The 60,948-nt window shown below is 46.8% G+C and overlaps 4 protein-coding genes across 6 annotated transcripts; 2 read left to right on the top strand and 2 right to left on the bottom strand.

Moving 5' to 3' along the window:
• Nucleotides 1-8,721: 8,721 nt before the first annotated feature.
• OSGEP (O-sialoglycoprotein endopeptidase) lies at nucleotides 8,722-14,832 on the bottom strand. Its single transcript, XM_062205536.1, has 11 exons — nucleotides 14,573-14,832; nucleotides 12,740-12,859; nucleotides 12,390-12,565; nucleotides 10,806-10,901; nucleotides 10,612-10,661; nucleotides 10,394-10,472; nucleotides 9,796-9,861; nucleotides 9,594-9,684; nucleotides 9,285-9,360; nucleotides 9,110-9,208; nucleotides 8,722-8,957 (listed from the first exon to the last, which is right to left on the bottom strand). Exons 1-11 carry the CDS (start codon nucleotides 14,685-14,687, stop codon nucleotides 8,918-8,920), a joined length of 1,008 nt encoding a protein of 335 aa, XP_062061520.1. The 5' UTR covers nucleotides 14,688-14,832; the 3' UTR covers nucleotides 8,722-8,917.
• Nucleotides 14,833-15,151: 319 nt separating this feature from the next.
• On the top strand, nucleotides 15,152-18,440 carry APEX1 (apurinic/apyrimidinic endodeoxyribonuclease 1). Of its 2 annotated transcripts, none has more exons than XM_062205538.1 (5): nucleotides 15,152-15,215; nucleotides 15,535-15,660; nucleotides 15,873-16,057; nucleotides 17,353-17,545; nucleotides 17,681-18,440. In XM_062205538.1, exons 2-5 carry the CDS (start codon nucleotides 15,603-15,605, stop codon nucleotides 18,196-18,198), a joined length of 954 nt encoding a protein of 317 aa, XP_062061522.1. In that variant the 5' UTR covers nucleotides 15,152-15,215; nucleotides 15,535-15,602; the 3' UTR covers nucleotides 18,199-18,440. The 2 variants fall into 2 exon arrangements, with proteins under 2 accessions (XP_062061522.1, XP_062061521.1); XM_062205537.1 differs by having other exon boundaries at nucleotides 15,156-15,243.
• A 91-nt stretch (nucleotides 18,441-18,531) lies between these two features.
• On the bottom strand, nucleotides 18,532-21,883 carry PIP4P1 (phosphatidylinositol-4,5-bisphosphate 4-phosphatase 1). 2 transcript variants are annotated; one of them, XM_062205533.1, is made up of 7 exons: nucleotides 21,640-21,883; nucleotides 21,138-21,328; nucleotides 20,668-20,774; nucleotides 20,190-20,295; nucleotides 19,980-20,032; nucleotides 19,804-19,894; nucleotides 18,532-19,355 (listed from the first exon to the last, which is right to left on the bottom strand). In XM_062205533.1, exons 1-7 carry the CDS (start codon nucleotides 21,800-21,802, stop codon nucleotides 19,212-19,214), a joined length of 855 nt encoding a protein of 284 aa, XP_062061517.1. In that variant the 5' UTR covers nucleotides 21,803-21,883; the 3' UTR covers nucleotides 18,532-19,211. The 2 variants fall into 2 exon arrangements, with proteins under 2 accessions (XP_062061517.1, XP_062061518.1); XM_062205534.1 differs by having other exon boundaries at nucleotides 21,661-21,883.
• A 13,750-nt stretch (nucleotides 21,884-35,633) lies between these two features.
• On the top strand, nucleotides 35,634-49,128 carry PNP (purine nucleoside phosphorylase). The gene is made up of 6 exons (XM_062205532.1): nucleotides 35,634-35,737; nucleotides 39,065-39,234; nucleotides 40,921-41,024; nucleotides 41,169-41,344; nucleotides 41,424-41,614; nucleotides 41,966-49,128. The coding sequence occupies exons 1-6, from the start codon at nucleotides 35,727-35,729 to the stop codon at nucleotides 42,181-42,183; spliced, it is 870 nt and encodes a 289-aa protein (XP_062061516.1). The 5' UTR covers nucleotides 35,634-35,726; the 3' UTR covers nucleotides 42,184-49,128.
• Nucleotides 49,129-60,948: the final 11,820 nt, after the last annotated feature.

Genomic DNA, 60,948 nt, shown 5'->3' with positions numbered 1-60,948 from the left:
GCTTGAGCCCTTGCCACATGGGAAACCTGGATGGAGTTCTAGGCTCTTGACTTCAGCCTGGCCCAGCCTCGGCCATTGTGGTCATTTGCAGAATGAACTGGCAGATGGGAGACTGATCTCTCTTTTTCTCCCTCCCTGTGTCACTCTATATTTCAAATAGACAAAGAAATGTTTAAAAAAAAAAAAAAAAGGAAAGAAAATAAGAGCTTCCTGAGAGGGCAGTGGCTCCACGGCAGGACAGAAGCAACAAGAATGAGCTCTCAACTTCCTTTTCACACAGTGAGGTGGGGAATCCTCTTTAGCATCCTTGGTTTCTCCATAAAATTTTATCTAAAATCCCTCAGTGAGTGGAAAAGAGCTGACCACTGTTGTCAACATTATACCTTTTTTCCTTTCTGTAAGTTATAGGGCCTGGCACCAACTGGATCCCTTAACCAGCATCTAACCCTGGAATACTTTGTGGGTGCCTTCACCAAGAACACGAGTCTCATGATTTGTGAATTGTAGTCTTGGTAAAAGAAAGGACACTAAGGCTGGGTAGAGAGAATAACAGGTCAGTGAGCTCAAGGAACTTGAATAATGAGGGGACCAGCACTGTGCCACAGCGGGTTTGAGTTCCTGCTCCACTTCCAATCCAGCTCTTTGCTAAGGTCTGGGAAAGTGGTAGAGGATGTCCCGAGTCTTAGGCCACTGCACCCGCATGGGAGACCCAGAGGAAGCTCCTGGCTCCTGGCTTTGGATTGGCACAGCTCCGGTCATTGAGGCCAATTGGGGAGTGAACCAGTGGGTGAAGACCTCTCTCTCTCTCTGCCTCTCCTCTCTGTGTAACTCTGACTTTAAAACGAATAAATAATAAATCTATAATAATAATAAGAGGTCAGGCAGTATGCTTTAAAGAAGGGAGGGGGCGGGCATTTGGTGCAGCAGTTAAGATGCCACCTGGGATGCCAACATCCCATATCTGAATGCCTGGGTTTGAGTCTCACCTCTGCTTCTGATTCCAGCATCTTGCTAATGTATATACTGAGAGACAACAGGTTACGGCGTGAGTAGATGGGCCCGTCATCCATGTGAGACCTGGATTAAGCTTCTTACTCCTGGCCTAGGCTTGACTATTACAGGCCTCTGTGGCAGTGAACTTGTAGGTAGGAAATTCTTTCTCTGCCTTTTGAATAAAGAAATAAAAAAGGCATAGTACCCAGTCTGCATTTCTGCTTCACCCTCTTTGAAGCCTCAAGCCAGTCAAGTCTGAGACTCTTGTCACCTGGCTGAATGTCCAGAGTCACTCCTTGTATAACGGGGGCCAGGGTCTCATGTAGGTCAGCCTTCCAAACTGGATCTCTTCACAGAGGTACCTGTGAAAATCTGCTTTGGAGTACTATGTAGGCCTTAACAGTTAAGAGTGAGCGGGGAAGAAGATGGGCATAGGAATGGTCAGGAGTTAGAAAGAATATAATCAGAGAGAACCCCATTTCTTCCAGTTGTCCAGCAGTGCCCATGTCCTCAGGAAGAGGATGCTCTCTCTTCAGCTCCTCCTTCTCTACCTCCTCCCCCTCGGTAACGTGATGCCTGACGATGACTTTGTCATCTACTTCTTAAGGATGCCAAGAGGTCCCGACATGACTACCCAGACAGCAAGTTAAGGTGAATCAAGAGAGGTGGACCAGGGCCGGTGCCGTGGCACAGGTTAATTCTCCACATGCGGTGCCAGCATCCCATATGGGCACCTGTTTGAGAACTGGCTGCTCCACTTCCAATCCAGTTCTCTGCTATGGCCTGGGAAAGCAGCAGAAGATGGCCCAAGTGCTTGGGCCCCTGCACCCACATGAGACAGGAAAGAAGCACCTGGCTCCTGGCTTCGGATCAGCACAGCTCTGGCTGTTGTGGCTATCTGGGGAGTGAACCAACAGAAGGGACCTTTCTCTCTGTCTCTCCCTCTCACTGCCTGTAACTCTACCTCTCAAATAAATAAATCTTAAAAAAAAAAAAAAAGGAGGTAGACTTAGGAAGGATATAAAGTCTGAGTGATACAGAAACTGGTTGTCAAAGACGGTTCAGGAACAAGTGAATCTATTTAATTAACAAGACATGAGACCAAATAGAATTGGGTACCTGGTGTGAGAGAAGTGAATTTTGCTCTGAAGATTCTACCAATATGATCAGTTCTCCTGACCTTAGGGGATGAAGGAATGCTTTGAAGGTATTTTTCTAAATACAGGTGGGAGAAATGTAGATCAAGTGATACAGCTGCAGAAAGAGATGGAGTGTGGTAGGAAAGGGTGTATGGCCAACTTTAGAGCACGGTTTGTGGCACTACCCAAATTCTATAGTATGATGCATCTTACTAGTTTACACTCTGGATGTCCTCATTGAATGGGTGGGTTTAGGGAAGTTGCAAAAAGATAACATTATTTTGTGTTATAACCCCCACCCCCATCCTTTCCCAGTAAATCAGGGTGTTTGGATGCCAAAGGAATCGATACCCAGCAGGAAGAAGAAACTAATCCTAAAACAGGTCCTATTTTAGAAGAAACAGTGAGTAGGGATGAGATGTAGGCTCTCAGAAAACTGAATGGAAAAATGAATGTGTTTACTCAGAGAAAAGAAGCCATCCATCATTCCTTTGGGAGAGCAGCAGTTCTCTGGGGGAGGAGGAAGCTGTGATGTTGCATGACAAGCAATGGCTTCCCGGGGTGAAGAAACTGTTTCTTTTTTTCCCCTCTTTTCTTGGACAGCATCCTTACAGGAGCAGCCTGAAAGGACGTTCCAGTCCAAGCAGGGCAGACAGACAGTGGACAGGCACTGCTGCTCGGTCAGGAAGCAGGGACTCTTGCTCCCTAAGAACGTCCAACTCCTCTCCCAGATCCAGAGAACACAAAGGAAGGTCAATGATCTAAAAATCTAAGGACTAGAAAATGACCTCTGCATTTACAAAGCTACCCATGTCCTCCTCCCACCTCAGAGGTCTTTACAGTTGCTCCTTTCCTCAGCCCCAAGGAGAGGTGGGCAGGGAGGCTGCCTGACTCTTCTCTCGCCTTCACAAGGCTAACTATGCCTCCTAGTCCCGTGAGTCCAATGCAAGGGCTAGCCCAGTGACGAGACAGGGAAGTGAACAGGCTCCATTCCTCACTGCCTTCTGTACCAGGGTCTATCAGTGGTTCCTCCATCAGCTCTAAAACCACTCAGCTGCAGATGCTGCTCAGGGGCCTATACTCCCCAGCTGCCTTCATTTGTGGGAATCAGCAGGATACCCTGACCCTATACTGCCATTAAGAAGAGACTGAGCCAAGAGGACTCCACAATTTAGGACCTAAGGAGCCATGATTTTTGTCTCTCATCTACAATCTTGGAGGCAATCCTTGGAAGCCTCAGGCCAAAGCCTTAAGCTTCTTAAGAACTCCATACAAAGCAATGCAACTAGGACCACACTGCCAAAGAACCTTTTGCCAAGATCTGTTCTAACTCATATTAAAAATTTACAATACCACAGGGCTGGCATTATAGCTTGGCCACTTAAGCTGCCACTGCCTGCAGTGTCAGCACGTCATATGGCCCCAACTGCTCCACTTCTAATCCAGCTCTCTGCTAAAGCCTGGGAAAGCAGAGAAGACGGCCCAAGTGCTAGGCCCCTGCACTCACATGGGAGACTTGGAAGAAGCTCTTGGCACCTGGCTCTGGCTTGACCAACCATGGCAATTACCACCATTTGGGGAAATGAACCAGCAGATGGAAGACCTCTCTCTGTCTCTCCCTCTCTTTGTAACTGTGTCTTTCAAATAAATAAAATAAGTCTTAAAAAAAATTTACAATACCTAAGGCTAATGTATAGAACATACTTCCTGCCCACTTATAAAATTAACTCTTTGGGGCCAGCACTGTGTAGTGGGTAAAGCCACCGCCTACAGTGCTGACATCCTATATGGGCATGGTTAGAGCCCCGGCTGCTCCACTTCCAATCCAGCTCTCTGGTATGACCTGGGAAAGCAGCAGAGGATGGCCCAAGTCCTTTAGCCCCTGCACCTACATGGGAGACCCAGAAGAAGCTCCTGGCTCCTAGCTTCGGATCAGTGCAACTCTGGCCATTACGACCAAATGAGGAGTGAACCACCAAATGGAAGGCCTCTCTCTCTCTCTCTTTCTCTCTCTCTCCTTCTGCCTCTCTGTAACTCTACCTTTCAAATAAAATAAATATTAAACAAAAAAAGTGGAAACTTGGGGAAAAAATAGGCCAATACTGCTGCAGCAGAGTGTATAAGAAGTTGAGGAGCTGGAAATGAGACCCAAGTGGTAAGGGAGCAGGGCGGCAGATCACGGAGGGTCAAGTCCTTTAAAACAACTCTGGTTTTTTCCTATTATACAGAAAAAATGGGAGAGGTCAGAGCAGAATGACATGATATAGCTCCCATGTTAACACCAGTCACTGTGGCTGCTATGTTGAGAACTGACTGTAAGCAGGAAACAGCAGAAGCTGACCAGCTACTGCAATAATCCTGAAGACAAGTAATTCTGACTGGGCCTAGGATGGGAGTCAAAGTGAGGAGAAACAGGATTCTGGGTATATTTGAAGAAAACGTTCAGGACATTTGATGAACTGGAGATGAGAGAAAGGTGTTGAAATCAACACTGAAATGCTCTGACATGAACTAGAAAGATGTTATTAACTAAGAAAGACTGCAGGAGTAAGCTAGAAAAAAGTTCTTTTTGATGTCAAATTTGAGGTAACTACTAAGCATCCAAGAGGAGACACCAAGGGGCAGCTGGATATTCAGGCAGAAACAAACCGAAGCTGTTAAAAACAAACCAAACCAAAAAAAAAAAAAAAACAAAAACCTGGGAGTCACCCATATCAACATGATTTTCACATGTAAGATAACGGAATCACTGTGGTGTCTATGTTAATAGAGTAGTGTGAGGACTACATTGTGACGATGAGAAACTAGCAAAGGAGACTCAGAACAGTGCAAAAGCTAAGAGGCAGAGGAGAGAACATGTTCTAAACCAAGGGAGGAAAAAGCTTCCAAGAGGAACTATCAGATGCCGCTGAAAGCCTCTGTAAGATAAGGCAGAGTACTCCACTGCACTTGGCGACGTGCAAGTCATTACTGACGTGGTAAGAGCAGTGTTGGTGCAGTAAATTTAATAAAGAACTGAAGACAACTCCTTTTAAGTTTTGCTGTGAAGTAGAGCAGAAAAGTGTGCAGTTGGAAACAGAAATAGAGTCATAAAGGCATTATTTGTAAACAAAATAGTAGCACAGTTGTGGCTGACGAGATTTACAGGAGAGGAAAACAGTGACTCTACAGAAAAGGAAAAATTGTTGAGTCATACCCTTAAAGGTAAGTGGGTAAGATCTACTGCACAAAAATGTGGACAGGAGGTGAAGCACAGCAAGGTTTCTCAGTCTCAATACACTTAGACATTTTAGCCCATAAATTCTTCATTGTGGGGCTTTCATGTGCAATTCAGGATATTCTATAGCAACCCTGGCTTCTGTCTAGTAGCACCCTCACCCTTTTTGCAAAAACCAGCATCCTCTGAGGAACAAAATCATAGTATATGGGCACAGGTGCAGTGATGAGAACTTGAAATGTGTTGCTTTTATTTTCCTACTGAAACAAGGAACAAAGTGTCTTAGCTTTTTGTTACCATAATTAAAATATCTGAGAGGCTACCTATAAAAGTTCATTTTAGCTAATGGTTTTGTAGGCTCACAGTCCAAGATCAGGTACCCCACCAATCCAGGATCTAAGGGTGACAGATGGCAGGATTCAGAGGGATCACCTAGTGAGCTAAGAAGTACCATGAGGGAGCATGTTCGTCCATGTGATCTCTCCTTTATAAAGCCCTCAGGATGCCATCATGGGACTTCACCCTGGCAACCAACTCTAATCTAATGACTTCACAAAGATTCTGCCTGCAGACATCATAAACGGATTAAGCTTCCACCCTTGGAGCACAATTAGCCCAGGTTTAAACATTTGCATGAGTTAAAGAACAAAATCATGTTCAAACTACAGCACAAGAATATGTGTGGGCAGATGCTGGAGACTTGAAGAGTCTGAAGTCATGAAACAGTTATCAGAGAAGGAAATTGAAAGGATTAGGAAGATGGAATATTGCTGAGCAGCATCAAGGACCCACTTTGGTTTCACGATGATGAACTTCAGACCAATCTACAAGGCTGCTTTCTGCTAGCCCTTTCAGTTTCATAGGTATAGATACAGAGTAGGTAATGAGTACACAAAAACAAAGGAGGCGAACAGAGAGGAAGTATATGCAACAAAGTGCTTATTATTGGTATTCAGCTCAGAAAGGAAGCGAAGGGGCCGGTGCTGGTGCTGTGGCATAGCAGGTAAGGCCACCGCCTGCAGTTCCAGCATCCCATATGGACGCCGGTTTGAGTCCCGGCTGCTCCACTTCCAATCCAGCTCTCTGCTATGGCCGAAAGCAGTAGAAGATGGCCCAAGTCCTTGGGCCCCTGCACCCACGTGGGAAACCCAGAAGAAGCTCCTGGCTCTTGGCTTCAGATTGGCACAGCTCCAGCCATTGTTGCCATTTGGGAAGTAACCATCGGATGGAAGACCTCTCCCTCTCTGCCTCTCCTTCTCTCTCTGTGAAACTCTGACTTTCAAGTAAATAAATCTTTAAAAAGATAAAATGTAATAAGACCATTATGAACCTATAAATGACTGTAAGAAGATAGCGTTCAAGTTCTGGCTGTTCCACTTCCGATCCAGCTCCCTGTTATGGCCTGGGAAAGCAGCAGAAGATGGCCCAAGTCCTTGCGCCCCTGCACCCACGTGGGAGACCTGGAAGAAGCTCCTGGCTCCTGGCTTCAGATCAACTCAGCTCTGGCCACTGCGGCCATTTGTGGACTGAACCAGTAGATGGAGGGCTTCTCTCTCTCTCTCTCTCTCTGCCTCTCTGTAACTCTGTCTTTCAAATAAATAAATCTTTTAAAAAATAAATTAAAAAAAAAAAAAAAAAGGAAGTGAAGTCAGTGGGAAGGAAGACCAAAGGTAGTTTGGTTCTGGTGAAGGGATAAATTACTGGACGCACTACAGGGAATGAAATGGAAAAGCGGGAGGTAATGGTAGGAGAGAAGGAAGTTTGGGACTGAGATATGGAGGAGTTAGGGGCTAGAATATGGCCAGAGAGATGAGTGGCTGAAGCAGATGACAGAAGGATGACCTACATGGATACTGAAATCATTAAGACTTCTAAGAGTGATGTTGGTGTGGTGCAGGAGCAGGGACAAGGGAGAATGGCTGGAAATAATCTGAGAAATAATGGCAATGTCTGCACTACTTCTGGGCCCCACAGTACAATGGGTCTGGAAGAGAAAATACCATCAAATCAGGGGTGATAGAAGCAGAGGTCTCACAAGAAACCAGGTCTCAGAGAAAGAATGTGAAACAAGGGGCCGGCGCTGTGGTACAGCACCTCAACGCCCTGGCCTGAAGCACCAGCATCCCATATGGGTGCCGGTTCTAGTCCCAGCTGCTCAGCTTCCCATCCAGCTCTCTGCTATGGCCTGAGAAAGCAGAAGATGGCCCAAGTCCTTGGGCCCCTGCACCCACGTGGGAGACTTGGAGGAAGCTCCTGGCTCCTGGCTTTGGATCGGCACAGCTCCGGCAGTTGCGGCCAATTGGGGAGTGAACCATCGGATGGAAGACCTCTCTTTCTGTCTCTCCTCTCTCTGTGTAACTTTTCCAAATAAATAAATAAGTCTTAAAAAAAAAAAAAAAAAAAAAGAATGTGAAACAAACATTCAGGGGAGAGGTTAAAGATGCAGGGCACTTCGCAAGTGACTGGCTATTAGCTCCACAGGAACACAGTAGAAAAGATTTAGGCACTGGGAGGATTCAGATGGAGACAAAAAAGGGGGTACAAACATAAATGGTTCTTAAGAGTGTAAAAGATGAGGCAACAGGGCCAGCGCCATGGCTCAGCACGTAAGGCTGCCGCCTGCAGTGCTGGCATCGCATATGGGCGCTGGTTTGAGTCCCAGCTGCTCCACTTCCGATCCAGCTCTCTGCTATGGCCTTAGAAAGCAGCAGAAGGTGGCCCAAGTCCTCCAAGCCCTTGGACCCCTGTGTCCGCATGGGAGACCTGGAAGAAGCTCCAGGCTCCTGGCTCTAGCTGTTGCAGCCACTGGGGAGTGAACCAGTGGATAGAAGACCTCTGTCTCTCTCTCTCTGCTTCTGCCTCTCTATAACTCTGCCTTTCAAATAAATAAATAAATCTTTTTTTTTTTTTTAAAGAGATGAGGTGACTCGGCAGTTCAAGACCTGTAGTGATGATAATCATGCAAACATAATGGGGCGATTACTCTGGTGGCTGCAGGAGGGAAGCCTGCCAGTGGAGGTACATGTAAAGTGTGTGGGAGGAAGTGCATGGACAAGGGCGGTTTTACTCAAGCTGTAAATCAGACCTACCTGCAGGCTATCCTGAAGAAAGTCCTGAGTGTCTACATCACATAATTCAAATGAGATAATGACTATAAAGCAGACAGTACTGGGTCTGATACTAACAACATTGCTAGAGAGATGTTAGGACAGCACCCATGACTTCTCCCTGTTTTTGGCTCCTGTGCAGAGGCCTGCAGAGGCTACCTGCACAGTCAGTCACAGTGCTGTTCTGACCCCTGGCTCCTTATCTGTTCACTCCATCAACAAGACTGCACCCTATTCTGAGGAACACAATCTAATTATCAACATATAAAATCAAAAATTCTTTATTGTTGAGCCATCCTAAGGTTCCACAGGGGCTCCCAACCGTACTTGCAGGCCCGAACTTTGCCAGGGGGACAGGAGTCCATAGCCTTGCCTTGACTCCCATGTCAGGATGGAGAGTAAGGCCCAGGGTCCTGTGGGCTCCCCTTAGGAAACTATCTACTCTGATCCTGTTCATCTTGCTAGTCCCTCCAGGTCACTTCTACTTCATCTGTCCGATACCTGTGGAAAAAGAGGAAAAATCCGATGGAGGTCTACCCCTTACCACCTTCCATTTTTCTGTCTCCCCATCAGGAATAGACTCTCTCCTGTGCTGACTATGGCCTACCTCCCGAACAAGCCTGTCTATTCCCCACAAAGAGGGAATCACTCACCTCTGTGTAATCCCAGAATCACGGAGTGGGGTTCTGTGTCCGGCCTGGAACATTTCCCAGCCAGCCTGGGCTATCATGGCTCCATTATCAATGCAGAATCTGGGACGCAAGAGACATGAGATTTAGGATCTAGGGGCAGAAAAATCACAGTAACAGAACAAGAAAAGGTCTCTACCTCTCATCTGTGGCAAAAAGCTTAGCTCCGCGTTCCTGGCACATTATCTCCATCATCTCCTGCAGCCTCACGTTACCTATAAAGAGGCAGGAGACAGGGTTAGCTTAGTTTCAGGTATCTCTCCCTGACCCAGCTGCACATCTTAAGTGCACTTAGGACAATGAAATAGAGGACTAGAGGCAAGAATGGGAAGGCACAGGGCAAGAGGGCAAACTAATAATTTTCCAAACCCCTGGCCATTTAGAGTAATGGGACTAAGACTCACAATGCCAAGAAAAGGAAAGAGCAACACCGTTCAATGATACGTACACCCCACACCTCCTACAATGAGGGCCTCCTGGGAGCCACAGTGCGCCATAGCTCGCTCTGTGATCTCTACCAGCATTGCAAACACGGTTTCCTGTGGGGGACAGACAAGGAGCAAATATCAGGGACATCCCAGCTTAGTTCTGCTCTATTGTATAAAAGTTCCCCCAGCCCAAACTTTCTGCACCAGCTTGTACTCCATTACCTGCAAGGAGAAACACAGATCCTCAGGAGTACACTCGCCTGTGGCCAGCATCCGCTGGGCTGCATCCTACAAATGAAGGACAAAAAGGAACAATGTAACAGTGATGTGGGGATCACATGAGAGCAAAAGTTACAGCCAAGAGAATTAGCATCTTTCAACACAATTCACACTGCGAGCAAATCCTATACCACACCTTGCCCTTCTCTGGTACCAAGAACTGGTAGCACTCCAGATTCTAGAATTACCTCTTGAACGCGTGCTCTTGCATACCCCACCCCTTATGTATCTTGCTTAATTTTTCTCCATAGCACTTTTCCCTCCTGATGTACTCTAAGTTATTTTCCCCCTCTTGTTTCTTGTCTATCTCCCTCATTAGAATCTAAGCTCCACGTAGGCAGGAATTTCTGTTTTGCTCCCTGCTGTATCCTTGCTTTCTGGAAGAGTGCCTGGCACAGAGAAGATGGCCAATAACTGCTGTGACTTTATTCAGCATCTGATATGGGTCTATGCTATAGGCAGGACATAAAATAGAAAGTAAAACAGATAAGCTTCATTAAAAAAACCATAGAAATGCCCCCTTCTTACCTCTCACACTCACCTCAATAAAAGACAGGATCCCTGAGAATGAGACGTCCATCCCCTTTACAGTGTAGGGCAGCTCAACCAGTTTCTTGCCTCTATATGGGGATAAGTAAGGGCACAGAGCCTACAGTCAGCTGGTGCTCACCCTGCAAAGCCTTTCCCGAATCTTGCTAATGCACATGTAGAGCAAGCCCTGAAGCCCTAGCAGCCAGCCTCCACCTTGTACTCCCTTACCTCTTTGCCATCTGTTCAATGTTGTAGCCAGGACTTGGGTCATTGGAAATCTACCAAAAAAAAAAAAAAAAAAAAGACTGGAAGAGGATGGAGTCAGGCATGTGGGAAGACAAAGCTATTTACTTCCTCCTTCACTTCCATGGCTCCCCAGGAGTTCACCCACATCTAGGTTCCCTGCCGCCCCATGAGCTTACCTTGAGCACTCGGGCAAAACGATCCAGACAGTTACCCACAGCAATATCGATGGTCTCCCCAAAGATGCGGTACCGACGCTCTGAGTATGCAATCACCTAGAGGTGATGAGGATGTCCATGAAACCTCAGGGCTGTAAAGAGGAGTACTTGGCTTTGGGGAAGAATGTGGCAGAGGGTCAACACAGCCACCGGAGCTTCAAAGACGACATGGGAAAAACGGCTTCCCCGGACCCTGAAGGGGTGATTTTTAAAAACATAGCTCTTATCTAAGAAGCCCACATACCCTGAGGATTTCCAGGGTAGATTCCTAATCTACAGAAGACAGATTGGTCAGGGCAGAAGCAAGCTATAATTTCAAATACATTTCTCTGCTTCACAGGTTGGACATATTCCTTAGACGCCGTCCTGCCTGTGTAGATTAGGAGCAGGCTATCTTGCTTGGACGCAGGAACAAGAATCATTCTAGATTCCTACCAGGGTAGTGGCATTTGGAAAAAAAGTCATTTTTATGAAACGGAAAACCTTATGTGGGGTCAGACCAACGGACCACCCAACCCAGCAATGGCAGTCTCCTGAGGCCAGTTCTTCATGTGTCCAACTTCCACACAGCAAATACCTAGCACCTACGGTCTCATGCTGCGGGCTTCCCAGGGACCAGAGAGTTTCTTTCCCCTCCCAATGCCATTAGGGATTTTCTTCCTTTCTCATATACTTTTTTGCTGGCAAAAAAACCTTTTTTCTATTAGTTATTCCTCACCACCCAATCATCATCTTTGTTTTTAACATCTAAGAAAGATTCGAAAGGGAAGAGGAAGAGGAAGCCTTACCATTTCTCTTCATGAACTTCTACAGTGTCTATTGCTGCTTTCCACAACCGAAGTCCCTAAACTTCTATGTCATCCTTCAGGCTTCAATTACTTGCCCTCTATGCACTCATGTTCCCACATGGTTGTCACGGGAAGGTGTGCCTCACAGTAACCACTTCACAAAACAGTTTTAGAACACAACCCTTTCATAAGCTGGGACAATGCTGAGCTATTTCTAATAACCATATTAGGTGTTCCATGGGAAAGAAATCCAATCCCGTATCTTAAAAGGTCATGTAAGGTATCCCAAGCAATTTTAGCTACACCTATACATTTAAAATTCTTTTTACCATTTATAAAGTTGCTTCTTAAAGTTACTTACATTTTATAGTGTTAGAATAACAAATTCTACATTTACCTTCATTACAAAATGTCTAGTTATCCTAAAAAAATAAAATTGGTAGTGCCCCTTAGTTTTAATTGCTAAAATGTACAGAAAAAAAAAAAAAAGCTTCAAAATAATATAAGCTTAAATCCTTATTATTGTTTTCTAAATTGGAAATTCCTAATCTTTTTTTGTATAATCAAATATATAAAAGTCACCAAAAGTTTTAATATCCTGTCGAAATCTGCTATTACAAACCCTGTTGTGCATTTTCTGGTGAAGAGCTAGGTTCAGTCCTGTTTCACAGGCAGTCCCCACAACTCAGGTAAGCCACGGAAGTCACTGGTTCACTGCCCACAAAGTAGGATGAAGTAGGTGGAGTACTCATAATACCTGTGTGTTTCCCCCGCTGACATACAGCACAGTTGGGCTGGTGGCTCCAGTGATGAGACGGCCCATCTCAATGTGGCCTATACAGTGGTTCACGCCTAGCAATGGCTTATTCCACAGCTGGGCCACGGTACGAGCCACGACAGCCACAGAAACCAGTGGAGCACCCATGCCAGGACCTAGGGGACAGAAATAGTAGTTAGAATGCTGGATTGGAAAAAAAAAAACAGGTAAAGAACTAGGGAATATCAAAGCGGGAGAGGGCTTGTGGTGGTGACAGAGCCAAGGCAGAGGCCATTTTGACCTACCCAGGCTCCACATTCCTCCAACACTGACCCCTCCCCCAGTCATACCCTTGGTATAGGCAACACAGTCAATATCCTGGGAGGTTAATCCAGCCTCGGTCAGCGCCTCCTGTAGCAGATCTAGGATAACAGCTCGGTGGTGCCTGGCAGTGTCACCTGGAAGGAATCCTAGAAAATGGGAACAGGCTAGGGGTCATAAGGGTTTTCTGCAGCAAAGACAAGTAGAATTTTAAAACAATGACAGTGAAGCCTCCTGAGTTTCAGCAGTGCAGGAAGACTCCTTCCATTCTCCTCAAGCACCCTGTCTTCCAGGTTTTCAGATACATTCTAACCTCTACGTAAGCTGTTCAGGTATCAGAAGTGCCTTTCTTCATACTCAATTCCTACTCAGCATTAAGACCCAAGTGAGGGGCCGGCACTGTGGCATAGTAGGTTAAGCGTCCACCTGCAGTGCTGGCATCCCATATGGGCACCAGTTCGAGTCCCCGCTGCACCACTTCCCATCCAGCTCCCTGCTGATGGCCTAGGAAAGCAGTAGAAGATGGCCCAAATGCATGGGCCCCTGAACCCATGTGGGAGACCCAAAAGAAGCTCCTGACTCCTGCCTTCAGATTGGTCCAGCTCTGGTCATTGTGGCCATTTGGCGAGTGTACCAGCAGATGGAAGACCTCTCTCTCTCTCTGCCTGTAACTCTCTCTCTCAAATAAATAAAAATAAAAGATCAAAAAAAAAAGACTCAAGTGATACCTACCTCATGCAAAATCCTACATATAATTACAGCATTGTATCTTACACATAACAATTATAGCATTAAAATTATCAGTGGTTTCCACAGTTTAACTACAATTACCTGAAAGCATTGGCTATTTGATTTATTCTTGTATTCCCAGTACCCAAGTGCTTAGAATAGGAAGGACTTAAATATACATATACAAGAACTTCTAATATGTACAACCCGTCACATTACTTGTTCAGAGGCTGCTCTGGTACATGGAAATTATTTGCCCCCTTCTATATGTGCAGGTGTTTGAGGGGAGGGTAGGCGGGATACAACAACTCATAAACCATACCGAACAGAAGCTGTTCAGTGTCTGATACTTTCATTTAGTCCCCAAGACACAATGTTAAGGCACCACCACTCCCATTTTAAAAGTCACAAAGTACAGTGGGTGTTCTGGCACTTGGGACACCCACATTCCCCATGGGAGTGCCCAGGCTCAGGACCTAGCTACTCGGCTTCCAATCCAAGTTCCTGCTGACGCGCACCCTGGCAGGGAGCAGATGATGGCCAAGAGTATGAGCCCCTGCCACCCATAAATGGGAGACACGGATGGAGCTACCGGCGCTTGGCTTCTGCCTCACTCAGCCCTGGCTGCTGCAGGCATTTGGGAAGTGGACCAGTAGATGAGGTTATCTCTGGCTGGCTCTGTCACCCTGCCTTTCCAGTAGATAAAAATAAGCAAACATTTAAAAAAAAAAAAAAAAGTCCAGAGTATCCCAAAACCAGTCAGTTCTATCCGGTACCTAAATCCTAATTCCTTCCATCTTCACGTCTCTCCTCCAAATTTTACAACATTTTGAGTCCATCTCTATTACACCACTCATCACGCGGTTACAACTCGTTTATACATTAGACTCCAGGGTAGATTTCTACAAGTTTATGAGGTCTTGGTACGCAAAAAGCATTCAATAAAAGCTCGACAAGCCCAGAAGATTCAGGTCCAAGCGCCTGTGGCTCTTCCACTCGTCCGCCTTCTGACAGTAACATCACATAACCTCAACGAGCTGTAAAATGGGACAAAATGCCCCGGGCCCCATTCACTTTAGGGAAATAGGTGATGTGCGCGGGGAAGCTCGTCGCAAATTAAGCCCCGCACTCACCTGTGCCCGGAGGCGTGACATAGGTCCGCCGCGGGTTGGCCAGCACCTTGCCATCCCGCACCACTCCCACGCCAATCTTGTTGGCGCTGCCTTCAAACCCCAGCACCGTCGGCATGGCGCCGCCTGAGAGAGAACGCCAAGGCGCCAAACACCGAGCCGCGGCAGCCCTCGGCGGGCAGTGCCCGCACGCTGTTGGTAAACAGAAACCCGCGCCCAGACACTAAAAGCTGCCGCGGGGGCAGTGCCCGCGCCTGAGCCTGCGCCCGCCGGGACCCGCAAGGCCCCTTCCGGAACCTGTCCCCGGAGCTGCCGGGAGCGCTGAGCCGGCCTCTGCGCCGACCCTGCCTAGTCCACTCCCCCGCCTCTCTCCTGCGGCCCAGCCCAGTCGCTGCCACTGAGCTTCTGCCCCCTCGCACAGCGCCGGCTCCTTCGGTCGGGGCGGCAGTAGGAGCCGTACATCAGGCACGAACGTGAACAGCCCAAGAACGGAGCCTTGGGACCTTCAGCCCTCCGCGGAGTGAGAGGGGAGTGCCAGAGTCTCCATCACGTGGTGGCAGACGGCCCAATCACGCGCGGCCCCGCGTCACGTGACCACGCCAGTGACCCACGTGGGCGTCCAGCGTGCTCCCTTCTTTGTGCTCGGGTAAGGAGCCAGGCTGGGGCAGTAGCAGGTGAGGTGCAGCGCTGCGTTTTTGCATGTTGGAGGGGCCTCCGCTAGCTGCCTCAGGGGACCTTTAGTTAAGGTCTCCCGTTGGCCGTAGAGCGGATCTCGCGGTGATTCAAACGCTCTATGGGTAGATCTAGTTGGGAAGTGAGTGAACCGCCGAAGGCCTGATGCACCGAGGCGGGGGCCGGATTCAGAGATTATGTGGTTTGAAAGGCGGGACTTAGTGCGGGAGCCGTCCAGGGGAGGAGTTTTCTCCCCAGCCTTCGCCGGCTGAACCGTATCTTTGCATCCTTAGGCATCGCGGTGAAGACACTGCTTCGGTGGTCGACGTGGTTCGGGTGCCGAAGGGCGATCGTTACAGGCATGCCAAAGCGAGGGAAGAAGGGGGCCGCGGCAGAAGACGGGGAGGAGCCCAAGACGGGTGAGAGTGAAGCGGCCCCTCTCCCTGCCAGCCGCGGTGGGCGGGGTGGGGGGTGGGGGCTGCTTCTAAGTCCCGTTAGCTGTGGGCCGACTCGCATCGGGTGCAGGAACTCGGGGAAGTCGCGCTAACCGCAGGGCCGCGGTGCGTTTGCCTTGGACTCTGACTCGATGTTGGAAACCTCCAGCTCTTATCCCTGCGTATTATTCTTGTAGAGCCAGAGGCCAAGAAGGCTAAGACGGGAGCGAAGAAAAATGAAAAAGAGGCAGGAGAGGGCCCCGTACTGTATGAGGACCCCCCAGACCAGAAAACCTCACCTAGCGGCAAAGCTGCCACACTGAAGATCTGCTCCTGGAACGTGGATGGGCTTCGAGCCTGGATTAAGAAGAAAGGCTTGGATGTGAGTGGAATTCAAATTTCATGCTGAATGGTCTCGGGGCTTCATTAGCTTCTTTTCATTTTAGTGCCCAGGATGTAACATTTTTATTTTTCTCCTTTCTTTTTTTGTGGGAGAAGTACAAGGGGCACTGAACCAAGACTTGCTGGAATGTCCATTCCTTCATTGCTATTGCCGTTCTTACTAATGTATCCTTCCTCCGACTGTTGCAAAAACCTCTGTGCTGGACAGCCTCCGTTTTAGCTCCAGAATACCCTCCATTCTAGGAACTAGCACATCCTCTATTCCCATATCTACTGCTTAAAAGTCTTAGCCGCCCTTGTGATGGCGCTTAGGTTTCATCCTGAGCAAGCCAGACAGCATAAAGGATTGTAAATCAGGGCTTCTGTTGGGTTCAGTCCCACCTTTTTTTTTTTTTTTTTTTTTTTTAAGATTTATCCATTTGTTTGAAAGGCAGAGTTACAGAGAGAAAGAGGTCTTCCATCCGATGGTTCACTCCCCAATTGACTGCAACGGCCGAAGCTGCGCCGATCCGAAGCCAGGATCTTCTTCTGGGTCTCCCACACCGGTGCAGGGGCACAAGGACTTGGGCCATCTTCTACTGCTTTACCAGGCCATAACAGAGAGCTGCATCAGAAGTGGAGCAGCTGCTGGCCGTTGCAGCCATCTGGGGAGTGAACCAGCAGATGGAAGACCTTTCTGTCTGTACCTCTTTCAAATAAAATAAATTGAGTGCTGGCCCCTCAGCAAGACCTTGCGCTTCAACATGCTCAAGGTCACCAAGGCCGCTGACACCAAGAAGCAGTTAGAAGTTCTGAGACCAACGCCCACCTGCTCCCCAGAGAAATAAAGCTATTTTCCCACTCAAAAAAAAAAAAAAAAAAAGAAAGAAAGAAAGAAAGAAGCAGCCAGATCTTGAACTGGTGCCCATATGGGATGCTGGCGCTTCAGGAGGGCGTTAACCCGCTGTGCCACAGCGCTGGCCTCTGTCCCCACCTTATTAACAGTTTCTTCCCCAGAATTGTACTTAAAAACCCCTCTAACACCAGCCCATTTGGGTTTTTTCCTCTCTTGGAAGGCCCCCTCCATGCTGTTGTGGCTGGAGGTCTTTGACTAATAAATCTTGCTTTTTAAAACACAATCTCCTTAGTGTAGCATGTAAGATTTTTTTCTTACCTCCTTCCATTTTCAGTTACAATAATTGTCCAAGTTTTGTGCTGCTACACAGAGCTGCTTATGCACATGGATTGAGTAAATGTCTCCTGAGCTGATGTGTTTTCCCCCTTTTCCACTCCCAGTGGATAAAGGAAGAAGCCCCAGATATTCTGTGCCTCCAGGAGACCAAGTGTTCAGAGAACAAGCTGCCAGCTGAACTTCAGGAGTTGCCTGGATTACCTCACCAGTACTGGTCAGCTCCTTCAGACAAGGAAGGATACAGTGGGGTGGGCCTCCTTTCCCGCCAGTGCCCGCTCAAGGTCTCCTACGGCATTGGTAAGAGCCTGCTGCCCCCAGTGCCTGAGTGCTTCCAGAACTGCTAATACTGTCCTGGCCCCACTCCGATTCCTTTCTTCCCTGCCTTCTCTTCGTGCAGTTCTTTATGCTGATTCTTTTGCACTGATTTTGTAGGTGAGGAAGAACACGATCAGGAAGGCCGGGTGATTGTGGCTGAATTTGATGCATTCGTGCTGGTAACAGCCTACGTGCCTAACGCGGGCCGTGGTCTGGTAAGGTTGGAGTACCGCCAGCGCTGGGACGAAGCCTTCCGAAAGTTCCTGAAGGGCTTGGCTTCCCGCAAGCCTCTTGTGCTATGTGGAGACCTCAACGTGGCGCATGAAGAAATTGACCTTCGCAACCCCAAGGGGAACAAAAAGAATGCTGGCTTCACTCCACAGGAGCGCCAAGGCTTTGGGGAATTGCTGCAGGCTGTGCCACTGACCGACAGCTTTCGGCACCTCTACCCTGACACTGCTTATGCCTATACCTTTTGGACTTACATGATGAATGCCCGGTCCAAGAACGTTGGTTGGCGCCTTGATTACTTTTTGTTGTCCCACTCTCTACTCCCTGCCTTGTGTGACAGCAAGATCCGTTCCAAGGCCCTCGGCAGTGATCACTGTCCCATCACCCTATACCTGGCACTGTGACACCTCCCCCGGGTTACTTCCCAAAGTAGGATTCCCTCTCTAAAAGCTCTAGAGATATCTGCACTGTATTTTTCTTCTGTAAAAATATGAGTCCTCCAACTAGGCTCCTATGATGGACTTAGGTTTCTCCCAAAGCCCCTAAGGTTTTTATGTTTGTGAGTTCTGTGTCCCCCCCCACGTATGCTTTTTTTATTTCACAAAAAAAGCTGAACTATAAGTGAAAATAAATGCTCATAGTTTCAGCCTTGCTGTCTGTGTTTTACTCCTTCAAGGAACTGTAAATGGTGTCTCTCCTCTTTCCATACATACAAGTTACCAAAGAGAAAAGGGTAGTCATGACCTTCTTTATTTACAAGCACAGGGTGAGTCCCTAACCTCCCCCAAGACAGCAGTCCTACCCAGCCCAGTTAAATACTGCAACTGGGGGGCAGGGAAGGTTTGAAGGAGTTCAGGGAAGTACAGGACTAGGGGAACGTACCCCAAATTAAATAGTTATATACACACCAGTTCCTGTGGTTCTGTACAAAGCAGCGGCTGACCCCAACCCCATAGGACATGGAATGTGGGAGAGGATACAGGGTACTGAGGCCAGAGCCAGCCCCTGGTGAAGTGCAATAGCAGCAGCAAGGTCCTAATGGTGCAAAAGACGGAGGGGAACCCCTAGGGCTACCCACCCCCACCCTGCCCTGGAATGTGTAAGGGACAGGGATGGGTTCAGGGAGCACATAGGAAGAACTAGGCTAGAACCGTCTTGAGGACCCAGGTTTAGGGGCGACGTTTTGCCTACTTCACCCTAAACTGCAGTCCTTGGAGGAAAGCAGATGGCCAGCAATGGTCTTACCCACCCCTCCAAATCAAGTGAGGGCCTGGTTCCTTCCTACCTCTCCCCAGGGAAAAGGAAGGCAGCTGCTTGGCTTCCTTACAGAAGCCCAGGGAGTCATCCCAGCTCCCTTGGTAGTGTCACTGTCCCCACCAGGGAGGGGCCAGGCACAGTCTGTGGGTCATCGTGGGGCTCAGGAGAAGTTCTGGACAGGGTGGCTGACCTTCATGCAGGCCCAATAGAGGGCCCGGCCCAAACACAGCACAGCCAACAGGATCACAAACGCCCAGGCTGCGTAGATGCCTCCATACCGCCGTGCATGCTTCCATGTGCCAAACTGACAAGGGGGAAGAAGAAGATGGGGTTACTGTTGACTGCCCACAACTTCCTGAAGCCCCAAGAACAGTAACAGAACTCAAATTTCAGTCCCTGCTCTCTCCATGCACAGCTACCTCCAGGGACCTTTCTAGGAGCAGGTCTGTTCAGCTCCCCTTGGGCAGGGGCATTCTCATACCATCCCAGACAGCCACGGAGTTTCTCTCCGTGTCTGACAATTGAGCCAGGCTTCCTAAGAGCAATTCAGCATCAACTGTTTCTATATCATGTTTTCCTCTACCCAGAGAGAATGGCTGTTTTTGCACTCCTTTGCTAACAGTAAAGACCAGCTCATCCACATCTTAAAACCCTCTACCCCCAGTTTCAGTTCTTCAGGGGACTCATTTCTCCAGCCTTAGCCTATGGAGACGAGGCTGAGGCATGAAAGGGGCTGGGTCAAGGTTACTCACAGCAAGGCCAGTAGCAGTGACCGCCAAGAGTAAACCAAGCAAGAAGCAACAGACACATCTCTTTCGTGGGTATCTGCGCCCAATAGATGACCTGTGGGGAGGCGAACACCTTGCAACGGGGCTGTAGTTTTATTTGACAGACCACCCAAGTACCAGTTCTGCCCATAGTCACTTACACTTTCCTGCAGTGAGGGCAACGCGCCAAGGTTCGGTCTGTGAACTCTGTCCACTATGGAGAAAGAAAAGCAGCTGAAGCAGGGTCTTCCTCCAGAGAACGTCAGAGCAGGGGAGGGTGGGAAATGCATCACAACGAACAAACTTCTGCTCTGCACACTCATGTTAACACCTAGCTTGTCCCCCAAGGCTTCCCAAACACCCCTCCTCACCAGGAAAGTGTTCTTGCAATGTCCACAGGTGACTCTGACACCCACAGGCTGTGGTTCTGGACTCAGAGGTCCTGGGTGCACGGGTCCCAGGTTGATGATTCTTTTGCTATATGTGAAAGAAAGTTTTTCATTCTAAGCATCCGCTATTCCTTCTTATCCCCCACCCCCTTCCTTTCTATCAAGTTCCTCTATTTCTAAGACATTTAAGATACTCCTTGAGGAAGCACCCAGCTTACATTTAAACTCGCCAATTCCTCTTTAATTTCACAGTAATGCGCTTGGAACCCAAAGCTCTCCATTCACCTAAAGGACACCATTTCACCCCAATGGTTTTACTGAGAAATGAGAAAATGGCTGTAACAGTACTGAAGCGCCATGTTCCATAGCTTTTCCTTCTAAACTCTCTATATACACTACCCGTTTTTCAGCTTTCCCAATTTTTCCCACCTAAGGTTGTTCCCCACCTAACGCCTCTCACCAGTAGGGCCGAGGACAGGCAATCCGCTGGGAAGTCACTTTGCAGATAAGGAGGCAGTTACAGGGACATCGGACATATTTTTTCCCTGGAGGTGCATTCTTGATGGGCTAGGGAATAACAGTGACATTAGCAAGCTAATCACTAATCCCAATGCCTTCCATTTCCCTCCAAAACCACTTCAAGGAGAAATCAGACACATCAGGCCCCAGCCAGGAAGGAGAAATGAAAGAGCACACATCACGAGATCTGCAAGTGAGAACTAGATTTCAGTAAGCAGGATAGGTACGAAGCAGGGGTGGTGCACGTTAGCTTTGGGGAGTGGCTTCTGGGGAAATGGCTGGGTGAGACTCCTGGAACCGAAACGCGAGCTTCGTGAAGAACACTGGCTCCTGCTTCGGTGGAGTCTGGAATCAAGAGATCAGAAAGAGGATCCAGGAAAACAGGGCCCGTGTTGTATGCATGTCACTCACAGTGGCTTCGTTGCAGACACCACATTTGACTACATGCTGATGCATCTTGCCTTCCACATTGATGAGAGAATGGCAGACTCGGCAGGTGATCATGGGGGCGCTCCCGCTATCCGGGCTGGTCAGCGGTGAGTAGGGGGGTGGGTCCTCCCCAGGCAACACAGCTGGGTGCCCCTCGGGGAACGGGGGGAATGCTGAGGAAGCAGATACAAAGAAAGCCTAGGGTCACTTACAGACACCCCAACAGACGCTCCACAGGAACTCTCTGAGCCTCAACCCTTCGGACCGAGCTCGGCGGGCTTCTCACAATCGCCCTTTCACTCAGCTTCCTCGAAATCCCCTTCCGTCCCCAGGCTCTGGTCGCGATTGCGGAGGGGCGGAAACCGCACCCCGTCACAGGTGCAACCGACCTGCACCTGCCGCTTGGACCCCGCCTCCACTCGGCCCCGCCCCTCGCCTCCACGCAGAGCACCCCCGGGAATAATTCGGACCCTCCCCGGCTTACCCTGGGGCGGGGCATGTTTACCGGCTCCGTACGGTGGTGCGGAGGGGGTCAGGCCTCCCCCGGGCCCAGCCCCACTCCCTCCCGGCCCCACTAAACCGTTGCCGCCAGCGCCTCCGTCGATGGGTTCGGACAGCAGCGGGGAACGCTCTCCATCTGCCGCCATGGCCGCTACCGCCGCCTCCCGCTCCGGTCAGCTATCGGGCTGCTTTCGCCGCCGCTGTCGCCGCAGCCGCCGCCGCCGCCGCTACCGGGTCCCCAGGGCGCCTGCGCGCCGCGCGCCCCGCAACCAGTGGTCTGCCCCGCCCCGTTCCGCCCCGCAGCACGTGATAGGCTGTTCCCGCCCCCGCCCGGCTATTATTCGTGGCGACAAGCCAATCGCTGGTCTGAGAAGGCAACTTTCCGCTTCCATTGGGTAGCGTCGTACGTATGTCAACTGTCACATGACCCCCCGGGAGCAGCTGAGCTTGCAAAAATCGCACGTGACTAGAGGTTCTGCTAGCCATTGGAAGCGTGGCCCATCGCGCTACCTCCAGACCAGGAGGTGGGGCCGGGCTGCTCCTGTTCTCTGGTCACGTGACTCGGGAAGCTACGCTGCCTCTGTTGCGCGGGAGACGTGACGCGTAACCTTCTCCTCATTGGCCTGAAGACACCCCTCAAACGCAGTCCTCCCTCTTTGCGCTGCAAGTGGCTTCGCGTTGGCTGGCGGTTTCCCTTCCTCCGTCCCGTGATCCTTGGGCAGCGACTGCATTGGCCCGCACTTAGCGCCAGAACGTGAAGGGCGTGGCGCAAGTGCTTCGAGGGAAGGGACAATGAGGGAGGGCGGGAGCCCGGGCTGTTCTCTGCCGCGGATGAAGGAACGGTAGGCTACAGTAGGCCACGTTAGGCACTCTAGTGGAAAAAATGCCTTTCAGAAGCCGAGGCCGGCGTTTGGCGCCCCGCTTGGGATGCCCACATCCCAAAGCAGACATTCTGTTGAGCGCTGGCCACTCTGCTTCGGATCCCGCTTCCTGCTAACACGCCTGGAAAACACTGGATAACGGTGGAAGTATTTGGGAGACCCGGATGAAGATCCTGCCTCCTGGCTCTACCCTAGCCCAGCCTTGGCTGTTGAGGGTGTTCAGAGAGTGAACCAGTGGATGGAAGCTCTCCCTTCCCTCCCATCCCAGTCTCATTTTTATGGACATTTTCTAAGATCATCACCCATCCTTTTTTGCAGAAATCAGTTCGAGGACAGGACACAAATTACCCTATCCCCATCGCTGATCAAATTGTGAAATTATCGTTTTGGAGTGTCTACACCATTAGAAGGAGATACAATTTTACTCAATTTTCTGGCTACTGACTCTTCCTACATTATGCATAATTGTTTGCTGGTTGAATTTACCAGTCAGATCCAAGGATATTTCAGTCTTTTCATCATGGCAGGTGGAACAGTTTCAGCTTTGTCCTCAGACAGGAAATCTGTAATGTAGGTTGCTCTAACAAGTGTTTTTAAATTCTCAGACATTTAAACATACAGCCTCTCCACCCACCCAGTCCTGTTGGTCCTGTCTTATTTATTTACCCATACTCAACTTTTCACAGCAGAGGAAATAAGACCATATCACTCCTTTTCAGGCCTATCCGGATTAGGGTTCTCTCCAAAACTGAAGGGAACCTGTTTTCTTTGTAATTTTAATGTTGAATGTAGTAAGATGGGGGCCTGCTGTCTAGGCAAGGAGCCCTTTGTTCTGAGAAGAATGAATTGAGCTGCCTTCCTTAATTGTTTAAGGGTGGAATGGGCAGACTATTATTTTGGGATTAATGATGGAGGGCAGGTAAAAATGAATCACTAGGAGGTCTTTGTTTTGCAGTGTTAGTGAAGTAATCTCCCTTAGTTAGGCAAATACAAGATCGGGAGAGCACCATAATTATAGGAAAGGAGAGTGGAGATGGGTCCTTGGTATCTTTGGTGTCCTCATCCGTGGAGTGGTTGTTGCAACAGCATTTAAGCCTGGCTTGTGTTGCCCCCATCCTATATGGGCCCGGGTTTGACTCCTTCTGTTTCCCGTCCAGCTTGCTGCTAATGCACCCTCTGATACATGAGGTGATGTCTTAAGCAGTTGGGTCTCTGCTACTCAGATGCTACTACTCAAAGCCTTCCGGCTTTGGCTTGGCTCAGCCCCGGCTGTTGTTGGCTGTTGTGGATGGAAAATCTCTCTGTGTCAATCCATCTTTCAAAGAAAGAAAGATTTGTCTGACTGAACATGTGCACTTTTTTCCTTGTTGTTATTCTCTAAGTAATGCAACATAACAAGTTACATAGCATTTACATTGTGTTAGGTATTAGAAGTAATTGAAGAATGATTTAAAGTATTCAGGAGATAGTGCATATGTTAAATTGCAGTGCTGTGCCATTTTATGTAAGGGACCTGAGCATCCACAGAGATTGGTATTCTCATGGGTGCTGGAACCAAGCCATCTTCCCCACCCCCTACCTCATCCACAGATACCAAGATGTCAAAGGGAGGTAGTCCTGAGTACATGCTCTTAGGAAATATCTGGTTGCTAAGAATGGCAGCATTTTCAGTTCTATGAGAGGTGGAGTCTCTTTGAGAATAGTGCTGAGATGACTGCTTTTTCCTGAAGAACCCCTGGGATAAGCATTCTGCCTGACCCCTTCCCAGAAACAAGTGTAACCTTGAGGGTCAACCAATAAGCAAAGGGGCAGTGCCCTGCCAGCCCTCTTCCCTCCCCAGCGGTGTCATGTGGTTTTTATGGCATCCTGAACCACAGCTGGGTTTTACTCAAGTCATAACCCAGTTGTGACAGGCTTAAGTATGGGAAACAACAGGAAATTGAGAAAAAAGTGAACTCTGAAGACGGTGACCAATTTGGCTAGAAGCCTCTCCACTGAGCCCAACATTGAAGACAATGCAGCCAGCCTCAGAGATATAAAATGAGGCTCCACCTCTGTCCCAGAAGCTGTGGGACAGGAGCTAGACACTTCACATGTATTCTGATTGCTTTTCCCAGACCAGCTTAGACTTAGAAGCTAGTGTCCTTCCAGCCTTTAGGTCTTCCACTTCCACTTAACTAAAAAACTTTTTTACAATTTTTTTTTAAGATCTATTTATTTGAAAGAGTCACACAAAGAGAGGAAGAGATAGACAAATCTTTCATCCACTTGTTCACTCCCCAAGTGGCTGCAATGGCTGGGCTGGGCCAGGCCAAAGCTAGGAGCCAGGAGCTTCTTCCAAGTCTCCCAAGTGGGTGCAGGGGCTCAAGCACTTGGGTCATTTGCTGCTGTTTTTCCAAGCACATTAGCACGGAGCTGAATCAGTAGTGGAGCAGCCAGATCTCAAACTGGAACCCATATGGGATGTTGGCATTGTAGGAGGTGGCTTTACACACTATGCTACATACAATGTGGGTCCCACTAAAGAACTTCTTGACACAGCCTAGGGAAGGGATTATAGCTCTAAAAGAGACAGGCTAGTCGGCTGCTCTTCCTGCTTTTATGGCACACAAATGGGGTCAGCCATCTGGGGAGTGAACCAGAAGATGGTTCTCTAGGTATCTCTGCCTTTCAAATAAATAAGTAAATCCTTTTTAAAATATTTATTCATTTATTTGAAAGTCAGGGTTACACAGAGAGAGAAGGAGAGGCAGAGAGAGGTCTTCCATCTGCTGGTTCACTCCACAGTTGGCTACAACAGCTGGAGCTGTGCCAGTCAGAAGCCTTGTACCTGGAGCTTCCTCCTGGTTTTCCCATGTGGGTGCAGGGGCCAAAGGACTTGGTTCATCTTCTACTGCTTTCCCAGGCCATAGCAGAGAGCTGGATCAGAAGTGGAGCAGCGGGGACTCAAACCGGCACCCATATGGGATGCCAGCACTGCAGGCAGCGGCTTTACCCACTATGCCACAGCACGGGCCCCAGTAAATAAATCTTTAAAATCTTTCTTCTCTCTCTATCTCTGCCTTTCAAATACATAAATAAATCTTTAAAAAAAAAAAAAAAAGATGGCACACAAATGCTCAAGTATTCACTTTGGGGTTGCATAGGCTTCATTACTCATACCCTGGTTATACATACAACCCCAAAACTGCTTTTGTGACTCCCCTACCCTCATCCAAGTTATATTTGATGTTCATTTAAATCTAGTTTTATCTATATAAAACTGAGGAGAGAGATGGAGAATGGAATACCAAGGATCCCACTGGAGTGGCTGAGTAGAAATGTCTCATGTTGATTTTTTTTTTTTCTTTTTGTAGTTTTGGCTTTAGGTGATGTTTTAATTTAGGTTAAATATAGAGGTGTGTGAATGGGAACTAAATGAAGTACATGTTAACCAACAGGAAAATATCTTCTCTGACAAATATGTGAGGTATGATGAAATAATCCCTGAAAATACTTTTAGATGCCTCTTAATCCCAGACTAAGCTGTGCCCAGGCAGGTGTGGGAAAGGATTAAGGGAAGTGCAGTTGCTCATAAAGTGCTCTTATGATGAAACCTGTTAGTAAAATGGTGACAATTTATGTCCTGGACACCATTCTAGGCTGTAGCCCCTCCACCACCATTGCTGGAAGCCAGGTGACCAGGTGGCCCAACCACAGGTGTCAACTCCAGCCCAACCCTGATGGGATTTGCTGTTCCTACTCCCTGCCCCCAGCAAAGGGACAACAGGACCTGCTTCCCACAACACATGCTCTCTCTGGACCTCTCTCTCTCAAACCCCCCCTCCCACTTTGCCCCTTCCCTCTGGCCTGTCAGATTTCCCCCATCAATAAACCCTTTCCCTTAACTCCAGTGTTTAGTGTGTTTTGTGGTGGCCTTGTGAAACCACTTGAGAGTAAGGCCCTTCAGGTCCTCAGCCCTAAAATTCCCTTGGAAGGCGCCATTGTTCTGCAGAAGCACTAATCACCTATGACCTTCAGTTCAGGGCAAAGCACTTTTAGGGGAGTCACAGATGTTACTTCCATAAACATGCAGCCAGAAGGTGATTGAAAGCAGCTAACTGGTCCAGGAGGGCCTCACTCACATGTGTGGTAGTCCTATGTCTGTCTCAGCTGGGCCTCTGTTTTTAAAGATTATTTAGGGGCTGGCCCTATGGTGTAGTGGATAAAGCTGCTGCCTGCAACACTGGCATCCCATGTGGCACTGGTTTGAGTCCTGGCTGTTCCACTTCCGATCCAACTCCTTGTTAATGCACCTGGGAAACTTGTGGAAGATGGCCCAAATCCTTGGGCCACTGCACCCACGTAGGAGACCCAGAAGAAGCTCCTGGATTCTGGCTTTGAATCAGCCCAGCTCCGGCCATTGCTGCCACATGGAGGGTGAACCAGCAAATGGAAAATCTGTCTCTCCCACTCTTTCACTGTAATTCCCCTTTTCAAATAAATAAATCTTTAAAAACCAAACAAAAAAAAAAGATCATTTATTTATTTGAAAAGCAGAGCAATAAAGGGATTTAATCTCCCATCTGCTGGGTTATTCCCCAAGTGGCTATAACAGCCAGGTCTAGGCCAAGCTGAAACCTGAAACCAGGAGCCAGGAACCCCATCCTGGTTTTCCACCTGAGTGGCAGGGGCCCAAGTATTCTTTCCAGGCACATTGGCTGGATCAGAAGCAGAGAAGCCAGGACTCAAACCAGCACTCTAATATGGAATGCTAGCTGCTTAACCCATTGCACCCCAATTCTGTCCCCATGGCTAGGCTTTTTATAGTGTGCTGATTCTTCAGGTAATGATCTGAGAGAGAGAAGCAAAGCATCTTCAGGTCTAGGCTCTGACACTATCACAACTTCATTACCATTTCTGGTGGTCATGGCAGGTAATAAAGCCTGCCCAGAAGCAGGCTTCACTTCCTTATGAGAACAGCTGCCAACGATTGAGGCCATATTTTTCAAACTACTGTAAATGGGCAGAGTCTCAGCAGCTAATACATCTACAAATACTGCCTAGATATCTACTCCTTGTGAAAGACAAGAAGCGAGTTCCTTTCCATAAGAAACTTATATTCAGGGCCAGGAGACATAATAATGTAAACATTGAAAATGTAAAATATTGACACTAGTGATCTTTTATTACATGGAAAAAATGTCATTACTAGAAATTTATGAGACAGCACATACTTCATAACAAATTAATTAAACAATGTAACACAAGTTTGGGGAAAGAAGAGATGACTTCTGCTAGTTAGAACAGCCAGAGAAAATGTTTAAAATATAAGGAAAAATGATTACATTGTTGTGCGTGGATAACTTGGATTTGAGTTCTGTCTTGACTAAGTCAACAGGCAGATGGATACAAAGAGTCGTGGTAGCATTTGTAACTTGCTCACAGTTAATAATGTGCTTTCATATCTGTACTGTTGGATTTCAGAACACACTGTGACATGAACAGACAAGCCAAGACTAACTTTTTTTTAATATTTATTTATTTGAAAGGCAGAGTTACAGAAAGGCAGAGGTGGGGAGGGGAGGGATGGAGAGAAAGAGAGAGAGAGAGAGGTCTTCCATCTACTGGTTCACTCCCCAAATGGCTGCAATGGCCAGAGCTGGGCCAACCTGAAGCCAGGAGCCAGGAGCTTCTTCCAGGTCTCCCACGCAGGTGCAGGGGCCCAAGGCCTTGGGCCATATTCCATTGCTTTCTCACGCCATAGCAGGGAGCAGGATTAGACATGGGAAGCCAGAACTTGAACCGGCACCCATATGGGATGCCAGCAGTGCAGGCTGCAGGTTTACCCAGTACACCTGGCTTGCCAAGACTATCTGTACTTCACAGATGTGAAAACTAAGACTCTGTAAGATATAGTCATTTATGCAGAGTGAAAAGTTAAAACAGAACTAAAACCAAGATCCTCTGGTTTATGGTTTAATGTTTTACGCTTCTATAATCTGCTCTGCAGATTGCAAAGGGCAGAAGTACAGAGGTAGCAGGGAGCAAGTTGCTTGGAATGGAGTCGTCTCTTGCTCAATGCCTGGCATGTAGAAGCTGTGTGATAAATGGTCATAAAATTAATTGACTAAATTATACCCTGTCGAGATAAATCTCCTAGGTATTTATCAAATATTGTTAGCTACAATTCCAAGCGGGGTAGAAATTCACCTGGGGCACATCAGTGTGGCTGGCATTAGTTCTGACTGGTTGGTGCCTATATTATATGAGTAAATCACTTTGTTATTATCTCTGGTAAATGCTGGGTATCAAATATTGCCTGGTTTTACTTATGATTTATTTGATTGAGAAAAATCAGGCTATGGAGGATTCTTAGTTTGCTAGCATGGCTATCCCAGATCACTACAAACTTGATGGCTGAAACAACAGATACTTATTTTCTCACACTTGTGGAGACTAGAAATCCAAGATCAAGGTATGAGTAGGTTTGTTTCTCTTAAGACTTCTCTTCTTGGCTTGCAGAAGTTTGCCTTTGTTTTATTTGAAAGGCAGAGAGACATAAAGAAAGAACTTCCATCTGCTTTTTTACTTCCCCAATGCCCACATCAGCCAGGGTTAGGCCAGGTCAAAGTCAGGAGCCCAAAGCACAGACTGGGTCTCCATGGATGGCAGAGACCCACGTACTTGAGCTATCATCTGCCAGCTCCCAGGGTGCACATTTGCAGGGAGCTGCACTCAAACAGAGCCAGGACTCAGATCCAGGCACTCCTGTATGGGATGTGAGTTTCCCAAGCAGCCTCTTAACTGCTCTGCCAACCACCCCAGGAAGCCACCTTCTTGCTGTGACCCTGATTTCTCTGCCCCTTCTTATAAGAACATCAGTCCTCTTGGACTATGGTCCCACCCGTGACCTCGCTTAATCTTAATTAGCTCTTTAAAGGCCTTATGTCCAAATACAGGCAAAATGGTGGTAGGCTTCAACATATGAGTATGGGGAGGGGGGAGCAGGGGACACAATTCAGTCCTTAACAGGAGGATATGAAAGGGAAACTTTAAAGATCTAGAAGCATTTTTTTTTTTTTTTTTTTTTTGGATAGGCAGAGTGGACAGTGAGAGAGAGAGAGAGAGAGAGAGAAAGGTCTTCCTTTTTCCGTTGGTTCACCCCTCAATGGCCTCTGCACCACGCTGATCCGAAGCCAGGAGCCAGGTGCTTCTCCTGGTCTCCCATGCGGGTGTAGGGCCCAAGCACTTGGGTCATCCTCCACTGCACTCCCGGGACACAGCAGAGAGCTAGACTGGAAGAAGAGCGTCCGGGACAGAATCCGGCACCCCGACCAGGACTAGAACCAGGGGTGCCAGCGCCGCAGGTGGAGGATTAGCCTATTGAGACGTGGCACCGGCCTAGAAGCATTTTTCTTCTGGCTTCCAACCAAGTAGTAACTAGTACAGTGTGTGAATGGGTAGAGTAGAGTGTGAAACATCTGCCTGACTTAGAGGACTCAGTGTAAGATTTGAGTTCTCTTCCCACAGATTTCACATACCCCTGTTTCCTTTTCCCGTTCCTGTATGGAAACAACACAGTCCATTAATCCATTTCCTGGGTAAAGAATGTTCCTGGTAATATGCAAAGTGAATTAACCAAGATGAAGGGTAAACAAGATGAGCTGTTGGTGTAGAATAGAGTGTACCCTGGCTGTAAGGGATTACTTACCTTAGTTTCTTTGGGCCTTTGCTCCCTTGTGTTTTGCCTTCCTGGCCACTGGGCCCCAGTTGTTTGTTTTGTTTTGTTTTGTTTAAATCCTTTCTGTTGATGAACAGATAGCGTCCCTATTTGGGAGCCACGGTCTTTGGAATTGAAGATACAAGCCTGTCCTTTCTCCCTACTTGGTTGTTCCTGCCACTGAGGGAGGCACAGCCAAGAGGGCCCAGACTTAGAAAAGACAAGGGTCTCTGCCACCCACATGGAGACCTAGATTGACTTCCTAGAGGCTAGCTGTTGCAGGCATTTGGGGAGTGAACCTGTAAATGGGAGAACTCTCTCTTTCTCACTCTCTGTCTCTCTCTCACTCTCTCTCTGCCTTTCAAGTATGTAAACTAAACAAATACATACCTTTTTTTTCTTTTACAAAAAGATTACAGAATGTGCTAGCTCCTGTAATTGTTTATAATATAAGTCACTATCTGAAGACATCTCCCTCCACAAAACAACATGGAGTGTCTGTAGAACCTGTCCCTGCCACTTCTGTTTTCAGTTTCTTTGATCTTGGAGATAGAGGATGGGCATATTAAAGTATATGCCTGGACGTAAGAGTCCTTCTGAAGATAAAAGGAATGATAAGAGGAGAGAAGAAAAGATAATAAGGCAGAGGCCTGCGCCGCGGCTCACTAGGCTAATCCTCCGCCTTGCAGCGCCGGCACACCGGGTTCGAGTCCCGGTCGGGGCACCGATCCTGTCCCGGTTGCCCCTCTTCCAGGCCAGCTCTCTGCCTGTGGCCAGGGAGTGCAGTGGAGGATGGCCCAAGTGCTTGGGCCCTGCACCCCATGGGAGACCAGGAGAAGCACCTGGCTCCTGCCATTGGATCAGCGCGGTGCGCCGGCCGCAGCGTGCCTACCGCGGCAGCCATTGGAGGGTGAACCAATGGCAAAAGGAAGACCTTTCTCTCTCTCTCTCACTGTCCACTCTGCCTGTAAAAAAAAAAAAAAAGAAAAAGATAATAAGGCAGAAATGAATTGTCATCACACTAAGGTTGGGGATTGTTTGGTTCCTGACTACAGTAACCCTAAAATTATCCTTATGCCAAAAGTACAGAGTACATCACAGTTACGGGTTCTGCTGTGTGGAAACAGAACAGCGGTGACTAGAAAAGCTAAGGACAGTGCTCTGCAGTAGGACTTTCTGCGATGATAGGAGCATTCTATGTCATGTGTGAGGGAGCCACTTGTGCTCTTGAGCAGCTGAAATGTAATTAGCATGACTAGGACACGGAATATTTACTATCATTTCATCTCATTTAGCTTTATTATGTCTAAATAGCCAGCTATGACTAGAAACTACTGTTCTCACAGTGTACTACTCCAGTTGGTGTTGATCTTTTGATGCAGTTCATGGTTAGGTGGGTCTAGAAAAGAGAGAAACTCAGAGAGAGGAGGAAATAAGAAGAACCGTCATTTCCTATGTGTTTATTGTAACACTAGGCACAGTGGAAACACTGAACAGGTATTTATATAATCTTTATACAATAGTAAGCACTATTATTATCACCACTTTACAGATAAGAACACTGAGGCACAGTAGGAATTTACTTACCTAAGCGCACATGGCTGATAAGCATGGGAGAGAGAGGGAATTCATACACAGATAGTTTGATAACAGAGGCCATTCATTTACACTCCATAAATTCAGAGATGAAGTAGAAATGGAATAATTGTGGCTGTGATTCTAAACTCTGTGCCAAGGTATAAACTCACACAGACACCATGGAATATTTTTAAAACTAAACTAAAGGTAAAGGTAGCAATATTTTAAAGTTCTTGTCCACCGTGTGAATTAGTAGCTTGAGATAATTCAAATTTTGAGCATTAGTTTATGCTACATTCCTTCTGATGACAAAATATCTTTGCAAAACTGGTTTTAGGAGATGGTTCTGATAATAATACTGTGTGGAAAATAGCATGGAACAGTAAATCAGGGTGGCTAGGTTGGATTCCAATGTCTGAGAAATTGTACAGTGTCAAGTAGGTGCATATATCCCATGAGTAAGTACTTGTAGTTTTCTTAAGAATAAAATAAATTTTTTTCTCTTTTAGTTTGTGCATATTTTTTTTTCCAAATGACTAGTAAGCCTTCAGGAGAAAATTACTTAAAAGTCCAGCTCTCTGCTGTGGCCCGGGAGTGCAGTGGAGGATGGCCCAAGTGCTTGGGCCCTGCACCCGCATGGGAGACCAGAAGAGGCACTTGGCTCCTGGCTTCGGATTAGCGTGGTGCAGAGGCCATTGGGGGGTGAACCAATAGAAAAGGAAGACCTTTCTCACTGTCACTTTCTCTCACTGTCCACTCTGCCTGTCAAAACAAAAACAAAAGAAAACTGTTAAGTATTTCTTTTGACCTAGAAGTGCTGTGAAATATTTTGAGAACCTAAGAGCACTGTGAACTGGGAAGTCTAGACTGGGGTGTTGAAAACAGATCAAAGTGTGGCAGGTACTGTGGCATAGTGGGTAAAGCCACTGCCTACAGTATTGGCAACCTATATGGGCACAGGTTTGAGTCCCGGCTGCTCCACTTCTGATCCACCTCTCTGCTGTGGCCTGGAAAAGCAGTAGAAGATAGCCCAAGTCCTTGGGCCCCTGCACTCCCGTGGGAGACCCGGAAGAAGCTCCTGGCTCCTGGCTTCAGATCGCCGCAGCTCCAGCCAGTTGTGGTCAACTGGGGAGTGAACCAGTGGATGGAAGACCTCTCTCTCTCTCTCTCTCTCTCTCTCTGCCTCTCCTTCTCTCTGTGTGTGTAACTCTGACTTTCAAATAAATAAATAAGTCTTTTAAAAAAGAAAACAGATCAAAGCAATCTTATAGGAATAGAGTGTGGGGATTTGGTTTGAGATGGCCTCCAGGAAAATAATAGGCATTTATTGGGCAATTTTGGCATTTGGCCATCAAGGCTTTGTGTTCATAAAATACCCCAATCTATACCCTTTAGTAGTTGAAACCCTTTGAGGAAAGTAAGAGATGTAAAAATGATTTGCCAAGGACAGGTGTAGGACAGGACCCCAGGTAGGGTTTAATATCCCCCAGAGATTGGGTGCCCTTGTTTGATAGATCACAAATAAAGATGTGGTCTGCAGAGGCCTGCTAGAGACGGGGGAGAGAAGTGGGAAGGAAGGGACAGGAAAGCATGATTTGTGGGAACTAAATTATAGCTAGATGGGAGTAAGAAGTTCTAGGGTTCCATCACACAGAAGGGCAACTACAGATAATGATAACATACTGTTTATTTTTTTAAAAAAGAAAAGACTATTTGTAGTACACAATTAAAGAGATTGACTGCCTAAGTGTATTCAGAAACAAGGTTATTGAACTTGGATCAGAGAGTTAAGTATGTCATGAACTTCAGAAGGTTATATCACCCTGGCCAAGATGTGGTCTGGGAAACTGTCTTTGCTAGTCACATAAATGTGCATTTCTTTGGTAGGATGTTTATATACAAGGAGTCCTCAAAAAGTTCATAGAAAGTGCGTATTATTTTCCTTTTTTATGTGAATGTATTTTCCCTTTTTTATGTGAATTTTAGTGCATATTATTTAAAGCAAGCACATGGATTTCAAAACGTATTTCACCAAGATAAACTTATTTTTTAAATCCCTCATACATACTGACTATTCCTCACAGGCTGCTGGAGGAACACTGCGGAAGACTAAGCCTTGCCCCAGTTTTCATTTTGTAGAAATATCACAGACCATCTTTTGTTTGCACACACTCACTTCAGGTAGAGTCCACTAAAGTGAGTTGGATAGGTTTGCACTTCTTAGTTATAATCAAGCTCCAGTCCTGACTTTGTGTGAACTGGATTAGATTTGGGACTTTTTTTTTTTTTTTTTTTTTTACAGGGAGAGTGGATAGTGAGAGAGAGAGACAGAGAGAAAGGTCTTCCTTTTTGCCATTGGTTCACCCTCCAATGGCCGCTGTGGCTGGCGCATCTCGCTGATCCGAAGCCAGGAGCCAGGTGCTTCTCCTGGTCTCCCATGCGGGTTCAGGGCCCAGGGACTTGGGCCATCCTCCACTGCCTTCCTGGGCCATAGCAGAGAGCTGGCCTGGAAGAGGGGCAACCGGGATAGAATCCGGCGCCCCCACCAGGACTAGAACCCGGTGTGCCGGTGCCATAAGCCACGGCGCCGGCCTAGATTTGGGGCATTTAAAAAACATCTTCAGTAATCAAATGCATAGATATTTTCCTGGCCTTTTTTTTTTTTTTTTACCTGTGACTGATCTCCCTCCTTGAAAACAATGTCTTCAATGTTTCAATACTTCATAGTCTCATTAGTAAAGTGAATCTTTAGCTTTAGTCATCCTCTGGTTACCTTTGCTAAAATTATGGGATGTATAAGGACAATAATAAAACAACTATGTGCCAGAAAAATCTATCTATTTGGCATTGGGCTCACTTCTTTACATACTTTTGTTTTTTGTTCTTTTTTTCTATACCAATACTGTTTTGGAATTATGTCCATAGCTCTAAGAGTTCAGGTGCATAGTAGATGCTAAAAATATTTGTTAAATGCATGGGAAAAACCAGCTTGGAAAACAGTGACTCGTGCTATGGTGATGGGTAAAATGGCAAGCATCAACCTTTAGAGTTCAGGACAGGTGGACAATTCCAACAGCGAAGCAGGGGCCGTTGACTTGTCATTTGACGCGAGGTAGGTGAAATTTATAAAACTAGGGAGAAGAAAATGGCTGAATTCTCACCAAGACTTTATGTACTCTTGTTGTGAATTTTTCATCTTGGGGCAGGTCTTTCTCTAGTTATCTGTATTGCTTGTATCCGAGGAAATCAAGGAATTGTCCGCATCCTCCCTCCCTCCCGCCCCCAGCCTTTCTCTGTGTCTAGGACGCAGGAATTCTTGCCGTAGAACTTTTTCTTCCCTTTATCCGGGCCTGGATGCGTTCGTTCTCCCAAACGCTGCAACCTCCAGTCACAGGGTTGCCACAGGAGACTCTGCTTCCCTCGTCCAGGAAGCGATGCAGACACTGACTCACTTCATTTTATTCTGGGGTTGCGCTATCCAAGGTTTGAAATTTTCTCTGTCCAAATTTTCTCAGCATTTGCTGTAGACACGGCCGGGAGCGGGTCTGCGGGTTCGCGTGCTGTTCTCGCGGCTTCTAGGCCTCTTTGCTTCGAAGCCTGGCCCGGAGGACTGAATGGGTGCAGGGATGAGATGCTGGACGCCCCGGGGCGGTTCGAAGAGGGACCAGAGCCGGGAAAAGGAACTCGGTTTAGGATTAAGGCCCCGCCTAGGGCGCTTGAATCGGGCTGTGTCGCCATGGCGACGGGGCCGGCCCGCGAGCTCGGCTGCCATTGGCTGGGGACTCCCGGGCCGGGGATAAAAGCCAGCGCCCGGAGAACAGTGCACTTACTGTGCCGACCGGACCCGGCCACCGCCGCGCAGACGGCAGGAGCGAGGCGAAGGCTCGACCGGAGGGCGGCAGCGCGACCATGGAGGACGGGTGAGCCGGGCACCAGGCCCAGAGGACCCTAGGGGCCCCTGGGGAGGGGGAAGTGGCTGTCCCCAAGCTTGGGAAACTTGGCACCCTGGGCCCCGAGGGGACCGGGCGAGGGAGCGAGTGCCTCGGAGATGCAGAGGCCTGGCACGGAGCCTGGGTGTCCGGGGCCAGGCGACGGCACGGTTAGGGGCGCACGCGGGAATCGAGCTAGGGTGGTGCCACCGGAGCAGGAAGGGGACAGGTTACTGTGGCCTGAGCTGCTCGTAAAAGGAACCGTTGTGTGTGAGCGCGCGTGCGTGTGTTAAGGTGCAAGTGGCGAGGCGGGCGTAAGACCCACCTCGTCCCAGGGCGGACGTCGCGCCCCCCTCGTCCCAGGGTCTCAGGAAAGCCACGAGGTGCTTTTTGTGTCTGAAACTGGAGTTCCTCCGTTAGAGAAAATACTGCCCGCCTCCCTTGGCCAGCTCTTTTTTTTTTTCCCCCCTCCAAATTGGAAGTCAAATTAATCAATTGGAAATGAAGTAAAGACGGAAATTCTTAAGGAGCTTCGCAAGACTCCATCTCCCGACCCTCACCCTTACACCTTTAGGGAAGCCCCTCTCCGCGCGTTGGTCCTGGGATTTCCAGGCTAAGTCCCCAGCGTTAGGGATCCCAGTGACTTCTGGATGCCCAGGGAGGATCCAGGATACTCCTGCGAGGACTGAGTGCCAACAAGGAAGCCCATGAACTGGGACTAGTCATGCCAGGTGGCGGCTGCTCCACACTTCACACTTCGTTTCCTTTGCACCTCTTGGAGATACGTTAATTTTTTACCAACCTCATTCTTCTCATCTCCGGGCACTTTTGCTCCCACACCCACCCCAGCTCCATCCCCACCCGCAGCCTTGTGTATTGTAATATCTGCTTTCCTGGACTCCGCTTTGGAGAGGGGGACCTGCCTCTGTTGGCTGGGCTAGTTGTTTTCAGCCCTGCCACACCTCAGTTCCACTTCTGAAGGCAATCATTGGTTTCTCAGATGGTTGTGAGAATTGGACTTGGAACTGTGAGAAACGTTCAGAGTTATTGCTGAATATTCTGGGTAATATCTAATATTCTCTGAAAGCTTTACTTAATATATGCTATATATTATATATGTATATATATATGTATATAAAGAGAATTGAAAATGAATCTTGATGTGAATGGAAGGAGAAAGGGAGAGGGAGAGGGGAGGGTTGCGGGTGGGAGGGAAGTTGTAGGGAGGGGAAGCCATTGTAATCCATAAACTGTATTTTGGAAATTTATATTTATTAAATAAAAGTTTTTTAAAAAGTCAAAAAATATAATTGTGCTGCCAGGTCCCTCAAGGGCAAAGAGCCTTGGAGAAGAGGAGGAAAGATGGGAGTAGGTAGGAAGTGGGTGGGGTGGGGCTGGGAGGAGACCACAGGCAGGAGGAATTCTGGGGAAAGGTTCAAGGCCGTGTGGAAAAGAGCCTTGGGAGCTGGGCAGCAAGTTTTAAATTCTCTTTCAAATTGAGCCTGTACAATAGATGGGGCAGATAACCTTGCCTAAAGCACAGGTTATTTGCCTAAAAAGACAAATGGGACATGAATCTACATTGAGTTCTGGCTTCCTTCTACACCCAAGTTCCCAAACATGGCTTTGGAATCAGAATTATGTGAGCTACTTTACAGACCTGAGAACTCTGGCCTCTCCAGAATTATCACATCTGCAAGGGCGGGCCAGTGTTTGTAACAAGCTCATACATAGAATGTATAGAATACATACATAGAATATATGCCGTCAATCTGGTTTAGCCTTTGACAACCAGTGTTGTGGATTAGGTCTGCTTTTTTGAGTCTTAGTTTACCTAGTCCCTAGTCTTGAATTATTACCCCTTGCAATTTCATATGTCAGGGGGTCTATGTGGGCCTGGATATCCCAGAAATAAGAACCCAGGGGAACTATGAATGGCACCTAGACCTCTTCTAGGAGGTTTCCAGTGCTTTTTCTTTAAACATTTAGCCCTTAATATTTGAGGAAGGAACTGGAGAGTGAGGATACAAAAGGAAATTGGATTTATTTTTGCCCTCAAGGTAGTCTTTTTTTTTTTTTTTTTTCTTTTTACAGGCAGAGTGGATAGTGAGAGAGAGACAGAGAGAAAGGTCTTCCTTTTTGCCGTTGGTTCACCTTCCAATGGCCGCTGCGGCCAGCGCATCTCGCTGATCCGAAGCCAGGAGCCAGGTGCTTCTCCTGGTCTCCCATGCGGGTTCAGGGCCCAGGGACTTGGGCCATCCTCCACTGCCTTCCTGGGCCATAGCAGAGAGCTGGCCTGGAAGAGGGGCAACCGGGATAGAATCCGGCGTCTCCACCGGGACTAGAACCCAGTGTGCCGGCGCCACAAGGCGGAGGATTAGCCTGTTAAGCCACGGCACCATAAAAAAAAGTTATTATTTTTTGAAAGGCAGAGTTACAGTTAGAAAGGGAGAGATAGACAGAGATCTTCCACCTCCTGGTTCATTGCTTAGATGGCCACCACAAGCTGTGGTTGAGCCAGAAGCCAGGAGCTAAGAACTCCATCCAGGTCTCCCCCATGGGTTGCAGGGGCCCAAGTGCTTGAGCCATCTTCCTCTGCTTTCTCAGGTGTCTTAACAGGGAGCTAGGTCAGAAGTAAAACAACCAGGACGCCAACCCCCACCCCCAAATGGGATGCGGGCATCGCAGGCGACAACTTAAACCCACTGAGCTACAAGCCGGCTCCAGCCCTGTAATTACATTTTATATGTCCCTAGGGGATAGATAGAATCCTAAGGAAAATTGAACTAGATTTGTCACTGCCCACAGGAAGGTCTTAATCCCATTTTTAAAAGGATTTATTGATTTGAAAGGCAGAGTGACAAGAATGAGAGAGAGATTCTATCTGCTGGTTCACCCCCCAAATGGCAAAACAACCAGGGTTTGGCCAAGTCAAAGCCAGGAGACAGGAACTTCATCTGGGTCTCCTATATAGGTGGCAAGGGCTCAAGTCCTTGGGTCATCTTTTACTGAGAAGGAGATTAAATCTGCTATGGGTAACAACACCGGAGGAGGGGCTGTTAGTCAAGACACAAGCTTCATGAACTATTGTCAGGTTCTCAAATGGAGGGGAGTTCGTGTCTGGCTCTCAATGGGCTGAATTCAAAGAGGGCTGGTTGAATGGGTGGGTAAGCATAGTATGGCTTCTCCCTGGGAGCCAATTTCTCCATCGCCAGCTGCTTCCGTGTACCTGCCAACCTTCCTCACTGTTGATCATTTGTCCAATACCCATGGGCTGGGAGCAGAACTCACTTTTTTGACTTTGATTTTTCCCCCTAGATTCACATATGAAGATTATCAGAACACCGCAGAATGGCTCCTGTCTCACACCACGCACCGACCTCAAGTGGCAGTGATCTGTGGCTCTGGGCTGGGAGGTCTGACTGACAAATTAACTGAGACGCAGGTCTTTGACTACAGTGAGATACCCAATTTTCCCCGAAGTACAGGTACTGCCCGGGGGAGGCTGGGATGGGGCTGAGGGGTATATACTGATGGGATTCTGTGGGTCACTGTCAGGAAGGCCAGCGTTCACTACTCTGTGACCTAGCATTTGCCCAAGATAAATATGAGACCAAAAAAAAAAAAAAAAAAAAAAAAAAAAAGAATCAGAGTTTGATGGAAGATTTCCTAGTAAAAATGTGGTATAGGAAGTGTGTGTTTCAGTAGAACTATGATGGCATCTTTCCATGTTTCCTGTGCTCGGCTGACTCAGAGTTAAGCCACCCACATGCCACCTCCCATAAACCATCATCGGCACACACACCAACAGCCCTCCAGGACACGCAGAGTGTGGCCACTCCCAGGAAAAAGTCAGGCCTTCTCTGTCCAATGTCTTCCTGCCTTTCCCCATCCCTCCAGCTCTGGCTCCAGCCCTAGGATATGACACACACTGGTGCACAGCAGCGGTGTGCCGTGTTCTGCAGACATCTGCAGCTTACTATATGCATGCTAACACCTGATTCACACTGACTTCAGGAGAGGGAAAGGGGCAGGTAGCCCCTTACGCACAGGGAAGTCCTGCGAGAGCTGGGCTAAGCACTAACACTTAGAAAAAGACAAGCAACCACAAACCCACGGCGGGAATAGTGACAAGTAAAAGGACAAGGACCATTCACTTGGTTTACTTATTAGTTTTGTAAATAACTGATTTCCCTTGGTTTATGTAGTAATTTTTTTAGATCCTGTCCTCCTTCCTCTTTTCTCTGGAGGGTTATTTGTTTTAATAGATATTTTTAAACCTTCTGAACAAGATCAGAATAGGGTAAGGAGAAGTGAGAATAGGGGTTAGAGAAGGAAATATTGAAGTGAGAGAGACGACAAAGGGAAAACAAAAGAAAGGAGCCTTGCCTAGGTCCAAATTCAGCCTCTTTCTTCCTTGTTAAATAGTCTTTTCTTTAGGAAGCCCAAGTATATTGTGAGTTCCCTTGCTGGAATGAATGAAGAGGCATATAGTATAGTCAGGGAAATATTTTGACATTTTTGAGAGAGGCCTATAACTACTATGTTCACTGCTATCCGCTTTATTTTTTATTCACTTTTATAATATGGCTTTCTCATTCTTTTGTAATTTCTTTTTTCAAAAATTTATTTATTTATTTATTTGAGAGGTAGAGTTACAGAGACAGGGAGAGATGGAGAAAAGTGTTCCATCCACTGGTTCACTCCCTAAATGGCTGCAACGGCCAGAGCTGCACTGATCTGAAACCAGGAGCTTCTTCTGGGTCTCCCACGTGGATGCAGGGGCCCACGCACTGGGACCATCTTGTACTGCTTTCCCAGGCCATAGCAGAGAACTGGAACTGGCACCCTATGGGGTGCCGACGCCACAGGCAGAAGCTTAGCCCACCACCCACAGTGCCAGCCCCATCTTCTGTAATTTCTTGAACAAACATTTCCTTTTTCCTTTGTATGTTCACATTGAGCATTCTGACTCTCATAACTCATCAGGTTGTGCTTGTGTGATTGCAATTAACATCTATCCCACCAGACTTAAAGTTTCTGAAAGCAGAGATTCTATCTTTTGCTTAATTACCCCCCTCAACATGCTGAGCGGTGGTGGCTCCTAGCAGGTGCTCAGTGGATGTGTTGCATGAAGTCTAAAGCCGTTCATTTCCCCCACTCTGTGTACACAGTGCCAGGTCATGCTGGTCGACTGGTGTTTGGCTTCCTGAATGGCAGAGCGTGTGTGATGATGCAAGGCAGATTCCATCTGTATGAAGGGTACCCACTCTGGAAGGTAAGCCGGGGCAGAAGCCAGGTTGGATCTGGGAAAAGGGAGAGAACTGTCTACCCTTCTTGTAGTCCTCACTTTCTGGTGTAGCTCTGCATAGGTGGCTGTGGGAAATTTCGAGAAAACTACTTCTGATCTCTTGTTTCTAAGGTGACGTTCCCTGTGCGGGTTTTCCGGCTTCTGGGGGTGGACACCTTGGTGGTCACCAATGCGGCTGGAGGCCTTAACCCCAAGTTTGAGGTTGGAGACATCATGCTGATCCGCGACCACATCAACCTGCCCGGTTTCTGTGGTCAGAACCCTCTCAGAGGGCCCAATGAGGAGAGGTATGTGTCGCACTCCTTCGCTTCTGCACGCGTGGGGCTCACGGACTTGTCTTAGCGTCATCATCACTCTGTGCCCTAGGTTTGGTGTTCGTTTTCCTGCCATGTCTGACGCCTACGACCGCACCATGAGGCAGAAGGCTCTAAGCGCTTGGAAACAAATGGGAGAGCAGCGAGAGCTCCAAGAGGGCACCTATGTGATGGTCGCAGGCCCCAACTTTGAGACTGTGGCCGAGTGTCGTCTGCTGCAGAAGCTGGGGGCAGATGCTGTCGGTGAGAAGGGGCCTCTGGCTGGAGGCTTGAAGGGGGAGGGGTGATCACTGGAGCCGTCTCCTGGACCTCTGGCTGAAAGACAGGTCTGTGTCCACAGGACTGACTCATTACCACAGATCAATATAGATATAAAGCATTGCATTGGTAAAATCTACCAGATGCAAAAAGTCCTAGGAAGCTACGCTTATTTCAAGTAATACAGAACAATAAGCTCAACACTAATTTAGTTGCTGCTTTGAATGCATTTTCGGAATTTAGAATTTACAGTGAAGTCGTGACTGAAGCCGAGGGTGAGGATGAGGAAAAGAGCATGGAGGGTGCTGACAGGTGGCTGCCTTCTCTCCCCGTCAGGCATGAGCACCGTACCAGAAGTGATAGTTGCCCGGCACTGCGGACTTCGGGTCTTTGGCTTCTCACTCATCACTAACAAAGTCATCTTGGATTATGAAAACCTGGAGAAGGCCAATCACGAGGAAGTCCTGGAGGCTGGGAAACAGGCCGCACAGAAATTGGAACAGTTCGTCTCCATCCTCATGGCTAGCGTGCCACTCCCTGGCAATGTCAGTTGACCAGCCCTGGTGGGGTCAGGCATCTCTGTGATGAGATCCAAGTCACGGCGATCTACTTTGGCCCTTTGCTGGAGTCATGTGCCTCTGCCCTAAGGTAGTAGCAGGAAGAGGAAGACCTTTACCCTTTACCTCCCCCCCCCCCTTTGTCCCACCAGACAGTCCAGTGCCAGGTCCTCTTGCCCAGCTGTCTTCTCAAAGATGTTTGCTTCCCTTCCTCCTGACTACCCCAGGAACTGGAGCCTGTGCCCTCCATCTGTGCATGGGTGTGCTCAGGATTTGACCTGGGCCTTTGAGCTTTGTGTAGCAGTGCCACTAGCTGTTTGAGACGAGGCTCTCATGTTCCTGGGGGTTCAGTTCTGCCCCACCTACCTCTCTAGAGACCAAACAAGGCCTAGACCAGTACCTCTTAGACCTTATTTAACACCGTACTGTTTTGAGAATAAAGAGGAAGATGAAATAATTCATTTTGTTGCAATTTTGGGTGAGGCTGGGGCTCAGGGCAAGATTGATATGAAAGGTCATGTGACTCAACTTCTGAGTCAAGTAGCTAAGAACTGGGATAACCGCATGGGAGGATGAAGGAAAGGCAAACGGAGATACAGTAGGGAGGGCTCATTCCTGGCACACGGTGACCACTTCCCTCAGTGCCGCCTGTCACTTACCTTCTGTTTCACTCCTTGCCTGCTCATGAATATTTAAATTCATTCACTGATCTCCCCTTCTGTCCAGTTGCCACTTCCTTAGTTAGTCTCTAATTGTATTTCCTCTTGCTTCCCCTCTCTCCCCTACTCCTTCTGACTTCAGCCACCGCGCTCTGCTCGCTCTGACTGTGGTGAGTACCTCTGCCCTGCCTGCCTTCCTGAGCTCCTCTTTCTCTCGCTTTTGCATGGTTGGAACCTCCCCTCGATGCTGCGTTAGCATTGCCCTCTGTTGACTCATTGCACTATTATCTTTGCTTATCAGTGTGCGTTCAGCCAGCTGGCATGTTTGGAAACCACACCACCCTTTTTGGCCTGGGTGTCAGGCAGGGATAGTGCCGGATGAGCCTCTAGTGGTGACTGACATTTCAGTAGGTGGTGGTATAATATGCAGAGGTATTTTGGATAGGAAACTTTTGAGAAGTCTTTCAAGTTACCCTTTGTTTGGTAACTGACCTACATAGCTGAGCTCCACACAAAGGATCTTTATGTGCCCCTGTCACTACTTTTCATCAATTCTTTGAACTTCCACCCACCACTGAATCCATCACTGGACCTTCAGGCAATTGGCTCCCAGCTTTCACAGTGCATCTAATAGATGGAACTTAATTGGTTCATCTAATGAGATCACTTATGGTCAGTTCTATTCAAGGTACTGAATATCTCTTTGTATAACATGCTTAGCTAAGAAAAATGCTTAATTGACCTATAAAAAGCCATGGAGATGCCGCTTGAGACACCTGTGGCCCATACTGGAGTACCTGGATTTGAGTCCTGGCTCTGCCCTACATGGGCAGTGAACCAGCACATGGAAGATCTCTCTTTTTCTCTCTCTGTAATTCTGCCTTTCAAATAAATAAAAATATTTTTTGAAGATTTATTGATTTGTTTGAAAGGCAGAGTTACAGAGAGAAGGCGACACAGAGAGACCTTCTGTCGATTGATTCACTGCTCAAATGGGTGCAACAACCGGGGCTGGACCAGTGGTGGGCCAAGCCGAAGCCAGGAGCCAGGAGCTTCTTCTGGGCTCCCATGTGGGTGCAGTGGCCCAAGGACTTGGGCCATCTTCCACTGCTTTCCCAGGTGCATTAGCTGGGAGCTGGATTGGAAGTAGAGTAGCCAGGATTCAAGCTGGCACCCATATGGGATACAGGTACCTCAAGCAGCAGCTTAACTCATTGAGCCACAGTGCCAGCTCCAGGGAAAGTTTCATAAAAAACTTTGCGTTTAGCCTTGAAGGATGGAAGAGAGGAAGAGGATTTTATAGCAGGGTAAACCAAGGCACAGAACTGTGAAAAGTACTAGGCGAGTTCGTAAGTCATTGTCACCCTCATGCGCGCTGAGATCTGTAAGACACAGGCAGCAACTGGAGATGAGAGGAGTGTAGCAGCTGATGCTTTGCTTTCTTTCGGTTTCAATCTTTGATCTGCTTCTTGGCCAGAATTGTGCCACATGAAAAATGCGTCCTGGAGACAGGTGTGGAACATTTAAGGACATCTTTAGTTTTAATTTTAGAAAATTTACTTGGCAAGCAGAGAAAGAGAGCTTCCACTCATTGGTTTACTCCCCCAGATATCTGCAGTGGCCAGGGGACCAAAGTCAGGAGCCAGAAACTCACTCCAGGTCTCTCAATTCCAGTGGCAGTATCTCAACTACCATCCTTCTACCAGCGTCCACATTAGCAGGAAGCTGGAATCAGGAGTCAGAGTTGGGAGTTCAGCTCCGGCACTCCAACTTGGAGTAAGTAGGTCTACTAAATTCATATTCACTATGTGAAGATGTGAATTGTCTTCAATTTCTTTTTTAAAAAGTCTTTATTGAGAGGCGCTGGTGCTGTGACATAGTAGGTTAAGCCTCTGCCTGCGGGGCTGGCATCCCATGTGGGTGCCAGTTCATGTCCACTTCTGATCCAGCTCTGCTGATGCTCTGGGAAAGCAGTGGAGGATGGCCCAAATGCTTGGGCCCCTGAACTCTGTGGGAGACACGGAAGAAGCTCCTGGCTCCTGGCTTCAGATCTGCCCAGCTCTGGCTATTGTGCCCATGTAGGGAGTGAACCAATGGATACTTCTCTTTCTCTGCCTTTCCCTCCTCTTTTTATAACCCTGCCTCTCAAATAAATAATCTTTAAAAAAAAACTTTATTGATATAAAATTCAAATTAAAAATTTAACTATTTAAAGTGTAAAAGTAGTTTTTAATATATTCACAGAGAAGAGCAATCATCACCACAGTTAATTTTAGGATATTTCATCATCTCGAAGGAAACTTTATCTGCTTCCCACCCACCCACAGTCTGAAACAACTAATTTACTTCCTTTCCCTATAATCTAGTTTGGGCTTTCGTATGAATGGAATTAAATATAGAATTGTGAGTCTTTTGTTACTGGGTTTTTTCACTTAGCACACTTTCAAAGTTTATCTGGGTCATAACATGTACCAGTACTTTGTTCTTTTTTATGGCCAAATAATATTCCACTGTATGGATACATGAAATTTTGTTTATCAAATGGCTTTGATTTGAAAATGCCAACCAGTCCAGTCCAAACTGAATATACCAGTTTAGGAGAGCAAGAGGATGATGGTACAAAATTAAGGAACTGGGTGTTAGAGGGCCTCCTAAACTAAGCAAATCCTTGGAAAAACCAGTGATGAGACCAATCCTTTCTAGAGGGATTTGCAGGATTGGGTAGTATCAGCAAATGTTTCTTTACCATGTGCTGTGTCAAACATTTTCCTAAAAACCATAATATAAATTAGCATAAGACAGGCCAGCGCCGTGCCTCACTAGGCTAATCCTCCGCCTGCACCAGCAACCCAGGATCTAGTCCCGGTCGGGGCGCCGGATTCTATCCCGGTTGCTCCTCTTCCAGTCCAGCTCTCTGCTATGGCCCAGGAAGGCAGTGGAGGATGGTCCAAGTGCTTGGGCCCTGCACCCGCATGGGAGACCAGGAGGAAGCACCTGGCTCCTGGCTTCGGATCGGCGCAATGCGCCGGCCGCAAAACGCCAGCCATAGTGACCACTTTGGGGGGTGAACCAGCGGAAAAAGGAAGACCTTTCTCTCTAACTCTGCCTGTCAAAGAAAAGAAAAGAAAAAAAATTAGCATAAGACAAAGTGCTTGCCATCTAGATGTGAGACAGGATCTACAATCATCCTTCAGTACCTGTGAGAGGTTGGTTCTAAGACCTCTCCATGGAAAACAAAATCTGTGCGTGCTCAAGTCCCTTTCTAAAAATGGCATGGTGTCTGAATATAACATAGGCACATCCTTTGTGTACTTTAAGTCTTTACTTACAACACCTAATACAATGTAAAACACTATGTAAATTGTTATATTGTTTTGGGAATAATGAAAAGAAAAAGTCTATATATGTTTAGTACAGATGAAAATTCTTTTTTTGAATATTTGTTGATCCTCAGTGCAGAACCTGCAGAAAGGGAAAACTGTCTACATAAAAACAGAAAACAAGGGCCAGTGGGTTGTATCCTCTACACCTGTTGAAGACTAACTACTACCAGTCTTTTGATTATTGCCATTGTTGAGAATTGCTTTCTCTTCTGACTAGGAGGAAGATAGCCTAGTCTTTGAAGAAATGAATATAGCAATAGGTGTAACATGGTGTCAGTGGTGGTGTGTGCTATAGGAATTCAGGGAAGAGAACCAACACTGGGGCTAAAGATTGGGACAAGGATTGACAAAGCTTGAATTAGGCCTTTTTAAAAAAAAAAAAAAATTATCTTTTTGAAAGGCTGTTCCATCCACTGGTTCACTCCCCAAATGGCCACAATAGCCAGAGCTGGGCCAGGAGCTTCCTCCTGGTTTCCCACATGGATGTAGGGGCCCAAGCACTTGAACCATCTTTTGCTCCTTTACCAGGCCATTAGCAGGGAGCTGGATCAGAATCGGAATAGCCAGGACTTGAACTGACACCCATTTGGGATGCTGGCACTGCAGGCAGCAGCTTTACCTTCAATGCCACAGCGCCAGCCCCATTGAATTAGGCCTTATGGGAAAGAGAGAAGGAAGACACTACATGCAGGCAGATTCAAGAATGTTTAATCATTCCACAGATCACAATAGTTAAATTGAAGAAATGAATGGAAGGGTGGAAGGTAAGATGGAAAGGGACTGTTCAGAGTTATGATTTCAGGCTGAAGTGTAAACACCTTATTCTCTAAGCAAGATGGTCACTATTGGACATAACGGACTTGGAAGTGAACTTCTCAGTGTGGTATTTGATGGAAAGAAGCCCATCTGGAAGCAAAGAGGCTTGTTTTGATGGTAGAATTATTTTTACCTAAAATTAACTAAACATGAGTAGCATAGTACAGTTGTTTAGATTTAGTGTTTCACTTTTTACTTACGTTGAGATCTGTACGTTTTAAAGAGTAAGTTGTTATGGGATAAAAGGTAGGGGTGAGAGTGAAACTAATTTAGAAGTGAAAATGCATGCTTAAATTCAATTAGTAGTTTTCTTTTTGTGTGAAATTTTGAATGGGCCGTGTAATCTCATGGTTTAACAGCCAGAGAACAGGCATACATGCAGCGAAAGCCTCCGTTCCATCTCGTCCTTCCTGTTCCGTCATACCACTAATGACTTATCAGCTTCTTTGGCATTCTTCCAGAATTTGTACAAATACGAACAAAAACAAATTCTTCCTTTTAAACATTATTTTAAAATAATTTTTAAAAATTTGTTTTTGTTTCTTGGAAAGGCTGAGATAGAGACAGAGATCTCCCATCTGCTGGTTCACTCCTCAAATCCCCACAATGGCTGGGCCTAGCAAAACCAAAGAAAGGTGCCAGGAACTCCATCTGGGTCTCCCGTGTGATTGGCAGGGACCCAACAGGTGGAGTCATCATCAGCTGCTTCCTCTGATACACATTAGCAGGAAGCTGGATCGGAAGCAGAGAGCCGGGACTCAGACGAGGCACTGGGAAATGGAATGTCAGTCTGCTAAACAGCTGCTTAACCCACTGCGCCACACACTTCTCTCTCTCTTCTTTTTCTTAACATTTTATATATACATATATATGCACATATTTAAGATTTATTTATTTGAAAGGCAGAGTTACAGAGAGAGGGACAGAGAGATCTTCCACCTGCTGGTTCATTCTCCAAATGGCTGCCACTGCCAAGGCTAGGGCCAGGCTAAAGCCAGGAGCCCTGAGCTCCATCCAAATCTCCCATATGTGTGACAGGGGCTCAATTCTGAGCCATCTTTAGCTGCTTTCCCAGGCACATTAGCAGGGAGCTGGATCAGAAGTGGAGCAGCCAAATCTCAGATCAGCGTTCATATAGGATGTTAGCGCCACGGGTAGTGACCCAACCCACTGCACTACAATGCCAGCCCCTATATTTTTATTTTTTAGTTGACACATAACAGTTGTATTTACAGGGTCCAATGTAATATTTCGATACCTGTTTGCACCGTGTAATGATCAGATGAGGGTAACTGGCACACCCACCACCTCCAACATCGACCAGTTCTTTGTGCTGGGAACATTCAAAAAACCTCTCTACTAGTGATGTTGAAAGAGCCGACTAAGTGTTGCCTACCACAGTTAGCCTACAGTGCTGGAGAGCATCAGAAGCTCTTCCTGCCTTCCAACCGCACCCCTGTACCCGTTAACCATCCTCTTTCACATCCTCCCTTCCCCCATACCCTTCCTAGGCTCTAGTAATCACCATTCATTCTCTACGTTTCGAGCTTCAACATACAGGGAGGGCACGTGGTGTTTGTCTTTCTGTGCCTGACAAATCTATCTTCTCTTATACACTGTAGATTGTGTGTTCTATGTACTGGGGTACTTCTTGCTGCTCTACTTTGCCTTGGAGATCTTTTCACATCAATAAATTAGTGTGCTCGCTTAAAGATTCAAGTCTGATGCAAAGCATACATGTCTGTCACCTTAAAATGTTTAAAAACGAAAGAAGAATATAGTCTTTTTTTTTTAAGCCACTTCGAAAACCTTTTTTGATTACTAATGGGAATAGAGACAAAGAGGTATGTTGCCAGCTCCTCTTTAAAACAAGAAAACAGGGAGGAGAGCTGTTCTTTCTGTCCTGTGCCTAATTTGATTTGGCTTAGATCTCTGTTGACTTTCTCTCCTGTAAATAAGCCTCTGTTTTTCATTAATTATATTTTGTTTCTAGGGGACGTTTTTTAAACAAACACTGGTTATATGCCTGTTTTTTCTGCTATTGTAACTTTGGACTTTAATAAAAACGGGAAATTTCCTATCTTTAAACTTTTTGCCTGCTTTTTAGTTTTGGCCTAAATTAGATTTGATATTATTCTGGATTAATCTACCCTCGTTCTCTTGTTTCCAGGTTGAAAAATCCTTTCTCCTCCCTTTAGCTTTCACTTTCACTTCCATTCCAAGTTCATGCGTTTATTTAAGGAACTTTACTTTATCTGAATTGCTAATTTCTTATTTTTCATATTCTTTTTATCTTCTGATATTCATATTTTTATTCTATTTTGCTTATTGACTGTTTGATTTTGGCTATTTTCATGTATTTTTAAATATTTATTTATTTAAAGGTAAAATTACAGAGAGAGGAAGTGAAGTCTTCTGTCTGCTAGATCACTCCCCAAATGGCTGCAATGGCTGGGGCTGCACCAGGCCCAAGCCAAGAGCCTGGAATTCCATTCAGGTCTCCCATGTGGGTGGCAGGGGTCCAAGGACTTGGGCCATCTTCTACTGCTTTCCCAGGCCATAGGAGAGAGCTGGACCAGAAGTAGAACAGCCAGGACTTAAACTGGCGCCCATATGGGATGCCAGCACTGTAGGCGGCGGCTTTACCCACTATGCCACAGCACTGGTCCCAAGGAAGCTTAAAGTCTTTCAATGTCTAAGATGGAGCACTAGCCAAGAATGGCTTTGATTACCAAGATGGGTAATCAAATTTTGCTGAGCAGGAGAAATGAACCCATGAGCTAGTATATTTGTTCATTTACTAAATGAATGGTCTAAGATTAGGGATACAGAAAAGAACCAGAGGACATTCTTGCTTTTGTAGCTATTTGTGGAGTCGGATTACAAATAAACATGAATGTAAACCTGAGCCAGGGCTGGTGTTTTCATGCAGTAGGTTGCTGCCACTTGTGATGCTGCCAACTCCTATCTGCTTGCCTATTTGAGTCCTGGCTCCTCCACTTCTGATCCAGATCCCTGCTAATGTTGCCTGGGAAAACTGCAGATGATGGTTCAAATAGTTGAGCCCCTGCAACCCATGTAGGAAACCTAGGGAGTTCCAGGCTCTTGGCTTTGGTCTGACCCAGCTTCAGCCCTTGCAGCCATTGAGAGTGAATTAGTGGGTGGACTCTCCCTCCCCCGATGTGTGTGCGTGCATGTGTGTGTGTGACTTTGCCTTTCAAATAAGTAAATAAATCTTTTAAAAAATCTTAGGTAATGATTAAATGTTAAAAATAATCAAAATGGCCTGCACCGCGGCTCACTAGGCTAATCCTACGCCTGCGGCACCGGCACACCAGGTTCTAGTCCTGGTTGGGGCACTGGTTCTGTCCCGGTTGCTCCTCTTCCAGGCCAGCTCTCTGCTGTGGCCCAGGAGTGCAGTGGAGGATGGCCCAGGTCCTTGGGCCCCCCTGCACCCACATGGGAGACCAGGAGAAGCACCTGGCTCCTGGCTTCAAATCAGCACAGCGCGCCGGCTGTAGCAGCCACTTGGAGGGTGAACCAACAGGAAAAACGAAAAGCTTTCTCTCTGTCTCTCTCTCTCTCACACTGTCTAACTCTGTCCAAAAAATAAATAAATAAATAAAAATTTAAAAAAAATCAAAATATGGAGATAGAAAAGTAATAGTGGAAGGAAAGGCAAGTGAAAACTACAATGATATTCCACTTCATAGTCACTAAAATGGCTATAACAAATAAGACATTAACAAATGTTGATGAGGATGAGGATATCAAGAAACAAGAACTCATTTATTGATGGTGGGAATGTAACACAGTGTGGTCATTTAGAAAACAGCTTGGCAGTTTCTTAAAGAGTTAAGCACAGGAGTGGATGCTTGGCACAGTGCTTTTGTTGCTGCTTGGGGTACCTACATCTCATATGGGAGCGCCTGGTCCTTAGTCCCTGCTTCTCTGCTTCCGATCCTGCTTCCTGCGGCTGCACAGCCTGAGAGGCAGCAGACGATAGCTCGAGTGCTTGCGTCCCTGACACTCAGGGAGACCCGGATTGAATTCTGGATTTCTGGTTTCTGCTTGGCCCCACTCTGCCATTGTGGGCATTTGGGGAGTGAACCAGAGGATGGAAGGTCTCCTGTGCCTCTGTCTCTGTCTCTGCCTGTCAAATAAAATTAAAATAGATAAATAAAAATGTACAGAAGAGTTACAAAAGTACCGTATGACCCAGAAATTTACTTCTAGTTATCCATCCAAGAGAAATAAAAACATTCATGCAATCAATTGCACACAAATGTTTACAGCTATGTTGTTCAAATTACACAACCTGGAAACAACCTAAATATTGATCAGCTGGTGAATAAATAGACAAAATGCATATCCCAACATTGGAGTAGTATTCAGCAATTAAGAGGAACATTGACAGCTGGTACATCACGGAAGAACTTAAAAAATATGCTAAGTCAAACAATCCGGAAACCCTGTGGGGGACTAAGACTGTCCCAGAAAGTGAGGCCCTGGGATGATTTCAAGTCATGTAAGGAAAAACAGAAACAAAAACCAATATGTTTCAGTTGAAATTTGAAAGCAAACAGTGTAAGTGGAGAAGACTTAGGGATGTGCAGTGGCTTCACCCGAGGATGGCAGTGTATGAAGGTGGTTAGAACGCTGCTGTCAGTAGAAATTATCAATGCGAATCACATTTTAAGTTCTCTGGTAGCTCACTTAAAAAGGCTGGCATTGTGGTGTGTAGCGGCCATTTGGGGGGTGAACCAATGGAAGGAAGAAGACCTTTCTCTCTGTCTCTCTCACTGTCTATAACACTGCCTATCAAATAAATTAAAAAACAAGAAAGAAAATGTTCGGACTGGAGATCTTGTGAAGGTAGACAGCACTTGCTGTCTCTAGAGAAGAAAGTGAGCTTGAAGAGAAAGGCAGTAGAGAATGGTCCCCACGTTTTCAGTCTGATCTAATACGTAAGTGAGGTTGCCATTTTCTGAGGAGCCGTTTCGGCAGGGTAATCAAATTTTGCTTTTACAGCTGTCAAGTGTGGAAAGTGTATACCTCCAGATGGACAAGTGGAGTTCCTAGTTGTATAAATGAGTCTGTACTCCAAGGGAAGGGATTTAAGCTAGATACAAGAATTTGGAAGTCATTAGCACATAAATGACATTTAACACATGATCTGGATGTTATTACCAAGCGAGGAAGTCAGCATGGCGAGAAGAATGCAATAAGGAATTTGAGATGCAGTCATTAGTGAGGTGTGAGGAAACCAGGAAGTAGACTATCAGGGAAAGTAATGGTAATAACTGTTTCAATGAGAGTGGTCAAGGTCACCTTGACAAATGACTCCCTGGTGTGAGTCATCTCTTGCTTAGAACAGAAACCATAAAGTATGAGAGACGGGGAAGCAGAAATGGCATTTACAAGCAATGTACAACTCTTGAGAGATTTTGCTATATAGGAGAGCAGAAGCTGGAGGACAGATGTGGGTTCAGGGAAAGACTTTTTTCTTGTTTTAATGATTGGAGACTTCTTGAAATGGAAAAAAAATAGGACTTGGGTATGCTATGAAGGAGAAGAGAAGTTGGGACTTGGACATAGACTGGAAAACCAACTTGGCTCAGTTTCTCCTCTCCACTCTCACAACACAGATCATTTTTGACATGAGATGTGTGTGAGATTTTCCCCATACACCAAGCAAGCCATCAATTCTGCAACAGCACCGCTGGGTGTTCTTAAATTTGATTCTGACACTACCTATCCGGAGATAGAATCGGATCCCACAGGCTGAGGGTTTAGTCCCCAAGACTGCCCCCCCACCACCCAACTTACATGCCAGTGGCAAGGCCTGGGATATTTCACCTGTGCTTCGGATCAGCCAGCTGCAAACCGGGCTTCCTCTAACCCCTTCTTCACTTTCCATTTGTTTCCTTGAGGGGCTCGGAGAACTCCAGGAAATACTCAGCTTTACTGATTTATTATAAAGGATGTTGCAAAGGATACAGATAAAGAAATGCTGAGGATGAGGCTTGAAGAAGGGTGCAGAGTTTCCACACTCTCTTGATGCAACACACTTCAGGAACTTCCAGGGTTCAGCTGTCTACACCCTGTTCTTGTGGAGCTTCATAGTGGCCTCAGTGCATAGGCAGGATTGCTAACAGATTGTGTAGAAATAAAGCCAGATATGTCTGTTTAGATTTTTTAGCATTCCTTTGTCTTTGGAATAGGCGAGGACCTCTCTGGAATGAGGAGGGTCTTTGGATTTCTATGGCCTGCCTTGGGGAGTGTAGCATAGCCGGTAAAGCTGCCTCCTGCAGGGCTGGCATCCCGTATGGGTGCTGATTCAAATCCTTGCTGCTCCTCTTCTGATCCAGCTCTCTGCTGTGACCTGGGAAAGCAGTGGAAGATGGCCCAAGTCCTTGGGCCCCTGCACCCACATGGGAGACCTGGAAGAATCTCCTGGCTCCTGGCTTCAGATCGGCACAGCTCCAGCCATTACAGCCATCTGAGGAGTGAACCAGCAGATAGAAGACCTGTCTCTCTCTGTCTATCTCTCTATCTCTCTCTCTGCCTCTCTCTCTGTGTGTCTCTCTCGCTGCCTCTGCCTCTCTGTAACTCTGCCTTTCACATAAATAAATAAATATTTTTTTAAAAAAGCAAGTATGAATAGCTAACTGTGTGTATGCATGTGGGGGAGCAGGGACGGGCTAGAGTGGAGAGAGAGAGAGAGAGATCATAATATCATTGAACCCTCAACTGACCTTAACTGATTATTGACATGGTATGCTATGGCTTACTTGTAGTGGCAGTACAACTGTACTGTGTGATATGGATTCTTGAGGGAAAAAAATGAGTCTGCATTGGGAACTTGGCTTTGTCTTGAGAGGGCAACAGAGCCAGGGGATAGAAAAAAAAATGTAAGGTGGGCAATGATTTTTTAGCAGAAAAAGTCCTTGGAGTGAATTCAGTCCTTCCTCAGAGCCTCAGTGGTAAGATTTGGTGTAGAGACCCCAAAGGCCTTTGAGCCTTGGAGGGAGGGGAGTAATTATAAAGTTGGTTGAGTGTGGAGGCATAGCCTGGACAGAGGGAGGTTGTAACTATTTTTTTTTTTTTTAAAAGAACTAGGCTGGACCATTGTCATTATAAATAGACTGATTTCCCTGGAGTAATCCTGACTATCCACTAGCATTCCAAAAGAACTATTGTTGCTGAATCCCAAAGTGTGTGGCCAAATTTTACTAAAAAAGTCAAGCAGAGAAGGACCTAATCTTTGTCTGGGGACTGGGTTTTTAATTTGAATAAACACTGTGGGTGATACCTACATAGTACTTTACAGTTTACAAAAGATTTTACTTTTCTTTTTTTAAGGTTTACTTTATTTATTTGAAAGGCAGAGTTATAGAGGCGAAGGGAAAGACAGAGAGATCTACCATCCAACGGGTCACTCTGCAGATGGCTGCAACAGCCAGAGCTGGCCCAGGCAAAGCCAGGAGCCTGGAATTCTGTCCACATCTCCCACATGGATGGCAAGGGTCCAAGCACTTGGATGTCTTCCACTTCTTTCAGGCACATGAGCAGGGAGTTGGATTGGAAGTGGAGCAGGCACCCATATGGGATGCTGGTGTCAGAGCTAAGGCTCAACCTGCTGAGCCACAACACTGAACCTAAGATTTTATTTTATTTTATTTTATTTGTCCATTTTAACTTTGGTAATTATTGAGACCCTTGATTTTCAGATGAAAAAATACTTAGAGAGAGGTTGCCTGGATTTTATTATACCATACAGCAGAGGATAGCACAGCCAGGACTCAGGTGCAGGGCTCATCTTTGGGGCTGCAAATAGGGGTGGGGGAGGCAACAGAAATACATTACATGCTGGGCTGACTATGAAAAGGTCAGAGGGAGTTAAGCTTGATTGCAAACTGGAGATGAAATGAAGAAGTGAAGACGAAGACAGGTCTTTAAACCTGGTTCTATAGAAAGAGAATCAATTTTTTTTCCATGCAACTTTGGAGGGTTAAGACTAGGACAAGAAGATTCCATTCAATATTAGAATGAGTTCTGCAAAAAAAAAAAAAAAATTGTTATAGGCCGGCGCCATGGCTTAACAGGCTAATCCTCCGCCTTGCGGCGCCGGCACACCGGGTTCTAGTCCCGGTTGGGGCGCCGGATTCTATCCCGGTTGCCCCTCTTCCAGGCCAGCTCTCTGCTATGGCCTGGGAAGGCAGTGGAGGATGGCCTGAGTCCTTGGGCCCTGCATCCACATGGGAGACCAGGAGAAGCACCTGGCTCCTGGCTTCGGATCAGCGAGATGCGCCTGCCGCAGCGGCCATTGGAGGGTGAACCAACGGTAAAGGAAGACCTTTCTCTCTGTCTCTCTCTCAGTATCCACTCTGCCTGTCAAAAAAAACAATTGTTATGTTACTGAAGTGGTGAAACAGAGGCTAGATGAATATTCATCAAGGCTATAGAGGGAAATCTATCTTAGGACCTCCAAAATTCTTTTGAAATAATTTAATCTGAAATATTAGGACTAATTTACGGAAAGCCTGAATAACAATAGTACAGTTGCGCAACCTCAGCTCTAGTTATGCAGAAGGAGGGTGGCATGTTGCACGGTACTTACATGTTACATAATGATACATTCATTCACGCTTGGCCTGCTTAAGGGTGGGATCTGAGGAGCTGGACACAAGAGCACGAAGAACAGAGGCCATGGCTGATCTCAGAAAAGTGGAAGCAATCCTCTGCTTCTGTTAGGGACCCGCAACCTGTTAGCCTGATGGAAGACTCCTCCACCTCACACCTGGAAGAACTCAGTGTGCAGAAAGCTTGACTTCAGGGCGCTGGGACTGACTCAGGGAGGGTAGGTGGGGGTAGGTTCTGCAGGAACTCGGGGGGAGGAGGCATTTGTGGGTGGAAGCCTTGTGCAGAAGTACAAGTGGTGAAGGAAGTCGTTTGTTCTGGAAGAGTAGTTTAAAGCGGGTATGTTTTGTGTGAGCAATAGTTCATGAGGCAAATGTTCATGGGAGGAGGTTTATGGGGTCCGTGATATGCATGGAACACTTGCTAAGAAATGCAATTTGCAGAGGGATCGTTTTACTGGGGCCCAGGAGCAGCAACTTTAGTGCACGACAGGGCTGTTATCTCACCCATTCAGGAAGACACAAGTGTACCTTACGTCTTTTTTAAAAATTTATTTGACAGGCAACTGAGATTCTAGCTTCAAAAATGAAAGCTGGAGAAACAAAAAGGCAGACACTTAGGAAACATAAGGGCTGGCTTTGTGGCCCAGTGGAAGAAGCCGACTACTTCACTTCCTATCCAGCTCTCTGCTAATGGCCTGGGGAAGCAGAGAAAGATGGCCCAAGTGCCTGGGGCCCTGCACCCACACGGGAGACTCAGATAAAGCTCTTGGCACCTGACTTTTGCCTGGCTCACCCTGGCTGTTACTGCCCTCTGAGGAGTGAACCAGTGGATGAAAAATCTCTCTCTCTTCCCCCTCCCCTCTACCTTCTTCTCCTTCTCCTCCTCTCTCTGTAACTCTGCAGAGGCAGAAGTCTTCCATCTGTTGGTTCACTCCCCAGATGATCAATCCAAAGCAAGGAGCCTGGAGCTTTGTCCAGGTCTCCCATGTGGGTGCAGCGTCGACCTTGTGCGTTGTCTTTTCAAGATTGTTTTCAGGAGTCAGAATGTAAAAACTGTAAGGCTGTGAGCTAATTTTAACATTTCATAAATCTTACTGGAAACTACATATTTAATCTGAATAAGGCTAAACAAGCTAAGGGTTTTTTTTTTTTTCATAAAAAGAATTTTATTTATTTATTTGAAAGGCAGAGTAATAGAGAGGTCTTCCATCTGCTGGTTCACTCCCCAAATGACCACAACAGCCAGAGCTGGGCTGATCTGAAGCCAGGAGCCAGGAGCTTCTTCTCCGTCTCCCACGTGGGTGTAGGGACTTGGACCATCTTCCACTACTTTCCCAGATGCATTATCAGGGAGCTGGATCAGAAGTGGAGCAACTGGAACTTGAGCCGAATCCCATATGGGATGCCAGCATGGCAGGCAGTGGCTTTACCCACTATACCACAGCTCTAGCCCCATAAAACTAAGCTTATTTTAATTATTCAATTCATTGTTGTTATCTCATTCTTACAAAAAAATATTTTTAATGAGTTTATTTATTGTTATTAACACAAATAGGAAAATGACATTGTGGTATTCCATAAGTGCAATAGAAAACTTTCCTTAATTTTTGAAATTATTGGTGCCATCTGAAAACTAAATTAAGATAAATCAGCATTTGGCAAATAGGAACCAATATTTGTAAATTAAACTATCCAAACTCCTGATCCATCAATGCAGGGAGGGCTAAGAACTCACAGACTCCAGCTTCAGGGACCAAACTGTAGGCTTTGTGTGTGGAGATTTTTGAAGTGTGGAGATTTCAGCTTCCATGTTCCAAAAGCATAATCAGTCAAATTGTATCCTGCCTCTTTTCTCTTACCCAAGTTGATTTCTGTCATCATTTATTGGAGGTAGTTTTGCCAACTGGATTTAATCTTACCTTGGAACAAGGAGGAATATAAAAGAATACAAACCAGGGCAGGCGTTTGGCTCAGTGGTGAAGATACCACTTGGGACACCTGCATCCCATATCTGAGTGCCTGTGCTTGAGCTCCACTGGAGTCCAGCTTCCTGCTAATGCATACTCTTGGAGGCAGCAGGTGCAGGCTCAAGTAGTTGGGTTCCTGCTACCAATGCGGGAGACTCAGAATCGGTTCTCGGCCCTGGGTTTGACCTTGCTCTTTGTGGGCATTTAGTGAGTGAGTCAGCAGATGGAAGAGACCTCTCTCTCTCTCTTTTGAATAAAATGAAAAATAAATAAATAGAAGATTAAAAAAGAGAATGCAAACCAATAAGCATGCTAGTGCATTTTAGAAAAGGGATCCTGCCGGCGCCATGGCTCAAAAGGCTAATCCTCCGCCTTGCGGCGCGGCACACCGGGTTCTAGTCCTGGTCGGGGCTCCGGATTCTATCCCAGTTGCCCCTCTTCCTGGCCAGCTCTCTGCTATGGCCCGGGAGTGCAGTGGAGGATGGCCCAAGTGCTTGGGCCCTGCACCTGCATGGGAGACTAGGAGAAGCACCTGGCTCCCAGCTTCAGATCAGCGCTGTGCGCCAGCCACGTCGGCCATTGGAGGGTGAACCAACGGTAAAGGAAGACCTTTCTCTCTATCTCTCTCACTGTCCACTCTGCCTGTCAAAAAAAGAAGAAAAAAAAAAGAAAGAAAGAAAGAAAATGGATCCTAGAGTTTAAAGATTAGAAAGGGAAATTCTAAATTATGGGAATTGCTTCTTACTAAGCCACCACTGCTGAGGAGTAGGACAATGGCTCTGTTCTTAATTCCAAGTCAGGAATGTTTTGCCAACCTCATCCTGGCCTGAATGAACCACAGGTCTATACTTGCTACTTCTGCTCACCAAGCAAACATCTTTTCATGGTTCTGTCTCCCACTTGAGTCAGCGAGAGAATGTGTGGGGTAGGTTTGTTTTTCTCTGTGCATTTTTCAGTGTAGCTTTTGTTCATAGTTTTATTTGTCCATTGGGGGGTGTGGATTAATACCATGAAGCTGAAGAACTCTGGGTGCACAGACAAAATCAAGTTTAGACCTGTGAGTTGAGGATCAGACCCGATGTGACCTGGGAAACTGTGCTGCTTGCACCTCTGAATCCCCTTCCGGGGTGGCCTGTGACCTTTCTGAATGCCTGTGTTATCTCATCTCTGACTTGTCAAGAAAAAGAATGGAAACTACAAACATAGTTTACAGACCCAGGACACCCCCCCCCCCGGGGGGGGGGGGCGGCTAGGAATAGCCGAAAGGGTCCTTGGTGATTAAACATCGGAGCCTACCAGTTTAGCTGGTATATCTCCTTTTGACTTTGGAGGCTTTTTGCCAATTGGATTAGATGTAATTCCACTAAAACTCGCTTAGCCACTATGTCAAGTTGAAGTATCACATAGTGACAGTTGTTTGGATCTTTCTCTGTGAAGTTCACTATTTCAGTTTTTGTGATCATTATTAAAAAAATGTGTTATTATTACCTGCCAATAATTTCAGAATGGTCGTCTTCCACTCTAGCAGATACACACACTTCTTCTTTTTTTTTTAAGATTTATTTATTTATTTGAAAGGCAGAGTTACTGAGAGGCAGAGGCAGAAAGAGATCTTCAATCCTCTGGTTCACTTCCTAAATGGCTACAATGACGGGAGCTGGGCCAATCAAAAGCCAGGAGCTTCCTCCAGGTCTTCCACACCAGTGTAGGGATCCAAATATCTAGGCCATCTTCTACTGCTTTCTCAGGCCATAGCAGAGAGCTGGATCAGAAGTGGAGTAGCCGGGTCTTGAACCATACCCATATGGGATGCTGGCACTGCAGACGGTGGCTTTACCCGCTACACCACAGCGCCAGTCCCTACACATTTCTTTGTCAGTATTCTTTCCTTCTCACTGTTAGTGTCAGGAATCATCATATACCATAGCATAATACTCAGAGTCTCTCATTGATGAGTTCCCCGACAGTCTATCTTCATATCACTTTTCTGTCTGCACTGGAACTTCCAAGAATACAGATTTTGAGTCAGATATAATTGAGTTCAAATGCTGACTGTGTCATTTACCTACCAGTAGTATGATTTTGGGATTTTTCATGGGGTTCCTAGTGCTCTATTTCCACATTTACAGACTGAAGATAGAGCATCAGTTACCCTACAGTGTTATGACTAGACAAGATAACATAGGTAAAATGCGTAACACAATTAATCACTGCTTTATAAATGGTAGCTATTATCTCTCTTCATCTCTCAGGGGCAATGATCCCATTATATGAAATTATCCTAAATTGATATTGCCTACAAGCACTATAAAACATGTTAAGCACAATTACATTTTAAAAAGTTAAAACAAGGGGGTTATTGTGTTTGGTGTACCAATTAAGACACCTGTATCCCATATCATGGTACCTGGGCTTGAGTCCAGGCTCTGTTCTTCTGGTAGAGTCCTGGGCATTTGGGCAGTGAACCAACAGATGGGAGTTCTCCCTCTCTCTTTCTCTCTCTCTGCCTCTCAAATGAATGAATGAATAATAACTTCTAAAAAGGGAAAAAGTGGCTAAAGAAGAGGAAGGAATATATATAAGTGATAAAATCTTACATAGTGTGACCAATTTGTAGGAGAGAGGTATATTGGTGTGTGATGAGGGAGAAATCTCAAGAATCTTATGTCATCAGGTTTTTTTTTTTTTTTTAATTTTTGACAGGCAGAGTGGACAGTGAGAGAGAGAGAGACAGAGAGAAAGGTCTTCCTTGTGCTGTTGGTTCACCCTCCAATGGCCGCCGCGGCCGGCGCATCGTGCTGATCGGAAGGCAAGAGCCAGGTGTTTATCCTGGTCTCCCATGGGGTGCAGGGCCCAAGGACTTGGGCCATCCTCCACTGCACTCCCGGGCCATAGCAGAGAGCTGGCCTGGAAGAGGAGCAACCGGGACAGAATCCGGCACCCTGACCGGGACTAGAACCCCGTGTGCCGGCACCGCTAGGTGGAGGATTAGCCTGTTGAGCTGCGGCGCCGGCCAATCATGTGGTTTTTAAGCTTATGGTTACTATGTGCAACAATGCAGACTGGAAGATGAACAGAGCTCTTGTAGTCCAAAGGAGCAGTGTCCATTCTCTCTCCTGCTTCCTCTTTCCCAGGGCAGGGCTGACCCCCTGGCTCCTGATTTCCTCCAGAGTCACTGTATGGGTTGGAGGATGAGAAGTAAGGGCCCAGTGTTTCTCACCTTCCTGTTGTCTCTTGTGTCTAGTACAGATTCCCCTGCACACACACAGACACACCCCTCGTGCCTCCTTCA

This window comes from Lepus europaeus, chromosome 11, assembly GCF_033115175.1.
Source record: "Lepus europaeus isolate LE1 chromosome 11, mLepTim1.pri, whole genome shotgun sequence".
NCBI classification, from domain to species: domain Eukaryota; kingdom Metazoa; phylum Chordata; class Mammalia; order Lagomorpha; family Leporidae; genus Lepus; species Lepus europaeus.
Note: the sequence above shows the minus strand (reverse complement) of the source record. Positions and strands in the feature narration are given on the sequence as shown.

What these genes read in the sequence shown, in the direction of transcription:
- PIP4P1 (XM_062205533.1), bottom strand. Translation starts at nt 21,802, where the DNA reads ATGGCGGCAGATGGAGAGCGTTCCCCGCTGCTGTCCGAACCCATCGAC. An exon ending in TAAACATGCCCCGCCCCAGG is followed by an intron (nt 21,329 to 21,639) that starts GTAAGCCGGGGA and finishes CTGCTTCCTCAG; the next exon opens with CATTCCCCCCGTTCCCCGAG. An exon ending in GCCTGTCCTCGGCCCTACTG is followed by an intron (nt 20,296 to 20,667) that starts GTGAGAGGCGTT and finishes TTTCACATATAG; the next exon opens with CAAAAGAATCATCAACCTGG.
- OSGEP (XM_062205536.1), bottom strand. Translation starts at nt 14,687, where the DNA reads ATGCCGACGGTGCTGGGGTTTGAAGGCAGCGCCAACAAGATTGGCGTG. An exon ending in TCAGCGGGGGAAACACACAG is followed by an intron (nt 10,902 to 12,389) that starts GTATTATGAGTA and finishes CATCACCTCTAG; the next exon opens with GTGATTGCATACTCAGAGCG. An exon ending in GGATCCTGTCTTTTATTGAG is followed by an intron (nt 9,862 to 10,393) that starts GTGAGTGTGAGA and finishes CTTCATTTGTAG; the next exon opens with GATGCAGCCCAGCGGATGCT.
- APEX1 (XM_062205538.1), top strand. Translation starts at nt 15,603, where the DNA reads ATGCCAAAGCGAGGGAAGAAGGGGGCCGCGGCAGAAGACGGGGAGGAG. An exon ending in CGGGGAGGAGCCCAAGACGG is followed by an intron (nt 15,661 to 15,872) that starts GTGAGAGTGAAG and finishes TTATTCTTGTAG; the next exon opens with AGCCAGAGGCCAAGAAGGCT. An exon ending in CAAGGTCTCCTACGGCATTG is followed by an intron (nt 17,546 to 17,680) that starts GTAAGAGCCTGC and finishes CTGATTTTGTAG; the next exon opens with GTGAGGAAGAACACGATCAG.
- PNP (XM_062205532.1), top strand. An exon ending in AAGGGTACCCACTCTGGAAG is followed by an intron (nt 41,025 to 41,168) that starts GTAAGCCGGGGC and finishes CTTGTTTCTAAG; the next exon opens with GTGACGTTCCCTGTGCGGGT. An exon ending in GCTGGGGGCAGATGCTGTCG is followed by an intron (nt 41,615 to 41,965) that starts GTGAGAAGGGGC and finishes TCTCCCCGTCAG; the next exon opens with GCATGAGCACCGTACCAGAA.